The 70455-nt window shown below is 32.9% G+C and overlaps 8 protein-coding genes and 1 long non-coding RNA gene across 11 annotated transcripts; 4 read left to right on the top strand and 5 right to left on the bottom strand.

Moving 5' to 3' along the window:
• Window positions 1-10957: 10957 nt before the first annotated feature.
• LOC107931838 (serine/threonine-protein kinase ppk15) lies at window positions 10958-14460 on the top strand. 2 transcript variants are annotated; one of them, XM_016863793.2, is made up of 7 exons: window positions 10958-11488; window positions 11905-12730; window positions 12858-13137; window positions 13232-13339; window positions 13432-13710; window positions 13800-13943; window positions 14020-14460. In XM_016863793.2, the coding sequence occupies exons 1-7, from the start codon at window positions 11197-11199 to the stop codon at window positions 14191-14193; spliced, it is 2103 nt and encodes a 700-aa protein (XP_016719282.1). In that variant the 5' UTR covers window positions 10958-11196; the 3' UTR covers window positions 14194-14460. The 2 variants fall into 2 exon arrangements, with proteins under 2 accessions (XP_016719282.1, XP_016719283.1); XM_016863794.2 differs by having other exon boundaries at window positions 11309-11488; window positions 11849-12730.
• Window positions 14461-19238: 4778 nt separating this feature from the next.
• LOC121222645 (carboxy-terminal domain RNA polymerase II polypeptide A small phosphatase 1) lies at window positions 19239-22373 on the top strand. Of its 2 annotated transcripts, none has more exons than XM_041103798.1 (6): window positions 19239-19747; window positions 20301-20429; window positions 20517-20595; window positions 20712-20793; window positions 21675-21828; window positions 21938-22373. In XM_041103798.1, exons 1-6 carry the CDS (start codon window positions 19436-19438, stop codon window positions 22070-22072), a joined length of 891 nt encoding a protein of 296 aa, XP_040959732.1. In that variant the 5' UTR covers window positions 19239-19435; the 3' UTR covers window positions 22073-22373. The 2 variants fall into 2 exon arrangements, with proteins under 2 accessions (XP_040959732.1, XP_040959731.1); XM_041103797.1 differs by having other exon boundaries at window positions 20517-20637.
• Window positions 22374-22865: 492 nt separating this feature from the next.
• LOC121222644 (DEAD-box ATP-dependent RNA helicase 38) lies at window positions 22866-26555 on the bottom strand. Its single transcript, XM_041103796.1, has 8 exons — window positions 26283-26555; window positions 25901-26194; window positions 25061-25300; window positions 24073-24138; window positions 23510-23914; window positions 23331-23443; window positions 23172-23257; window positions 22866-23082 (listed from the first exon to the last, which is right to left on the bottom strand). The coding sequence occupies exons 1-6, from the start codon at window positions 26496-26498 to the stop codon at window positions 23402-23404; spliced, it is 1263 nt and encodes a 420-aa protein (XP_040959730.1). The 5' UTR covers window positions 26499-26555; the 3' UTR covers window positions 22866-23082; window positions 23172-23257; window positions 23331-23401.
• Window positions 26556-29717: 3162 nt separating this feature from the next.
• Window positions 29718-32592, bottom strand: LOC121222642 (tryptamine 5-hydroxylase). The gene is made up of 2 exons (XM_041103795.1): window positions 31643-32592; window positions 29718-30426 (listed from the first exon to the last, which is right to left on the bottom strand). The coding sequence occupies exons 1-2, from the start codon at window positions 32537-32539 to the stop codon at window positions 29809-29811; spliced, it is 1515 nt and encodes a 504-aa protein (XP_040959729.1). The 5' UTR covers window positions 32540-32592; the 3' UTR covers window positions 29718-29808.
• Window positions 30496-31636, bottom strand: LOC121222643 (uncharacterized). Its single transcript, XR_005919972.1, has 2 exons — window positions 31332-31636; window positions 30496-31110 (listed from the first exon to the last, which is right to left on the bottom strand). It is a non-coding gene; the product is annotated as an uncharacterized lncRNA (long non-coding RNA).
• Window positions 32593-41157: 8565 nt separating the features above from the next.
• LOC121222641 (putative serine/threonine-protein kinase-like protein CCR3) lies at window positions 41158-44219 on the top strand. The gene has a single exon (XM_041103794.1). The coding sequence runs from the start codon at window positions 41595-41597 to the stop codon at window positions 44016-44018; it is 2424 nt and encodes an 807-aa protein (XP_040959728.1). The 5' UTR covers window positions 41158-41594; the 3' UTR covers window positions 44019-44219.
• Window positions 44220-49075: 4856 nt separating this feature from the next.
• LOC121222640 (phosphoinositide phospholipase C 2) lies at window positions 49076-52164 on the bottom strand. The gene is made up of 8 exons (XM_041103793.1): window positions 51643-52164; window positions 51050-51246; window positions 50721-50856; window positions 50442-50642; window positions 50164-50357; window positions 49742-50003; window positions 49570-49656; window positions 49076-49499 (listed from the first exon to the last, which is right to left on the bottom strand). The coding sequence occupies exons 1-8, from the start codon at window positions 51937-51939 to the stop codon at window positions 49197-49199; spliced, it is 1677 nt and encodes a 558-aa protein (XP_040959727.1). The 5' UTR covers window positions 51940-52164; the 3' UTR covers window positions 49076-49196.
• A 1650-nt stretch (window positions 52165-53814) lies between these two features.
• Window positions 53815-57082, top strand: LOC121222639 (peptidyl-prolyl cis-trans isomerase CYP19-4). The gene is made up of 8 exons (XM_041103792.1): window positions 53815-54207; window positions 54301-54345; window positions 54467-54539; window positions 55133-55180; window positions 55288-55311; window positions 56091-56273; window positions 56442-56517; window positions 56871-57082. The coding sequence occupies exons 1-8, from the start codon at window positions 54130-54132 to the stop codon at window positions 57007-57009; spliced, it is 666 nt and encodes a 221-aa protein (XP_040959726.1). The 5' UTR covers window positions 53815-54129; the 3' UTR covers window positions 57010-57082.
• Window positions 57083-57254: 172 nt separating this feature from the next.
• On the bottom strand, window positions 57255-58098 carry LOC107931853 (protein EARLY FLOWERING 4). Its single transcript, XM_016863810.2, has one exon. The coding sequence runs from the start codon at window positions 57822-57824 to the stop codon at window positions 57507-57509; it is 318 nt and encodes a 105-aa protein (XP_016719299.1). The 5' UTR covers window positions 57825-58098; the 3' UTR covers window positions 57255-57506.
• Between the last annotated feature and the right edge of the window lie 12357 nt (window positions 58099-70455).

The following is a 70455-nucleotide window of genomic DNA, read 5'->3' as shown; positions in this document are numbered from 1 at the left end:
GTGCTATATTTCCTCGACTGGAAATTTGAAAATGTAATTACATCACTTGTTCCAAGTTTCATTTGTTGGATTATTATCGAAATTTCTATTTCTTCCGTTCTAGTGTTTTTAGAAGATACAAAGTTTCTACTTGGTTATGTGGAAAAATAGGAATATGAACTGTTTTCATTCCTATCGGTGTTGAAGATATAGAACTTTTACTTGGATTTTCTTCATCTTCTTGTATTTGAGTAATTGAGGGTAAAGCCAAATTATCATTTGTCTTTGTTATAGCTATATTTTTAAAACATAATTTATCACCGGATAACACATATTCTATTGTACTTACGGGTTTAGAAGTACTTGTACTACTTATCCTATCTATCATTCAATCTCCTAGTATTGATAGATCTCTTAAATGTAATAATTTTGGTTGCATTTCAGTAATAAATTTATTAGGTTCAAAGAGTTCAATAATTTTATTATTAATTTCTTTAATTTCTAATTCCGTTGTATTTGTATATTTTATATATATTTAAATAATTGAAATGGCTCGGCTTATAAGGGCTTGGCGCTGGTGTTTTTTTTCTCTTATCTTTTTTTAGGCTTAAGAAGATTTGGTTGGCGTCAGCGTATCATGGACTTCACAAATATATTTCATGTAATGTTTTACTGGTAGACTACCACGTCCATTTGAACGTGGATTAATTATTCCACATAAAATATAATAGGGTAAATTATTAAAATAGTCACTTACGTTATCATGTTGTAACATTTTAGTCACTAAGCCATTAATTTCCGTTAACAGTGTAACAGTAAGCTGATGTGGCACATTAAATCATGATTTTAAATGAAAATTTTAAGTTAAATTATAAAATTGGTCCCTATATTTTTTCATTTTAAGAAATTTAATTCTTTTCTTTTATGTTCTTTTAATTTTTTTTCTTTTATTTTCCATTCTTTTCTACTTCTATCTTTGTTTTCCTCCCTTCTCCATTTCTTTTAATGTAGTTTTTTTTATATTTCCCATTTGTTAAAATTAGTCCCTATACTTTTTTTCTTGAACAATTTAATTTTTTATTTTTATTTCTTTATTTGTTAAAGCAAATTATCTTTGATTAAATATCCTGTGTGTAAACCCAAATATCGTTTTTGATCATTGCAAGATGAATAAAATCGATCTTATTACATTAATCAATACCAATTCTTCTTCAATGTATAATAGAACACTAAGCTAAATTCTACCAAAGACATTAATTTATTTACCAAATTGGTGCCAAAAACTAGAAATCAAGTTAACTCTAATGGGATCAGAAGGGTTAACCAATATTATGAAAATCTTGATTGAAATATCAGGTCCAAGCAATTCTATAAAATCACCATAATAATCTATTTTTGGATCCTTTGTATAGCATCAACAATAAGTGTAAAATATCAAAAACCCCAATTCAAAATTTGTTACAATAAGCAAAAAAAAAAAATTAAAAAAATCTTTATTCTAGATTTTCATTGAAGAGCAATACAAAATTGTTACCCTAAGTTGAAAATATATTAAAAATAATCAAAAGGAATATTAAACAGAACGTACAAAAAACACCCAACATCAAAATAAAAGTATAGAGACTAGTTTTAACAAACGGAAAATATAGAAAAATTATGTTAAAAGAAACAGAGAAGGGAGGAAAACAGAGGGAGAAACAGAAGAGAATGAAAAATAAAGAAAAAAAAAGGAAAGTTAAAAGATTTTGTATTGATCTTCAACGAAAACCCAGAATATAAATTTTTTAATTTTTTTTTTTGCTTATTATAGACAATTGTGAATAAAAATAAAATGTTCAAAAAAATAAAACTTTAGGGACTAATTTTAATAAATGGAAAACATAAAAAAACCATGTTAAAAAATAGAAAAGGGAGGAAAATATAAGGAGAAACAAAAGAGAATGGAAAATAAGGAAAAAAAAGTTTAAAAGAACAAAAAAAAATTTAAATTGTTCAAAACGAAAAAATATAGGAATCAATTGTATAATTTAACCTAAAATTTTCATTTAAAATGATGATTTAATATGCCACATCAGCTTACCGTTATATTGTCAAAGGCAATTAACGGCTCAGTGACTAAAATATTACAATAAAATAACGTAAGTGACTAAAATGTAACCCGAGATAAAAAAAAAAGTGACTATTTTAATAGTTTATCCAATATAATAATAGTCCATATACTAAAACATTACACAATTACATTTGTAATTTGCTTTATTTGGAATTTACAATATTTCATGGGGGATAATTAATCCACGTTCAAATGGACGTGGTAGTCTACCAGTAGTCCCAATGTCCTAATCATTAAATATAAAATACGACCTTTCCATTTGAACCCACTTATAGTCAAATAGACAACCACGTTGATTTGAGACTACTGGTAGTCCCTCCGTGTCGATTTGAGACTACCACGTTGCCGTTTTCTTTGCTAAACTTTCCCACTTTTTTATGGTACCATTTGTCTTAGATTTTGTTGTGTTTTTTTACGTAAAGAGTAAAACACAAATAGTCCATATAGTAAAGCATTACACTTTCATTTGAATTACTTAGGTAAGGAAGATTCAATAAAATGTTAAAAGGCCAACTATAAATAGTAATATCAATACTACACCAAAACAGGTCTTTAATGACGTTTTTAATTTATTTTATTTGGAATATCAATACTTGCAAGTGGTTACAATTGCATTTGTAATTTCTTAACTTTGATAATTTGCTTTATTTGGAATTTACAATATTTTAAAACAAAATATGGGTTAATTCATCTTTCATCCTCACTGCAGGTTGGATTAATTTGGATCAAGTAAATCGGATCGGATCCTTTTATAGATGGAGAAATTTTGGATCAATCAGAATTCATTATTTAATTTAATTTAGAAAGAGATAAATCAAGAAAATTAAATCATTTTAAAATTATTTTTATAAATAAACCATATTCTTTAAAGATTATTTTAAACTAATCATTCTTAATTTTAAACAGATACAATATCATTTTGTATAAATGTTTCTTATTTTTTATGTTTAAATCACGTATAGTAAATTTATATGGATCTGATTAAAATTAAGAATGATTAGTTTGAGTCTAATGTAATTCAACTTGAATTATAATTAATATTAGAATAAAAGTTTAAAGATTGATTTGGATGTAACTTTGATGGATGGTGATCATAAAAAAATGTTTGGAAAGAGAATCAAATTATGATTAGTTGTTGTGGTAATAATATATAACAGCAAATATCCGTCCTTAAACTTAGCTCTCTCAAACCTAGAAATCTAAAAATGGTAAAGGAGAGGGCTTTGCAGCTGCTGTCCAACAAGTTGAAGAGTTTGCTACAAAAGAAGAGAATAAAAGATGTTGACAAAAAGATGATAAAAGACCCCCCTTTTCTTGTGGCACAAAGATGCATTCAATACATTAGGTTCTCTAACCCTAACATTGACAAACCTACCCTTTAACAAATGCGAAGCTCATTTCTAATAAATGCACTCGAATTTAAGGAAACTTCCGAGAAGATAGTTAACCGGGTCTCACAACACGCCTCCGTTAACGGGGTCTCAGAACAAGTCCTCTCTCTCTATAAGAAGGAACCCATACTTGCATCAAAGGGAAGAAAGATGTCTCCGGGACACATTCCATCGTTAAGGTCTCTTAGCTCTTCACTTCCCCTTTTTCATTCTCCACTTTTTAACGTTATAAACAATCTATCTTAACGGTTGTTTGTTCGTTGGCTTATCGCAGGATTAACAGCAACAACAACAGCATCACTAGTTTCAGCTTTCTGATGGGTGTATTCCTAGTTCTTATGAACCTCAATTTCCAACCCCTGCGTAATATTGAATCTCCGTTTGAGACCCAAGGTGTAGTCATGCCCATGTTCGTCATCTGTATGCTCATCTACTCCATAACTTTCTGCACTCCATACTTTCCTGAAGTCATCAATCCCATCAACCTCCTAGCCAGATGTCTTGCCACGGTTTTACTTACGTTTACCCTTTTCCCGCCTCTAGGCTGGCTCATTCTTTTCATTTGGACCATTTACTTTTTTAAGCTAATATATCGTGCAATTCGAAATGTTCGTCAGCAATGCCATGCAATTCCATCTGCGTTCGATTTATTCAATCAAGTAGTGTTCGGTCGCCATGCCCACCATAATGAACAAAGGTTGTAATTCATTCTCTCTATCACCTCTTCATGCATGTTTATACTATTTCTCTATTTGAGTTTGGAATAATAGTTAACTCGTCACTAACTTAATAAATAATATTACTGTTTTTGTATTATTATATTTAAACCCAAAATAAATTCAAATGGCAACACTTGGGTCAAGATGTGAAAAGATTCAGTTTCACCATTTCAATCAAACTCTTAACTGTTTTTTTTATTAGTGTGTTCAATCTTTTTAATAAATGTTTGTGTAGCCAAAATAACATATGTTCTTGTTTTTTTTTAGTGTAGCAATGGTAGCACAGTCAACAACAATTGTCATGCTAGTTTGGCCTTTGCAATAGTTGTACTCCTCCCTCTCATTCCACTAAAGTATCCTCAGTCCACGAAGCCACTTGAGACCCACAACGCCATCATGTCGATATTTATCATCGCCACACTTGTTTTCGCTGCAGCTTGGCAAATCGAACATCATCTTCAAACCAGCAACAATAACTCATCGATTCACCGCCTCATAGTTACCAAAATCAGTCTCTTTAGTGGAAGCCTCGCCGCCGTTTTACTAGTATTGCTTATCTTCCCAGCAATTGGGTGGTTCCTTCTTCTTGTTTGGACCCTCATCCTTATGAAGCAACTATACGAGGCATGCCAAATGCTCCGCCGGCTGTATCATTCAATTTCCTTGGTTTCCTACGTGTTCAATGAAGTATGTGGCCGACGTGCTCATCTAAGCCGAGGAAGAAATGGACTGATAGCTTAAGTAATTATGCCTTATTTGTTTGGACTAGTCAATATTATCGGCTACCTATGTGTACTATGGAGTATTTGGTCATTACAGTTTGAGTTATGGGTTCGTTCACGGTTACGCTTTAAGTAATTAGAAATATATGATAACATTTGAGTGTTTAGAAATAATTTATTATTATTAGTTAAAAAATTATCTGTTAATAATTTATTTCTCTGAAAAAAAGATTATATGAAACAGTGACGTCACGTCATCTATATCCCTTTTTCCAATAGCTTTATGCTACATCAGCATTTTTATCTTAAAAAATTTAAATCCAAATTAAAATCCTGAAATTCAGGATAAAATTATTGATATGACATAAAACTATTAAAAAATAATAATATATCTGTTTCATACAATCATTTCTCTTTCTTTACCTAATGACAATAACATTATGTCTGAATGATAATAGATCAATTTTAATATTATAAATAAGGCCTTCTATCTCATTTCCTTAATTAACGATATGTTTACATTACACCCCAATTCAGTGAGTTTTGGTAATAACATTACACAGTTGGCTGGTAATAAGTTACACCTTTTGGTGGGTGGCTGGTAATACATTACACCCCAGTTCAGTGAGTTCCTTAATTAACGGTATGTTTACATTACACCCCAATTCAGTGAGCCTTGGTGGTTGGCTGGTAATACATTACACCCCAATTCAGTGAGCCTTGGTAATATATTGATTACAGGATTATTCAATGTGAAAATGCATCAAACCATTCCGTGCTCCCCCACTGAATGGTGATTCAAGGAATGGGTGGAATAAACATCTTTAACTGCTTAATCTCAATTTTATCATATGATTAATTCTCTTAAGCTTATTAATGATCTCTAAGTATCTTTCAACAATTTTTTAACTGCCACGTCAGTTTACTGTTTGTGATTTTAACAAGAGTGATAATAATCAAACTATATATATAACATGATTAAATTATAAACATTTTATTTTAGATGCTTAAAATTTAATAATTAAATCTATTTTGATATATATAATTCTTTGAATTTAATAATTAAATTCATTTAAATCCTTAAATTTGAAGTCCCATAAAATTTGGGACATCAACCTTTTACCTTTGTCAAGTTTTAATGTGACATTATTTTCCAGGGGCATAATCAAAATAGAAGACTAGCTATTGTGCGACCTTATAGCCTAGCCCATAACTAAAGCTTTTTGGGCCAGTTGACTTTTTGGTCAAACAATAATTTGGGTAGTTTTTAGCCCAACCAACAATCAAGAATCAACCCAAATTATATTCATTTTTAATCAGAAGTCCTTGAAGCTTTTGGATCCTTTTTTTATTTAGGAATAATTTAGTCTTTGCTTATTATAGTGGAAAAAAATTGGAAAAATAAAAAATTAAAAGAGTAAAAAACTAAAATAATTGAGAAAAAAAATATTCAATCCATTGTTTGGCGGAGTTGAAAAACGGAAGGAAAGAAAATAAAACATTAGAAAAATGCATAATTTTGAATTGGCATACACATCTCTGACATTTTTATTTCTCCTCATCTTTCCAATTTGAAATGATTGATTTTTATAGATTAAGATGGAAAACGATCATCCCTTCTATTTTCTTCCCTCTCGCGTTTCTTTCTAACCAAACATATTCAAAATTTATTTTCCTTCCGTTTTTCCACTCCTTACTCTCATCTCTCTACTTTTCTACCCAACCAAGCACATCCTGCTTTAAACTCATATCTTAATCACCCCTAAAAATTAATCAATAGGTCAATGCATCTTCCATATGGAGTAAGAGTGGGGTAACTCAATAGTAAGATTTTTATCAACAAAAATGGAATTTTATTTAATGAATGATACATGATTCTCTATGAAAGCAAGAGAGGAATATTCTAGGGAAATTATCTAATAAATTATTAATAAAAATTTTAGACTTCACAATCAATATCGGAAGACAACACATACTTTTTTAAATATGTGATAAAAAAATCAGACACGTAACAATCTTTAAATCCTATTTATAGTTAACACATCAAATACTATCGAGTAATTCAATTTTCACAATAATATTATATTTAAAAAACAAAACAATGAACTTGGAAAAAAAGAAAAAAGCCTTCACATGAAAGATAAGATCAAGTGGGGTAATTAAAGCATCCATGCCTTGCCTTGCTTCATCAACTTGTCTCCTACCTTACCCTAATGTGTTGGGTACATTAATATTGTTTAGTAGTTTATGATGACACTAATGTGTTTGTCTTGTAATATAAAAAACATGTTTCATTATTTATATTTATTATTAAATAATGATGGTTTAATATTATATTATTAGGTATGTGGAATATTTTATTGGAGAATAGTATTTATCATTACCTAATACATCTCCAAAAAGTTTGTTGGGTCTTAATTTGTTGTTTTAATTTTGAAAAGATTGGGATTTTGACATTTTTCACTTTCCCTCTTTATTTACCTTTCTCTATTTTAAAAAAAATTAAAAAATATATGATGTTATATGATAATGACATAATCAGGGGAAGGCAGAAAAGTTTTTTAGGGGTTGAAATTAAATTTTAATTTTTACTATAGTAAAAATATAAATTCACTATTTGAATAGTCTATATCTTTATAATTTTTAAAGGAATAAATCAATTTTTTATCATTTTTAGAGGGCTAAAGTGTAATTTTATATTTACTAATTTGAAATTTTAAAAAGCCTAAATGGAAAATTTTCATTTTAGGGGGTCCGGGACACCTACCAACCCCTGACTACGCCCCCATAAATAATGTTTGTTTTCTTTAAAATGCTAAGGGTTTTTTTTTAAGGTTAAAAGCTTAGAAAATTAAAGAAATAAAATTTAATGATTGAATTGAGACTTGTTCATTTTAATTAATTCGACCTGATTAATATAAATTTAAATAACTAAAACTTGATTTGATTAAGTTTGAAATAACTTTAAAAAATTGAACCTCAAACTTAAATAACTTGAATTGAGGAGTGGAGCTTAAGAAAATCCCTTCAAAAGCTTGAAAAATTGTTATTAAATTATTCAAAATATTTGAAAACTTTAATTAAATCTCTAAAATTTTAAAATATTCTCCATAAACTCTTTTTTTTTTGAAAAATTCCAATTAAATTCCTTAAAAATTAAAAAAAATTAATTAAAATTCCGAAACCTAATACTACATTTCATCATTATCCGAACTAAACAACCCAAACTCGAAATAAATATAAAAAAACCCAAAATCCGTGGATGCTAGATTCAATCTCACATTACCATTATGAACTACATCTTACCCATTAAAGACTTGGAAAAGAAATTTGACCAACCTCTTCGCTAGTTAGTATTGGTTTAGATTGACACAAATGAGTTGGATTTATGGCCAAACACATTGTCCTATATTGGACCAACTCACCTACTACATAATTGAACACCCCCTTTTTTAGGTTGGAATTTTGGACACCTAGTCTAATTTAGTGTAATATGACATTTATTCAAATAATATGTTAGTTTTAAGCATTTTATTAGTTGGTTACCATTCACCAAAAATTCAAAATTAGGGTTTTTCAATAGTACGGGATAAGGGTAACACAATTTAAACTCATACCAAATAGGTATCTGACAATAATTTTAATCAACGGTCCATCCAAATCAAAACTTTCGTTTATAATACAACGACTAATTTTGGGTGATATTTGAAATCTAAAATAAAATAAAATAAAAAATCCTTTTAAAAAAGGAAAAAAGTGAAAGGTGGGAATAATTACAAAAGGGGAAATAAGTGGGGGAAAATAAATTAAAATTCAAAACATACTTTTATTTTTATGGGTCACATGGAAAAGAAACTTAAAAAGTGAAAAAAAAAGGCAGTGTTTGTCACACTATTCATGGTGAAAGAAGATAAATTTCATCATGGCATGAGCTAGAATTTTTCCTTTTTAATATTATTATTCATGTGCCCAAGACCCCATGAAAAGTAGGTTGCACCAATAAAATAAATAACCAATGGGCCCCCACACCAATATTTTAAGATTTCGAGTTCGAGTTTAAATTCGATTTGAAAATTTGAGTTTAATTAAGTTTTAATTTTTTTACTTGAGCTTAATTTAATGTGAAATCAAATAATTTGGGTTGATTTGATTAAGTTTATTTATATATTTTTCTATGTATGAATTTGAATTCTTTATGCTGCTAAGGGAGAGTAATTTTCAATTAAAATCGAGAAAGTCAACTAAATTGACTCAATCGATTTTTTCGATTTTGGTTTTGACGGGTTATGCGATTTTTCTGGTTATGGGTTCAACTTTGTTGGTTATTTTAATCAATTATCGATTTTTAAATTTTCTGACGGACTTGACCTAAAAAATAAACTTAATTTAATATATTTTTAATGATTTAAAATATATTTATATTTTATTCAAGTCCAATAATTAAAGTCGGTTAGCCTATCAAACCAATCGATTCGATTATGTTAATTCTTGAACTTTAATTCGTCCAGTTAAGTACTCAAATCGGTTTAATAAAAAAAAGATCGAAAAACCGAATGTTCTACCCTTTACGTATAGCTCAAATTTCAATGTGCTTCTTAAATAGAATTTGATTTTTTTAAACAATCTTATTATAGGTTCTGATCATATCAGATCTTTTTGAAGCAATGCCTAAAACTATCCATAACCCCTTAAACAGAAGGATAATGTGCTTCAACACACTCGAACACACATCCTCCTATATCGATAGCAATACCCATACCAATCGAGTCAAGACTCAATCGACAATTTGATTGGTTTATTAGATTGAACTATAAATAGGGTAAAACAAATCCATATTTAATATTTTTTTGTTAACATTAATCTCTACAATTATAACAAAATGTATTAATAAAACTTTAATTATGAATCCAACTTCCTTATTATAAAATCTCAAGATTTGGCAATGATGAATGCATTAATTTCTCTCTTTAAAATATAAGATAAAATTTGACTCTTTAAATTGTTTTCTATAAAAAATGGGGGGAAATATCTCTTTTCCTTTGTTTGGAAGCTTTCATTTTAGGTTCAAAATTCAAACATTGATTATGACACTTTATTTTTTAAAGGTTTAATGACATCAAGTTACTCTTTTTTTGTCTTTGGTAATAAAAATTTATTCCCTAATTTAAAATTAATAAATAAAGTTAAAAAAAATCTTGAAGGTAAAAAGTCAAAAAAGCAAAGTGAAATAAAAAGGAAGTGGGCAATGAATATGTTATGGTCCTTAAATGGCCACTTGACTTTCAATAAATATATATATCCTTAAATTAATTAAATATTAAATATTAATATTGTGTCAATTAGATTATTTTATAGTAAATGTTAATTTTAGTATGACGTATAATATATTTAAAATACGTGGATTAAAATATAAAAATATGGACCACATTATGTGTAATTTGATCCATGTATTTGTATTATATCTCAAAATATATTTAATCAGTGATTTCAAAATTGAACCGGGCTAGTTCGATCGGAAGTATAGATACAGTATAGATCAAATTGCTTGGGAACCAATAACAATCAATAGTTAATTTGGTTTTATGAATTTTTAATTGTTTGTTTAATTATTATTGAATTGGAAATTAAATCGATCCAACTGGTTGAACCAAGCATCAATGGTTTGACTCAAGGTTGTTTGAATAAGACTCGGTCTTTGATTCAACTATTGATTCGGTTTCAAAAACTTTGTGTTGACTAGTTCGACCACCTATTTAATTTTTTTTTTGATACAATGTTTAGAACTAGCCGTAACTCATCTTCAGTGTATTTGAACTCACATCTTCTTCTATTTACAACAATGTCAATATCAACCGAGCTAAGAGTTGGGTTTTAATTAAAATAAATTAATTTAAAAGCTGGAAGAAATATGTAATTAAGAAAAGAACAATCTTGACATCCACGTGTATGAGTCTGATTCATCCACGTTTCTAAATGATAAAAAAAGGGCCCACAGGAAAACAAAAAATTTGAAAACCCAACTTAAACCCTTGTGTCAGCCCCGTCCAGTTTTCAAAGTTGGTAATAAGGCACATCTCTCTCTCTCTCTCTCTCCTTTGCCTTTCAAGTTTCACACCCAAAAAGAAAAACAGAACATGCAGAACCTGAAACATGGTATTTGGTCCATGTCGTTTTCCACTTTTGACCCTCCAAATTCACTTAATTTCCACACTTACACCTCCTAAAACCACACTTGGGAGAGGGGGAGGGTAATTGCTGTTTCTATTTTTTTTTCAATGGAGGTGAGCTTCGATGTTGAAGCTGTAATGGAGTTTTTAAGGAAAAACGGCTTAAAAGAAGCCGAGAAAGCTCTTCAACAAGATATGATAGAGAAAAACGAAGATGGGGAAAAAATGGGTGCTTTTGATTTCGAGAAGTTCTTGTTCCCGATGCCACCGCCGGTGAGGATTCCGGCGACAACCCGACGGTCGGAGGAGGATGAGAAAGAGAAGTCCGGTGATGGGTGGGGTTCCGATGGCGATGAATTCGTTAGCTTGAGGTCTTCTTCTAGTGATGTTTGCTCTTCAGGTAAGGCAAAAAAACATGAACCTTTTGATTTTTTTTAAAATTTTTTGTTTGATTTTTTTAATGATTTGATTAATTTTGGTTTTCTAAAAATTTAATCTTAATTAACATATATTGATCTTAAAATCGAAATCGATACATATTCAGACATGGAAAGGACTAGATTGCTCTTTGATCTAATGTGTAGGGACTTATTAGCTCATTTTTTGAGTAGAGGGGTAAAATGTTATCTGACTCCTATTATAGGGGTCTCTATGATACTTTTACCAAAACATTAGATGTTGTAGACTTGTTTCAAGGGATTTTGTAACACTGAAATTATTTGTTGTTGTTGTTGTTTTGGTTATATTTTTCAATGTCTAGGTGGCTGCTGGGGATGAATGTTAGTCCAATTGTGTAAAAATTTTCATTTTTTGCAGAATTTGTGAATCCATATGGACTTAATTCTGCATCTCAGGCCAATTCCGATACATCGTCGGATCGATTATCTCAATTCGGGACGGCTCGGGATTATCCCGATTTCGAAATGCAGAACGACTTGTTTTGGCATGAGGAGAAAGATGAAGATGACTTCATGACTCCCTGCTTCGCGGGGTCGGACTTCTACGGCTGTCCGAGTCAAGATAAGTTTGTCACGACTTTGGAGATGGAGAAGCAACGTGATAATACATGGAGTTCGTATGACAAATCCGAAGGATTTGGAACTGAAGATGGCCTTGATTACTTGGACAAGCCGTGCCTTTTTAATATGACCGGTATAGACGGAGAAAGTGATATTCGAGTTATGGATTATTATTGTTTCGATAAATGTAACGGGCTTGAAGGTGACAATGACATTGTACCGGAGTTGAAGGACTGTGCTTACGATGAAAATCTTTTGAACTTTGGCTGTATAGGCTCGAAAGGAACCAATTTTGATGATTTTGAGGTAAAGGTTGCTGGTGATGTTATCACGGATTATAATGGAACTTCCGAATGTATATCGAAAACAAACCATTACACGGCCAAAAGGGGTTCGAATGATTGGATTGAGGGGTTTATAGGTGATTCCGATTTAGTGAACAAGATTTCCGAGAAAAGTTTATCGCCGGATACAATTGATACTAACGAAGTTGAAGATGGAGAACTCAATGAACCTCAGGTTGCTACAAATGAAGAGGGTGATGCTACAGACGAACTTCTAATGTACTCGAACGAGGATGAATATGAAGAATTCAACTTACGAATTGTTCATAGGAAAAACAGGTCAGTGCTATACTTTTTCTTGCATCTTCCGTGTTAAGCAATCTAGTACGAGTTTGAATTAGATATCGCATTGCAGGTTAATACGACCTGCTTAATCCGTAAAACTCGTGAATTATGCCGTGTGCAGGACCGGATTCGAAGAAAACAAGGACCTGCCTATTGTGCTAAATAGTGTCATTGCTGGAAGATATTACGTAACAGAATACCTAGGTTCAGCTGCTTTTAGTAAGGTCGTTCAAGCGCATGATCTTCTTACGGGAATCGACGTTTGTTTGAAGATCATTAAAAATGACAAAGATTTTTTCGACCAAAGTTTGGATGAAATCAAACTTTTAAAGCTTGTTAATAAGCACGACCCCGGAGATGAGTACCACATTTTGCGCCTCTATGACTACTTCTATCATCAGGTACCCCATGTTGTTCCGAGTTTCTCGAGAAACCATTTTGTTAGTGTTTGTTAATACTAACGATCTCTTTATGACTTATGCAAAATCGATCTAGGAGCATCTTTTCATCGTATGTGAACTCCTCCGAGCAAACTTGTACGAATTCCAGAAATTCAATCAAGAATCCGGTGGAGAAGCTTATTTTACGATCAGCAGGTTACAGGTTTGTTCGAACCGGCTAGCCCAGAGTTACTTATAAGCGATAAGGCTTTGGGTATATATCGAGTAATTTGCTGTTTTTATTCTCTTGGACAGGTCATAACTCGTCAGTGTTTGGAGGCGCTTGATTACTTACACGAGTTGGGAATTATTCACTGTGATCTAAAACCTGAGAATATTCTTATCAAAAGTTATAGAAGATGTGAGATAAAGATTATTGATCTTGGAAGTAGTTGTTTCCGGACCGACAATCTATGTCTATATGTTCAATCTCGCTCGTATAGAGCCCCGGAAGTCATCCTTGGCCTCCCATATGACCAGAAGATTGACCTCTGGTCTCTCGGATGTATCCTTGCCGAGCTATGTTCTGGGGAAGTATGTCTAAGATTTATCATAGATTCGATTCGATGATGGATTTCAACTCTAACCCATTACTCATTTTAAGTACATGTATCCTTTTATAGGTCTTGTTTCCAAATGATGCGGTTGTGATGATCCTTGCACGGATGGTTGGAATGCTCGGTCCTATCGATATGGAGATGTTGGAGAATGGGCAAGAGACATACAAGTATTTTACGAAAGACTACGACTTGTACCATATAAACGAGGTCCGTTCATCGTTTTCCTTCCAATGATAGAACTTGTCTTATTGGACTTAGACCCTTTTTTTTTTCGCCTATTCAGGAAACGGACCAACTGGAGTACATAATTTCCGAGGAGTCTTCGTTGGAGCATCATCTTCAAGTATCCGATGTATTGTTTGTCGATTTCGTTAGACATTTGCTTGAGATGAATCCTCGAAGGCGGCCAAATGCGAGGGAGGCATTAAAACATCCCTGGCTTTCTCACTCGTACTAAACCGGAACTCGCCGAATGGCTGGAGGAACGACAATTTCGGTGTGTATATTACACATTCATCGATCGATATCTTATGAGCTGAGTATATTTTCAGATTTCAATTTTGGTTTTATGTATAGTGAAAACAAAAAAAAAACGAATCACACTTCATATTTATTCACATTTTTTTTGTACAAAACAGTTCACCAAGTCCTTTTTTTTCCCCAATCCTCTACTTTGTTTTGAGTGACAACAAAAAAGATGCAATAAAATCATTTTGTTCATTGATTGAAACTGTTAAATACCAATGACCGTACGTACGTATATACATATGTACGTACATATAATATCTCTGTCCGAAATATATTTGGACGTTAAAGAGTCAACGATGGACCACATCTAGACTTGTTAATTTTGACACGAATCCGAAAATTTGACTAGATCAATTTGAACCCAAAAATTAAAATCGACTCGATATGATCGTAAAAAGTCTAGAACTCAAGCATGAATTGACTTGAATGGTAAAAGTATCATAAAGGTTTTTGTACTTTGTATAAAAGTCGGACTGTATTTTACTCCCTCTAGTAAAAAAATAGGTAAATTAGTCATTATGCATTATACTAAAAAGCAGATTAGTCGTTCTATTGAAATTTTCATCCAGTTCTATCGCTAAAAACTGAATTAGCTAACAGAAAAATCAGACAATGACATGTGGTGTGTTATATGTACCTCATGTTGACATACAAGAATCAATTTTTAACAGAAAAGACTAGTTTGTTATTTGATCTAATGTACAGGGATTAATCTACTCGTGTTTTGAGTAGAAGAAGAAAATGTAATCTGATTTTTAGTATAAGGGTCTCTAGTACTTTTACTGCTTTGAATCCAACTTATCCAAACTTAAAGAATTAAGGCGAAATGAACTGGAATTGAAGTGATCAAAATTTGAAACAATAATAATCATTAATTACTTCACTTGAAAGACTAAAGCTTCAAATTCAAGTAATTTGAACTCAAAATTAACTCAAATTAGAAATATTTAAGTATAAATTGATCCGAACTAAATTAATCTGAACTCGATCCACGGAAGTCTCTTTCAATCATCAATTCCTTTGTAGACAATAAGGTTCAAAGAGTAATAGTTTTGTCAGCCCAAAACCATGTATGTCCTAAATTGAATCTTGTTAGGAAAATAAATAAGCAAAGAGAAAAGCAAGGAAAGTTCATTTCTCTAATTTATTATATATTTTTAAAAAAAAAATTGGTATTATTAAAAAGGTTAAATAATTAAAAAGCTCTCAAAAAATTAATAATCAATCGATTGAGTCCTAATTAAAAACCACACCCAATTGAGGTTTTAATTACGAAGTAATAATCAAATAAGCATTCGAGATTATCTTTTCTATTAAAACCCGTAATGCATGATAAGTGATGACACGACATATGACGTTACATTGAACATGATAATCGATATAAACACTTAATGGCATGGCATATTATAATTTTTTTTACAATTTTTTTAAATTTCGTATTTAGAATAAATTTAGACAAATAGATGTGAAATCCGATAAATTTTGATACTAAAATAAAACACTTAATTCAATTGTGCTTAGTTTAAGCAAAGTGCCATACAAGTTTACAAGAACTAGATATGCTTAAAGCAATTCTTGTGTAGGGACAATAATAATAGCTGTCAATTAATATTAAATTTAGAAAAAAAAATTCATAAATAAATGGTTGAATTTTGACCAACCAAAAAAAAAAAAAAAGTAGACAAGATTGAAGAAAAAGTCATTGTCAATTAAGAGATAAGTCCATGAACCTTGTTCAAGAAAAATAAATGTATAAATTTGAATCTTAGTCCCTGTATTTTTAAACCTTTAGAATTTAGTCCCTCTTCTTTTAAATTTAGACTTATGAAATTAATAGTAAAAGGACTAAAATTTAAAAGTTTGAATACTATAGAGATTGAGACTATAATTAAACTGAAAACCCATTAATTTAATTATATTTATGAACAATTATTTCCATTAAAATCAAGCTGAAGTCCAAAATGAGATGCTGACAAAATCATCATTATCTAAGCATTTATATGCAAAGCATATTCCAATTTTTTTTAATTATAAATTCTTAATGTCTGGTTATATAATAAATAATTTTTTATTCTCTTTCTAGATGAAGCTTATTTTAGTCAATTTGGTTTGAGGATAATTTAAAATATATTTATTTATATTACAAAAAATTCAAGATATGGAATTTGGTTTTAATTAAAATTGATGTTGTTCAATTAATTATAATAATTATAATTTTGTAAAAGATTATGATTTATCAATTAAGTAAAAATTTATTAGATACTTGTATTAAAAAATATTAGATAAATAACACTTGGAATTAGGTGAGATAGTAAGGGTTACCTTTAATCAGTGGTTAAAGGTTGCCCTAGGTATAGAGCAGCTTAAAACTTACGGCCAACATCTATCCTCTTAATGGAGAAATTATTTTATGAACCATTCTCATCACATCATCTATGGTTCTTTTTCGATTATTTAATGATATTTCAGTAATTTTTTTCATGTCGTTGACACATAATTTTTGTATTTTTTTTTACTTTGAACCTTGAATCCCAAACCTAAAATATTTAACCTCGAACCTCAGACCCTAAATATTGAATCATAACCTTAAAATCAAAATCGAATCCTGACCCAAATAGTTTAGGGTTCGAGTTTGAGATTCAAGATTTAGTGTTAGGGTTCAAGATTCAGGGCTTGAATTTCGAAGTTCAAGATTTGGGGCTCAGGGTTTAAGTTTAAGGTTTGGTTTTGATTTCAAGGTTAGGGTTCAAGATTTAGTGCTTGAGGTTCGAAGTTCAATATTTTGGGGTCGGGATGGGATTTAAAGTTCAAGGTAAAAAATACAAAAATAATGTGTCATTGACATAGAAAAAATTGTTGAAATGTCATTAAATAATTAGAAAAAGACTATAAATAATGTGGTGAGAAAGGTTCGTAAAACAATTTTTACCCTTAATTGGCCTATAGAATGTGGAAGATAAGATTTTGGATTGGTTGATAAATTGAAAAATAAAAAATATTAGATTAATTTTGAAAAAAAATAATTTTTTATTAAAATTTGGTGTGATGAAAATGAGATTGGACCATCTATTTATTTTATATAAAAATTAATATTAAAAAGATTAAAGAGTAAAATCTATTTCCATGTAAAATGTGCAATCATATCAGTGTAGCTTTAAACCCAATAGATTCGTTGCTGACACAAAATAATGAGCGGAGAGTGTGTGTCTTAAAGAACCGAACATTGTCTCTTCTCATTGGCTGCTTCGATCCACTGAAAATGTCCTATTTTTTATTTTTATTTCACCTTCTCCACAGCGCGTGGAATATATTTCCTTTTCAAAGTTAAATTTATATAATACGAACGGTTTAATATAATATTTGGTATCTGAACTTGACATATTTTTTCTAATTTGGTACCTAAACTCGACACTTGTTTTCCTGATTTGGTATCTAAATTTGACACTTTTCCGTTGGTATTAAACTTTTTGGGAGTCCAATTTGGTATATGAACTTGACTCTTTTTCCTAATTTGATACGTAATCTTATTTTTGTTCGATTTGGTACTTGTCAAACGTTTTACATATTACTCTAATGTACCAACAATGTTTTTTTATGAAGCAACAAAAATAATTAATGTATAATCGACATATAACAGATGATATGATGGTTTTTTTTGTATTTTATATGTTCAATTACTTTTAGTTTTATTTAATTACTTAATTATTTTATTAATTGAAAATAATGAATTTTTTAATTTGGGGTTTTAAAAAAATATTATTTTTTATTTAATATTAATTCGTTAAGCATAGTTCAACACCTATTTTTTTAACATGAATTTCCTCTAATGTTGACAATATTTTTGTAGCATAACAAAAAAATTTAACTACAGGGACTAATCTGACCATTTTTGGAGTAGAAGGGACAAAAATGCAATTTGACTCCTACTATCGGGGGCTCTATGATACTTTTAGCTTTCAACAATCTATTTAAATGTGTTTGAGCATGCTTAAACCGACGTTCTCCTGCACTAAAAGCAATACCAATGCCAACTGATCTAAAATCAATACCCTAAAGTTCAATTTAAATTTGGAATAATTGTTTTTTAATAATAATTAGAACCAAAATAGCCAAATACAGTTCATTATTATCCGAGACAAGGGCCAATTCATGCATAGAATTAATATCATACATAATTGTTCAGGTTTAGTCCAACTCAAAATATAAATTTCAAAATTGTCCAAGTTCATTTAAGTTCATCTAAATTTGAAGGGTTAAATTATATTCTGGGGCCTAAACTTAGCAACTTTTCTCGTATTGGGGCTTGAATTTTTTTTGTCCAAATTAGACTCCGAAATTGACAATTGTTCTTACATTGGAATTTGAAGAAGTAATTTTTAAGTTTCTTTCATTAAAAGAAACATACTTACAAATGAATTTTCATCTTGTATACATTCCAAAATATGGTCTAATCATGGTTTTAGTTCTTTCATTATGTTAAAGTTCGAGATTTAATCTCTTAATTTTAATTTGATGTAAATCGATCCTTTATTTTTATAATGTTATTAACATATCCAAATTGATAACATTGTTAGTCGTTTCATGATATTACTTTTTTTTTATTGTTTTTCGATTACATTGTTAGAGTCACATGATTTTAACAAATAATAGAGGGATCAACTAGATCCTTAAGGTTGTTTTTAAAAAGAAAATTCTCACCATTGCTTACATCAACAACTAACAGTTTTATCAATTTGGACCATAATGATATTATAAGGACCAAATTATGCCAAATTAAAGAAAAGGGATTAAATCACAAACTTCAACAAAATAGAAGGATAGTGTTATAATTAAACCCCATAATGATTAACCCCAAATAATAACGCTGAAAAGGTAAAAAGAAGTACTCACTCGCTTGACAGAGCGCGTGGGTAAACATCACTTTCTCGAATCACCATTCACCACCATGACCACATCCTCTGATAAAAGAAAAAAAGGAAGCCTCTTTAAACTACATATGAAGAAAAGACTCTTTATTTTTTAAAGTGCTAACCGTATTTAACGAACCGGTCCGGTTCCGGTTAACTGTGCGCACTTTAGCACTCCCTGCTCAGGATAAGCGCTCCCTTCCTCTTCCTCGCCGGTTATCTGTTTTTTTCTTTTGTGTATCGTGAATCGTTCGATATTTGCGAATGGCTGAGCTGACTCGGGCCGAGGTGTATACGCCTCGGTCGATGCAAGTATGGAGGGCGCTTTTGAATTGGCTTGCTTTTTTCTTTCAGATCTTCGCTCAGATCATCAGAGCCGTTGGTCAATATCCTTTGCTTTCTTCTTCGTCTACGACGGAGACGGAGACGAAGACGACGACTTCGTCTTCTACGCACCGTTTTAAGCCCTTGCCGGTCGTTGACTCGGTCGAGATCGAGTGCCCCTCTACAGTCGAGATCGCTGCCGTTTTGGACTCACCCGTTCCCATTGACGAAGACCGAACCGAAAAACTCACCGTAAGAAATTGTTTTCATTTTTAGTCAGATTTATTTTCTTTAAATTACGCAATAAAAATGCAATTTCATAGGAATGGAGTTAGAATTTCAATTACCGCTTTAAAAAAATTGATTTCTTTACTGTTAGAAAAAAAAATTAGAATTTGTTGAACTTAATTGAAAATTAAGTTCTTTGAAGAAGTAGATAAACATTTCACAAAGAAATTAAAATTATGAACTTAGAGTTTTAGCCTTTATTCAATTTAACCTTGAAAAAAGAAATGCTAAAATGATTTATTACTTGGGAGATTTTGATATGCAAAACATCACACAAGCGAGGAATTCTTTTCTCTAGTCGTTGCGTTGAAGAGCAATTAGAGCGGCGCTCTCTCGAGGTAAAACCATGGCCGTTGAAGAGCTTCACGCATCTCAAGTATGGTACCGCAAGAGAATAATTTCTTGACTTGTGTGATGTATCGTATATCAATAGATGTAAAAGGAGAACCTCTCGATTCTTGAGGTTTTGTGCAACGATGTATCACCGATGTTCTACATCTAATCATTGCTCCTGCAGGTAGTTCTCGACTTGGATGAAACTCTAGTATGTGCGTATGAGACATCTAGTCTTCCACCGGCCCTTCGCAGTCAAGCAACGGATGCCGGATTGAAGTGGTTTGAACTTGAATGTGTATCTTCAGACAAGGTATCATATGAATAATCAATTCTCTACTTTAAATGCTTTGCTATTTACATGATAGCTTTTGTCATTTGTGTGCTTTGATCCTTGAAGGAATTCGAAGGGAAACCTAAGATCAGTTACGTTACAGTGTTTGAGCGCCCGGGATTGCAAGAATTCTTGAATCAACTAAGTGAATTTGCTGAACTTGTTTTATTCACTGCTGGCCTTGAAGGTTTGCGCACTATTAAACATTGTTTTGTTTTCATTCATTTTCATCCTTTTATTTGTTTCTCCAATCCTCCACAGGCTATGCTAGACCGCTTGTTGACAGAATTGATGCGGAAAATCGATTTAGTCATCGACTTTACAGGCCTTCTACAATTTGTACGTAAGTACCACGTCCTTCATATGCTCTTTCTTTGATCTTCCGGCCTTCATTCTCTCGGTTTTGTAGATGGGAAATTATACTAGTGGTTCTTTGCATTTCATTGCCTATGTTATGCTAATGATACTTTTTGGGGATACTTCTGCCCCAGAAATCCATGAGGGCGAAAATCTAGATGTGTTAAAGCTGTTTCTTGAGTTACATGTATAAATTATCATTTACATAAAATGAGCATCAGTTCAACTTCGAATTTTCGAGTTTCAAGTAGGATTTCATCGGGTATTAGGCCATCTTAAGGTAATGTTTGTATGGAAGGATTGCATTGATAAGGTTTTGTATTAAGATTTTTGAATCAGAAACATGAAGGAACTAGTTTTAGTACCCAAAAACTCCGTATTTGTGTGAGGCTTTTGATGTTTTAGAAGCAAACTTGTGCTTTGTGTCAGAAATTATACTACTAATGGTTCTTTACATTTCATTCCCTATGTTATACTAAATGGACCTTGATCATGATACTTTCCGGGGATTCTTCTGCCGCGGAAATACATGAGGGCAAAAATCTACATGTGTTGAAGCTGTTTCTTGAATTACATGTATAAATTGTCGTATATGTAAAATGAGCATCGGTTCAACTTTGAATTTTCAAGTTTTATGTAGGATTTCATCGGGTTTTAGGCTGTCTTAAGGTCACATTTGTATGTAAGGAATGCATTGATAAGGTTTTCTATTAAAATTTTGGTACCTTAAACATGAACTAGTTTTAGTACCCGAACACTCTGTATTTGTGCAAGGTTTTTGATGTTTTAGAAGAGAATTTGTGCTTTCCTTTGTATCGGATGCATAATCAATCGACTTCTTCGTGATTTTCTTCTGATATTTTACAGTGAGTTTCGGGAACATGTGAAAGACCTCTCCTGCTTATCGAAAAATTTATGCCGAACCGTTATCGTAGACAACAATCCCTTTAGTTTCTTGTTGCAACCACTAAACGGGATCCCATGCATTCCATTTTCTGCGGGGCAACCACATGATACACAGGTACCACGATTCCTGTCGTCTTAAAACTCGTTATCTTCATTCAATATCGATTAGTTATAGTATGCCTGATTACTTACACAATGTTTACATCCGGTTTTATGTCGAAAAGCTTCTGGATGTCCTCCTTCCACTTCTCAAGCACCTTTCTCTACAGAAAGACGTGCGACCTTTTCTTTATGATCGGTTCCACATGCCCGAATGGTTTCAAAAGCAAGGGATCCCTTCTTCTAGTTGGTCAGCTTAGGAAGAAAGAGATTCATTACATGTACTTTCCGTTACCGATCTCTGTCCAAAGGTATCATAAATTTTACAGATAGCACCCGAATTCCATCGATCAACGCCAACGATGTTTTGCAAATGGATTAATGCAATGCTATCTCTTATTCTATTAGGCAAATCATTTATGTATTTAGATCCACCTAAAAAAGAATTGTTCATTCTTAGTGTAACTTTGTTTATAGGCTTGCAATCTTGTTTGAATGTTTTATGTATCTTTCAGAATTTTGTAAATTTCTCCTCAAATCAATTATTATTTTTAGCTTTAACTTTGGTATCTGTGTTGGACAAAGCGGACTGATTTCTGGTTTCGGGTTTTAGTTATTTTAATTTTGAGTTATTTCAAATTTGAATTGTTTGAGTTCAAGTGAACTAATTTGATTTTTTAAATTGGTTCGTTTCGAGTTCAAGCACAAATCCTTTTAATAAAGGTATAGTGCAAGCAACCCAAAATTTAGGGGTGTTCAAATTCGGTTTGGAAGTTTGATTATCAATTAATTCAGTTTGAAATTGAGTAATTAACCGAACTTAATAATTAATAATATAAATTATAAATAGTTTTAATTTAGTTAATTTGGTTAAATGAACATTACCAATTTATATTTTATATGTTGTATACTTGTTTTAACAAAAAAAAAAAACATAAACATATAAATTTCAATTAATTCGATTAACCAACTGAATTAATCGAAATATTTCGGTTTATTTAATTTTTTTTGAAAAAATTTCGGTTAAGCTATATTGTTTTTACTTTTATAATGTTATAAAATCAAACCTTTTTCTATGATTTCATGCCAAAATGTAAAATTATGAAAAATCCAACCAAAAAATTTACCTAAAATTCCCAAAATGTCCTCCAAAAATCCCAACATGTAAATTTTAAACTCCAAAATTATTCAAAATTTCAAGCTTTGGTTACAGTAAACCAGCTGATCTGAGAGCAACTACAAAGTCTTCCTCATTTCTCCAGTCAGGAACCTACATCCATGATAACATGAAAATGAGAAAGCATAAAAGGAAAAACAAAATTTAGATAATGCACACACCATAGACATGAGAGGGCTTACCTCTGCAATTTCCGTGCCGAAATGATTTTCGATTTTGGTCATTATCGTTTTGTCTGCATCGCTGCATAGCAAGTTGAACACAGCTCCTGCAAATCCATGTACATGATGTTTTAACATACGGACGAGAAGCAAAAGGGTTCAATCATTTCGACAACTTACCCTTGCGGCCGAATCATCCTGCTCTGCCAATTCTATGCATGTAAACCTCACAATCAGGTTCCGTAGGAAGGTTATGTTTCACAGGAAGGGTCATAGTTGATCACCAAATTGACCTGCAGATATATACAGTATTAAGATGTTGGCAACTCGAAAAAGATTGATCAAAAGGGAAACGATACCTGATCTTGATCAAAACCCCGAGCAAGAAGATCGGTTGAAATAAGGACTTGAGTCAACCCATCTTTAAACTCTTTCACTATCTTGTCTCGGTCTTCTTGCTTGAGAGCACCTTGAATTGTGGTAACATCGTAACCAATTTCAACAAGGATCCTGTGCAACGTTATTGCACTATTCCTGGTGCGTACAAATATTATCGTCTGTCCTACACGCTCTCCGAATTCCAAAATTCGGTCCTTGATCACCATAACCTTAGCAAGTTCATCAGGACAATTCACTTTGTACTGTTTCACCGACTGTAATGATAGTTCTTCCTTCTTCACAAATAACTGGTTGTGATTTCCTTTAACTATCTTTGCAGCAAATTCTTTAACAGTCTCATTGAATGTGGCAGAAAAGAAGAGAACCTAAAGATTAATTCAAAACCAGACATTCAATCCATCACTACGCATGCAAAATCACTTTTTACAGACAAAACATCATTAGCATCAAAATATTAACAATCTTAACATATGCATCCTAGACCAAATAAATAACATTTAGAATATATGTTTGAAATAAAAACCTGACACTGAGGATTGACACATCGAATCTTGTTTATTATGTGCACAGAATCATCTTTAAATCCATCCTGCAGCAAACAAATGTCCATGATGATCAACAGTATGTTCATATGATTGAACAACATGATTAAAGGAATGTCCAATCTTCCAAAATCAATCATAAGGCAGGCAATTTGAATAATGCAATAAACAAACATATGTAAAAGCAATGTGTAGGCCCCTATACTAAGAGTCGAATTGCATTTTGTAATCTCTACTAAAAAAATAGGCATATTAATCTAACTCGTCATTTTGTTTAAAATTTCATCCATTTTTGCTGTTGAAAACTGGTCATTGTACCTTAACATGAGGTAAATATGGCACGCCATATTGCATACACCAGTTTTTAACAGTACAAATAGATGTAATTTTTAACAAAAAATGACCAATTTATTATTTGTCCATTTTTTAGGTAGAAGAGTCAGAATACAATTTAACTCCTAACACAAGGACCTCTATGATATTTCTACCAACAAACATACTTACAAGGGAGGGAAAATCAATACTACCATACAAAATCAAGACATACATAAACCAAGTAAAGCTTTAAAAAATCAGCATTAATTAAAAAAACAAAGAGAACTCTAAATTACAAAGTCCAAGCAAAAATAAACTATTAAACCATAGGTTAATATGGTGACTAAGCTCGGCCTGGCTTAAATTTAACCTGACTTAATTTATAAACAAACACTTTTAGATTTAAAATGAGCTTGGATTAACCTTTTACAAATATAAGCGGGGCTTAGAAAAAATTTTAAATTCATATTTTGGATAAACCTGAACTTAAACAAGTATAAAATATGTTAATATTTATGCTTAAATCCGACCTATAAACACTTTTAATCATAGATAAACCAAGTAAAGCTCTAAACAAAAGCATTAATACAGAAAACAAGAGAACTCTAAATTACAAATTCCAAGCAAAAAATAAACTATTAAAGCATAGGTTACCTCTGCAAGCATGTGATCAGCCTCATCCAACACAAGAATCTTGAGATAACTCAAACTCAATTTATTAGCACGTATCCGATGCCTAATAGTGCCCGGGGTGCCGATAACTATTTGAGATGTAATAGGCGGCCTAATAGTTTGCTTCTTGCCCGTATGAATTTCATTTCCAAATCCCGCTCGAATAGCACATTCTGAAGTTATCCCACTATATTTCCCCATCTTCCTAAGCACTTCCAGATTCTGCACAAAATAACCCCAAAACTGAGAATTTCATTAAAAAAAGTCAATGATCATAACTAAAAACCGATTTCATTAAAAATCGAAAATTCAAATTCATTCATAGAAACTACACTCGAATAACTAAAATAACTCAAAATCAATAATCATAACCAAAAGTCAAATTTCATTTTTTCAAATTCATAAAAATTAAACTTGAAGAAGCAAAATAACCCAAAATCAAGTCGAATATCATTAAAACATCAAAACTACACCGAAATAACTATAATAACTCAACATTAATAATCACAACTAAAAGTTGAATTTTATTAAAACATCGAAAATTCAAATTCATAAAAATTAAACCAAAATAATCCGAAATTAATGATCACAACAAAAAGTTTGAAATTACCAAAATAACCACCCAAAATCAATGATGATAAATAAAAGTCAAATTTCATTAAAACATGGAAAATTCAAATTCATAAAAGCTAAAATAATAGAAACTAAACCTTAATAATCAAAATAACCAAACATAACCCGAAGTAGATGATCATAACTAAAAATTCAAATCCATAGAAACTAAAAATCGAATTTGAAAATTCAAATCGGTAGAAACTAAACCTGAATGGCCAATTCTCTGGTAGGACAAATACAGAATGCTTGAGGAGCTTTTAATTTCGGATCGATACGAGATAACATTCCGAGAGTAAAGCATGCAGTTTTTCCAGAACCATTATGAGCTTGAGCAATTAAATCCAAATAAGGAGGATTCAAAATCATTGGCAAACTAATTGCCTGAATTTTACTAGGTTTTTCATATTTCATCTCAACGTATAATCCCTTCAATAATTCTGGTAACAAATTCAATTCCTCAAACGTAAATGCCGATGCGTACGGCGTATCCCCTGACGTAATCTGAAAAACAAAATTACGACTCAAAATCTTAAATCTCTCGATCAAACTACAAAAAAAACTAAAAATTTCTAGATTCAAGAATGTATACGGTTTTAATGTTGGAGCTTTCAGGATCATGAAAGAACTTATTATTGCTCTCGTTGATCGTTAGGTTTCCGATTTCGATTTCGGATGCGATTTTTTCTTCCGATTTTGAGGAACTGCTTGGTTCCTCTACAGCATCGTGTTTTAAATCGGCCAAATGTGCCGTCGTGTCGGCGGCGGAAATGGTGGACGTGGCGGAGTCTGCGGCGGTGGCAGCCATGAAGTTTTCTAAATTAAGGGAACTAATGGCGGGAAGGTAGGTTTTGTTTGTTTCTTTTTACGGTTAGTTTCGATGGAATGTAGAAACCATATATAGGGTAACTTTAGCTTAATAGTTAAGCAGTAATTTTATGGGTCAACAATTTTTAATTATAAAAAAATTTTAAATATTATTTTTTTTAAAATATTATATTTCTAATATTTATTATTTAGTGGTAATTTTAGCTTAAAACTCTCTATTCGTTTTAAAATAAATAAAATAATTAAAAATATATTTTATTTAAATTCCATTATTAAAGAGTATGTAAATATTGTTTTTTTATATTATATATATTTTTAAGATAAATACAAACGACTTTATCAGTTTTGCCATCTAACAGAAATTTTATTCAAACTAACTATAAGATTTAAACTGGATTCAAATATATGCGAAATAATTCCATTGTTATTTCAACCACTTGTTGATATATTTTTAATATTTTATGATATATTAATAATTTTGGTCAATTTTTTAATTATAATTTTTGTAATGGATAAATCCAAAAGGGTTAATTATAATTTATATTTATTTGATATTTAAATTTTTTATTTAATTAATCCCTGTGCATGACTAATATTATTAAATTACGCTGTGTCAACAAAAAATATTTTCTTTATAAATATTAAATATTTTTACTGTTGAGCGTCGCCGTCTACGCCTGACTAGATCTGTCCATGGGCCGGGCCAGGCCGGGCCGCCCGAAATATAGAGGGTTCGGGTAAAAATATAGGCCCGAAATATGAGCTTGGGCAAAAAAATGATGCCCGTTTAAAAAAACAGGCCGGGCTCGGGCTCAACTTTTTTGGCCCGAGCCCGGCCCGGCTCGGCCCAAATATAATAAATATATATTTTTTATTTTTATTTTTTAATTTTAAAATACTTTAAAAATATTTTAATTTTTGTTTTTTTATTTTTAAAATATTTTTTTGTGTTTATTAAAAATCGGGCCGGGGCGGGCTTATTATTTTTCCCGGGCCGGGCTGGGCCCGAGCCTAAGAGGCGGGCCGAAATTTTTTCCAGGCCCGGCCCATGGACAAGTCTACCCCTGACCGTCGACAAGCCTTTGCTCTCTCTTTTTTCCTTTCCCCCTCCCTCTTTTGTCATCATTTGGGCTGCTGGCAAGCTTATTTTTTGGCCGTCAATCAGAGCTCCTCTTTTTTTTTTTACTCCTTTTCCTCTTTCTTCTTCTTCCCTAATCAAAATAATCAAAACCTTAACTAATGTCCGTTGCTTCTCCAATGATTAATGGAGATTAGATCTCTCTCTCTCTTTCTCTCCCCCTCTTTTTTCTTCTCTTTCCCAAATCGAAACCCTATTCATCATCCGTTGCTTCTCCAACAATTGATGAAAATCAAATCTCTCAAAAATCTACCTGGGCCAATGGGTTGGTTGGATTAAATATGATGAATTAAGTTTACTTCTTGTAAAAATGGAAGAGAGTGGATATTTCCTAAACTTTGTAGATATAGAGAAACCAAACCGCAAAAACAAATTTTATATCCCCTATTTTTGTGCATTGTTTTGCAGTGTTTGAAGAAGTGTCAGCTTCCTAGTCAGTCACTTATTCCAAGTACATATCTTGTTCATTAACAACTACTTTCAAGTCAACAAAACCTAACACGACACTTGTTCAGGAAGCTATTCAAGAATGGTCTCATGAACCATGTACCATTTTCAATATAGTTAGTAAGTATAACACCCAAAAATTTCCGGTACAACACCTAAGGATCAAACATAGTGAATTTTTGAGGAAATATGGAAATGAGTCAAATAAAGGATCAAACCATAGATTTTAAAAAGTTGAAGAATTAAAATATAATTTGATCAAATTGAGAAAACATAGGCATTGATGATTATTGAGCATGAGAATGAGTTGAAATATGTTTTAGTTTGAAGAATATCACTTTTTGGACTAAATTAAAAAGATGAGAAAATATATCAACTAAATTGCACTTGAACTCAAGCTATAACTATGGCAACGAATACCTGACTATTAAGCCAACACATAAGGTTTGAATTTTTTTTTTGATATTATATAATTGAAGTTTCATTTTAGCCATTAAATGCGAATTAATTTGGAGGTTGAATGCGCACATTTTGCTTAGTTTAACTTGGTTATATCAAACTCCCCCCTCACCCCATCAGCATCCTAGTTGCCAACCCTTCATCTTCTTCTAGGGAGAATTTTCCTTTTCTTTTTCTTACCATTTTTCTTGAAATCAAGTCCTCCCAATTTTGATTTTTCACCAAAATTAAGCAAAAAATCATTTTTTTAAGCTCATTTCCACCATTGTTTTCTTCATCCAAGCTTAATGCTTCATGGGTTTGATGAGAGAGTTGAATTTAAGGAGAGAAAAGTCCAAATAAAGTAAGAAATTGTACTTCCATCATTCCTACCTTGCTATTTGAAATTTTTGTTATGAGAAAGCTTTATAAGCTTGGGTTTTTATATTTTAAATTTGTGGGAAATGTGGAAATGATGGAAAGTGAGCTTCCAAGCTTGGAGGAGAAGATTTAAGTGTTAAAAAACTTAGTTATGAGTTTTAGTTCATCCAAGAGGTAAGTATCTTTGAATTTGCTAACTTTCCTTTTATAGAATGAATGTGAAAATTGATAATCAACTTATTAAATGGCTCAAATAAATACGTGTATAGGAATGATCGGAGAAAAAAGCCAAGATGGTGCTTTTATTTGCAGTGGCTACTCTCTTCAAGCTGGAACAAAGCACAAGAAACTACCAATGGGATTACAGTGTCACAGCTGAAGCAATGACAGTGCCAGGAACAATATGTTTTATTGAAGGATTGCCAAGCTTTGTGATGTGATCATCGTTGCAGTCGGCTAGAGGTTGGCCCCGGAGAGCCAGTATCCGGCAGTGTTTGACAACAATTTGGCGGAGTGTGGAAAGTGGATGGGGAAGGGGAGGAGAGCAAATGCTCATGTTTTCCATGGGTTCGGTGCTTCCATGGCTGAACCTTGGTTGGCTGCTCATGGAGATCCCTCCAGGAATGGATTTAGTTCTTCATTTTTCAATCAATTAGAGTCCTTCAATTCATTAGCAACTTATTAGACTAATAATTTATTTGGTTGTTCATTCTTCTTTCTTTGAATTGCCTATTGGACTGAAAAACTTATAATCAAGAATAACAAGTGAAATTCATCCAAACACACCCCTGGGGATAAAGCAATAACTTCGTTATTTTTATTTTAAAAGAGTGAAACAGTTCTACAAGATGGTCTCGACTTCACTTCATTGTCCTAGTTGTTAACTTCACAATCCTTCGTTTACCGTCGGGACGAGTATTAGCGGAGTTCGTTTCCTCGATGCAAGGCCGAAAATTTCATCAACATCAACATCATCAGTATGAATTCCGTAAGGCAATTCCCAGTCAAAGTGAAACAAGAGGCGAGCAAGTGCGATCTCGACGGTGGCAAGACCGAAAGTATAACCAGGGCAACCTCTTCTCCCACCGCCAAATGGTAAAAACCGAAAATCTTGATCTTTAAGATCAATGTTTGAATCTTGGAATCTATTGGGATTAAATTGAAGGGGATTATCCCATGAATTGGGATCTCTTCCTATAGCGTAAGTGTTGATAAGGAGGCGAGTTTTGGGTGGTATTTTGTAGCCATCAATAATGCATTCATCCATGGATTCTCTTGGAACCAATAAGGGCACCGTTGGATGTAGTCTCATAGCCTCTTTGATAATGGATTTGATGAAGTGAAGGTGTTGAAGATGGGTTTCGTCGATGACTTTACCGGTTCGACGTGCGACGGCTCGAACCTCTTCTTGTGCTTGCTTCATTATTTCAGGGTGTTTGGCTAACTCTGTCATTGTCCATTCCAAGGTTGCTGCTGATGTATCTGTTCCTGCAACAAACATGTCCTAAACATCCAAAAAAGCCATTTCACTTTTAAATTAATGAATATATCACAACTTAAAAATAAATAAATAAAGTTAAGACATGTTTGAACTGGTTTGATTGGAAATTGATCATGTATCAGTCTATGGAATGATTTTGAAACGGTTAAATTGAGAATCGATATAAGTTAATTGAATTAACAGTTAAATCATATTTTTTTAAAATTTTTAATAATTTTAGTTAAGGTAAAATGAGTTCAGAGTGTTGAGTGGCACTTGACAATGCCACCTACAGACTAAGGTGGTTAAAAACTTATGTTATTTGATTTGACAATTCAATAAAGAAAATCTTTAAACCCGTTAATGTGTTATTTTATTGAAGATATTATGATCCTTGAAACATGAAGGACTAATGAGGACTATGTAGTTGTTTTAGAAATCAGATCTTCGATTGATTGTATTTTAATTATTGAGATTATAATGGCTAGTTTCAAGAAGTTACTTTGATATTCACTTAAATTCTATGTTAGCAAGCTGAATTAGAATATATGCTTTTGAGGCTTGTATAGGTTTTGGGTAAGAGAGTATTGAGTGCATTCTAATATGTTCATTGATAAACTGTTTTGTGAGAGTGCAAATTGTATTGTAAATACCATTGAGTGTTTACTATTCAAGTTCTCGAGGAGATTTAGAGGTGAATATTCTAACCTTTCAAGAAGTTACTTTGATATTCACTTAAATTCTATGTTAGCAAGCTAAATTAGAATATATGCTTTTGAGGCTTGTATAGGTTTTGGGTAAGAGAGTATTGAGTGCATTCTAATATGTTCATTGATAAACTGTTTTGTGAGAGTTCAAATTGTATAGTAAATACCATTGAGTGTTTACTATTCAAGTTCTCGAGGAGATTTAGAGGTGAATATTCTAACCTTTAGATATAAAGGAAATACATTTATATTTGGAAAGTGATAGGTGATATCTCTAACATTTGATACAATTATTTTTATATTAGGGCTCAAATTTGACAATTATTCTATTAAAACTTTGGGTTTTCAAAAAAAATCAGAAATTAACTTAGAAAAAAAGTTCAAGCCTTAATGCGAGGATAAGTACCAACTACGAGTTCAATATCTAACTTGGGAGGAAAAAAATTGAGGTCTGAAATGAAAATAATTGTCAAGGCCCAAAAAATAATTAACCCAAAATTTTGTTACTTGAACAAGTTAGATGAAAGATTTACCAGAACAAGAGCCTTGAGATTATCATCAGTAATGGGTACTTCCAAGTTATCTTGCTTTTGTACTCTCAATAGAACATCCACAAAATCCTCTTTAATCCCAGTTTCACCCCTTTGTAAATGCTCCTGTATTACCTCATCGCAAACTCGCCTTAGCTCGTTCAAATTCTTCATCAACCTTCGTTTATACCCACTCACTGAGTGAACCCATTCCCACTCGGGGAAGAAATCCCCTACGCTCATCCCTGCGAACAGTTCCTGCGTCTCCCTCAACACTGCTGCCAAATGATTTGACGATCCTACCCTTTCCGTGAACCGCCTCCCAAACGCCACCCTACATAAGATATCATTCGCTAACGACAAGAAAAGCTCACTTACGTTGACTTCTGAACCGGGGTGAGCTGACAACGTTGTTAGTAACCGACTCACTTCTTCATCTCGGATGAGTTGAAACGAGTTGACTCGCTTGGAGCTAAGTAGCTCGGTGACACAGATTTTTCTAGCTTGACGCCAGTAAGGTCCGTAAGGAGAGAACGTAACGTCGGAACAGTTGAAAGACAAGTACTGAGCTGAAACGAGTTGAGGACGATTTGAGAAGACATGGTCATGAGTTTTGAGGATGAGTCGAGCGAGTCGAGGCGAAGAGACGATAACGGTGGGAACTTGCCCGAGCTGAAGGTAGATTATTGGACCGAGTTTTTGAGCGAGTTTAGTGAAGGTATGATGTGGCATGTCGGTGAGGAGATGAAGGTGACCGATTATGGGAAGAATTGGTGGTGACGGTGGGGTTAATGATTGTGACTGTGAGTTTAGCCATTTTCGTAGATAAGTGATGAAGTAAAGGATACTGGGTAGAAGTAAGATGGAAATAAAAATGTTTTGAGGGGTAAAACGGTCCATATATTTTTGAAAATGTAGTCGGATGTAGTGAAGACTGAATAAAGTTGAAAGGTAATGTTATCAGCTAATGGCTTATATAGAAGGTTGGACCATTTCATTTATGACTAAAATAACCTTGTTTGTAGTTTGTATAAAAGATTGAAATAAAGGGTATAGTGGAGAAATCATGTCGATGAACAACAGACAAATTACCATTAACGTCCAAGCAAGCATTACCAAACAAGAATTGATTGCGATAGTAAGAAGACGGAACATTGGACACAGTTGCATTAATTGCAATACAGAAACGTGAACAATGCTTGGGTGTTTTTATATGTAATTTATGGCGAGGATATGGCGAGGCAAAGTAGCAAAAATGGTGGCCTGTTATTAACATATAGCATGGACCTAGCTTTGTTGATGGCTTTGTTCCAATCAATCAAACATGCTTAAAATTTTATTAAGCCTCGACTCAGAATGCTTCTACATGGTTCAAAGGTTGTTACATAATTCAAAATTTTACTTCCACTATCATAGAAATAAAAGGGTCTAAAATTCTTGAGTTACTTTTCTTGTTACCATTTTATACTCGGAGTAAAATACAATTCAAATAAAAAATTGGGTCGATGTTGTAAAAATAAGTTAGTATTGTCTTTTTAGATCACCTCATAGGTCTCTCAAAATTTTATCACCTAAAAGTGTGCCTCTTTGGGCACGAACCTAGGTCTTTCCTACATGGGATTTCACTTGCTACACAAGTATCATTTGATTTTAGATTCAAACATGAAGAGGCATACCTTAACATGACAACTTCGAGGATCTATGAGGTGCCTAAAGAGGGCATTAGTTATTTATGCTTGCAACATTAGTATGATGTTATTAATGAAAATTAGAAAATCTTATTGATTGACAAGTTGTGACAAAAAAAGTCTTATTATTCTCGTTTTTCTCGACACTTGAAATGAGGTAATGACCATGTCTTCATTCCTTAGTTTGATATAGGGGTGTAAATAAGATATAGGGGTGTACAAGTTCGAGTTTAACTTAAAAAGAACTCGAATTCGATTTAGTAACTATTGATATGAGCTTGAGCTTTAATAGCTAGAGCTACCAATCAAGTAGAATTCAATCACTATAATACCCGATTCGAATGGACATGAGCTTAATCAAATTCAAGTACAAATGATAAGCACTCATATTTCATATATTTTAGGCCGTTATACTTAGTATTTTGTTTGGTTCTTAAGTGAAATGTTGCATATTAGCTTACTTTGCATGATTTATGTCTTGTTTACATTTATTTGAGTTTTTATTTAGTTATGCTTGATTTTGATATTTGATGATTAATTAAAGTTTTTGTGAATTGAATTAGGTTTATGGGAGCTTAAGGTTCGAGCTTGAAGACCATCAGAAATGAAAACGAGGAGTTAAAATGAACAGAATAGAGCATGCCCAAGCTAAGCGCCCTTGCCCTAAGCCAAGTGCCCCTACCCCTAGCCAGCGCCCTAGCATGCAGTCGAGTGATCCTTTGTTGGCACCCTTGCCTTGTCCTGATGCCTCTACCCCCGGCCCACACGCCCTGCCTCGTCTAGGTGCCCCAATGCCCTGGCCCATGCACCCTTACGCCGAGCCTCCGATGCCCTAGTGCCAACCTTGTTACTTTGATGTGTCTCGTTCGCATTTTGATCGAGCTTCAAGGGTACTTGGTCCATTAGGAGTGTTACAACCTCGAGTAAGCTCTCGTAACCTAGTTTAGGTTAACTAAACAATATAAATATGATATTTTGATAGGAAGTTAGAACTTTTGGCTATTCTTTGGCATCATAGTTATTTTATTGTCTATTGTGTTTTCGATTTTATAGTTTTCTAAACTTCATTTTTCTAGTCAAAGGATTATTGAAGTTCAATTCTATAAATTCGTGAGACTTAATTTGTGCTTAATCCTTCTTTATTTTTTAGTATTTGCACATCTTCTACTAGAAATAAAATTGTTCAGGTTTGTTGAATATTTGTTAGTTTGATAACTTAGAATAATTGCCTTACCAATTAAAATAATTAAATCTGTAATTATTTAATTTATTCTAGTACTTGTGACGAACTGTATAATTGTGCCAAGTTATTTATTTGTAAGGTAAGTAATTTCAAACGAGTTATCTCTTGGTTCCTAAACATCTAAGTAGAGATTGGTTGTCCGGCGTTGAGTCAACAATTAAAATTAATTTATTAAGGACATTGAAGATATTCTTACGTCAATGATTGGATTTACCTTTGACTAGAACTTTTCCTCATTAATTTTTCTAAACTTTTAATTACCGTTTTCTTCACTAAAATTTTAATTTTAATTTAGTTTTTTTATTTACTAAACCCCCTTCATATTTATTTAAGAAATAAATTTATTATCGATTTCTATGGGTACGTGCTATCTAATAATTTTATACTTCCGAGTAAATTTCATTTTTGCAAGTTCCAACAATCTGACAACAAACGAGCTCGAGCTTACATACTAACAAGCTTGAACTTGAATTTACCGGTACTCAAATTTAACTTGTCTTAGTTAAACTCCATAATTTTATCTCAGAAATAACATACAAAGATTTATATATTCTCAAACAAACTTAAATACAATGCTTTTTTCTTGGACCCTAACCTTAGTTTGATTTTATCATAATGTGTAAACCGATATAGTCCGACAATATTCAACAATCTGGCACAAAAAAATGGACAACCTCAGCATTGGTCACATGAAAGAGAGATGGGTTTTTGCTTTAGTTCCACAATCATGTTCCAAAAATTGTATAAAATTAGGTAGCACCCGACAGAATGTTAGAAACTTAAAGCAATGAAATTGAAGCTTAGTTACAGCTTTCCATGTCTCAAAAAGCTTATATACAAGTACCCAAAAGCAGCCTAAAAGCTTCTAAACATACATATATGCAGTGACAAGAAACATCACAGTTTCTTTCTCCTACACCTTTTCCTTCGTAGACAAGTAGATCTGACAATATCCAACACTAATCCGGTAGAAGATCTCGGTATTAAATTTTGGGGTTTATAAAAATTTTAATTTTTTTAGGGATTTGATTAAAATTTTAGAAACTTAATGAAAATTTTCAATATTTTTGAGGGGCCAAGTCCCTCTCTAGCTCCTATGGCTGTTGTATCTTGCACTAAGCCTTTATAGATATGGAGAAAACAATTAAAATAGGATATTATGTGAAAAAAAAAAGTGTTAGACTTGTTAAATTTAACCCGAAATTGAAAATATGATCCAATCAATTTAAATTTAAACTCTATTTAATCTAATTTAATCATGAAAAAATAACGGTTTGAATTTGTTCAATTCGAATTTAAAATGATTCGAAGACCCAAACTTGAAGAGATCATAATCCAGATTGATTTAACTCATAATGACTCAATTTGAAAATTTTAAAACTAAAGTAACTCGAAATCAAAATTAATCTTAAATTCAAAACAACTTAAATTAAAATAATTTGATAAATTTAAATTTGGATTTACTCGACTCAAATTAATTCGACTCACGAGAGAAGATGTTGGCCATTTTTCAAAAAATCATATCATCGTAGAAGTATTTATGAGTTAGATTTCGACTTAAAATTTTCATTTTCGAACCGATTCAGTTCATTTTATTTTATTTTAAAATTTATTATTTTTTTAATAATAAAACGAATTATTTGAACATGCTTGAATGGGTCTGGTTTGGACTAATAATTTTTTTTAATAAAACTTTTGATTTCGACCTAATCATGAACTCCTTTAATATTTAATTTTTTTTCAAGATAATCTTAAAACTGTGTTTTCTATATCAGTTTAATATATATAATTTTGTTTTCCAAATATTTCCCACAAAAATTGATTTTTTCTGAACAATCTCATTATAGGTTTTGGTTATATCTGCTCTTTTTGACACAATGCCTAGAACTACTCATAGTCCCTTCCCGACGTATAAATATGAGGATAATGTGTTTCAACGCACTCGAACACACATCCTCCTACCTTAATCAATCACAAAATCAAATTTTAATTGATAAACAACCTCATATTTATGGATTTGTTTAATTTTTTGTGACATATAAGATCATTACATTTGATTGTATTTGATGGTAAAGTATGCAACATGGCGCACTTATATAAATTATAATATACATTGTATGAACATTTTTTAGTGTTAAAATAATACATTTTAAAAAAATATAAATTTATTACCTAAAACAAGTGTTTTTATACACTTTATGAAGCAGCTATGATTGCCCTTGACAGGTTTAGGGACCCATAATTAATTATTTCTTTAAACCTAGTGTTGGCTTCCTCTTAAACTCTCAATAGGACACATTTATATGCCTGTATGAATGGATGGATTTTAATGAATTGTCTATTTTTTAACACGTTAGATCCAAGCTATGCATGTAGTATGTGTAAATGTTTAAATTTTAGCTTTGTTTTCAATATTATTCACTGGGTATCCAAATCGGCAAATAGTTTAATTTCAAAATTTTTAATATTTTTAAAAATTAAAATCCGCAAAAATCCGAATTCTTTCATATGTACATAATCAAAATTATAATAATTTTATAACCAGTGGATTCAAATATCAAAATTTGAATCCGCATCCATTATCTAAATAAGTAATGTCAATTTAAATAATGGATATCTGAAATATCTATCCACATTTGTTTCAAATCTACAGTAGATAATAATTTTAAAATTTGAATTTGTAATATATGGATCTGCAAAAAAAATGAATTTGATATCCGCGAATATCCATATTCACAATCTAAATTGTCATCCCTAGTCTGCTGGGTTAATGGAATGATCTAATTGATAAAGGGCCAATATTTTAAAAATTCAATTAAAATTTTTTAAAGTTTATGAACTAAATTAAAATTCAAGTAATAGTTTAGGGACATCAACTACAATATATGAATACTTATCAAAACAGAAACATCCATACACCTGTTTTGTATTTATATATTCCAAAAAGAAATGTTATTAAATGATTCATATGTACCATTTTTTTAATTATTATATTAATGATGTTTTGATGGTATAAGTTTAACAACTCAAAACTTGTGGATAGAGACTTTAAATAGTTCAAGCAAAATTCATCAATTCGAGAGCAGTTTTAAAATTCGTGATCAATATAAGCTTATAGAATATGAAGGACTAGTTATTAGGTTGTCGCTTTGGGTGCGAAACCGTTTTAAAACTTGTGATTAGTATCTACTCTTTTAATAGACCTATAGAACGCAGAAAATTAGTCACTAAACTTGCTCCGGTAAATATTTTGAGAAAAAAAATTAATGGATTTTTAAAAATATACATCATGTCATCCTTTCCCCTTGGAAAAGTAAATTTGTAAAATATTGTGTCAATTTTTCCATGGTTCTATAACAACTACCTACTATTTTCTAGTCCTTTTTTTGAAGTTCAAATAAAGAAAAAAAAAGTCTATAGTCAATAAACTATAGTTTTCATTGAGTAATTATTTGTGTGGGAGAAGTTAAAAAGATAAGATTTTTTTCAATTAAAAAAACAACTCTTTTGACCATCAAAAGCTTCACATACATACAAATATACATGCTATATATATAGGTGAATTTACTTGGAAGGTCCCTCTAATATAGGGATCAGACCAAATTAGTTTATTTATTATTAAATCGATTAATTTAGACCCTATACTATTATCTAGTATAGAAAATGTCATTTCTTGTTTAATAGATTTACTAATTTGAAAGCTTTTTATGGTTCTACAAATGGGTTTAAATAATAGCTTTTATACAATATTTTAAACGATAAATATTAACTCGATTACGATTTTAATATTATTCAGAGGGATTAATTTGATTTAGTCTCTATAATAGAGGGGTTTAAGAGACACTTTCACCTATATATACATGAATAGCAGCCATAGCCAACCTTTTTCCATTTCTAGTTTTTTAAAGGAATAAAATAACTCAAACATCTATAGGATATTTGTAATAATAATAAAGTAATTAAGTGTGATTATTTTATATTTTTACTCTTTTTTTATGCATGAATTTAGAAAATAAATATTTAATAAACTTTTTTTTCTAAAAGCATTTATTTCATCAACATAATGATAGGTGTGTCAAAACTTTTTATGGATAACATTATAAAATAAAAATAATATTATTATAAGTTATAATCATATATGTTGTTTTGACAGAATGTTTAGAACCATTTATAGTTCCTTTCAGTCTATAAATAGGAGGATAATGCACTTCAGCGCACTCGAACCCATATCTTTCTACGTTGAGAGCAATACCCATATCGATCGAGTTTTAATTTTAAAATTTATGTGGTAAAACCAACTCATAAAAATGTAAATATAGATATACATTACATCATTTTCTCAACAAAAAGCAGCCTTAAATTTCATGCTGTTTGACTGAGTAAATTAGACTCCAAGATTGATTTGCTTTTGAATTTGTAAAAGAAAAGAAAAACACATAATTTGCTATTATTCAATAAATTTAAAAAGAGGGGCAATTATAAATATTGCTTACACTTAGAAGTTTCTAGTAAAAAATATAGTTAATTAAAACTTTAAAAATTAATACTTCAACCATTAGGAAACAAAATTGATGAGATGGGTGTATATGAGCATCAACTCTCTTCAATTTCAAGAATTTTTGAATTTATATCATTTATAATTTTTTTATTAACTTGATATTACGAGTTAATTAAATTTAAATTTAGATGAGAAAAAAAATTAAAATTTTAAAGTTTATGTTAAATATAATTTTTCTTTTATCCACAGCGTGGATGTCACGTAATTTGATAGAAAAAATAAAAAATATCGAAAAATGCTCAAATATGAGATTTAGTCTATATATTTTAATTTAACATATAATGTTTTATAATATCAAGTCCAGATAGTTAATAATGTTAATTGTTTAAATTAAAATACTGACGTGAATTTTTTTAAAACAACCCTTTAAGCGCATGCAAAAAATCCATGTTAGTACGGTTAATTGGAAAATGTGGTTTTCAAAATAAGTTCACGTTAGAGTTTTAATCGGACTAGCTGATAATATTATAAGAGTAAAGATACCGAATTACGTCAAATTAAAATATAAGGACCTAAATCCCAAATTTGAATATAGCCAAGGATCAAAATAAAAAATTCACTTCATTTATACCATGACAAATTTCAAATTTAAATTTAGTACCTAAGTTTCGTTTCAATGTTTAATTTGGTATCTGGGTTTTTTTGTCCCAATTTGATACTTGAGTTTGGGTCGAATGTTCTCTTTGATACTTGAGATTCTTTTTGCCAAGTATATGAATTGGCTTCAAGATTCAATTTGGTACATCCCAATTAAGTGCCTATACTTTTTTATTAGAGCACACATGTCAAATATTTATCCGTCGACATGATGTTGTTTGGTCTAGGTGAATATTGAAGCTAAATTAAGGTATCAAATTGAGATAAAAAAAACTCAGATACCAAAATCTTTGGTATCAAGTAATATACTAACCCCTTTAAAATAAAATAATTTTTTTAATATTAGTTAAAAATATCAAAATATTGAATATTAAGTTGAATTTTTTTACCCTTAAAAAATAAAATTAAACATTTAAATCACATTTTTTTGTTAATATGTTTAAATCACAAAATTTCTTTTCAAAAAAAGCATGCCTTCGGAAGACCAGTTTGGTCAAAATTAGGTACACGTTTCATTAATACAATAATACATGTTGTCGAGTGTGGACAATTCAAGCGTGTGATGTGCACCGCGTAAGCGAGTAAGGATATTTCATTTTTGTATTACGTGCTAGCTTTCTGTAGCGATTAACAAGGCTTCCATACTCGCATAGCATGACATGTTTGGCTTTTTATTTTTTATTTTTATCTGAGCATCTGAAAAATAAAAGAAAAAAGAAATATTCTTGTGGGTTTCAAATTTCAAATTTAAAGTTATTTAATAATATTTGAAAAAATGTATATAAAGTATGGAAAAAGAAATATTCTTTGTGAGTTTCAAATTTCAAATTTAAAGTTATTTAATAAAAATTGAGAAAAATATATAAAGGATAGAATTAAAGAAATTACTTTTAATTTTTTTTAAAAAAGCTGAAGATTTCAAATTTAAATGATAAGAATCTTTTTATATAAATTTTAAAGTGAAAAAATTGAAAAAAATTATTTATTTTAAGGAGAATAAAATTGACTGATTTAGTAATTATCAAGCCAAGCCAAGTTTAGTAATACAGGGTTGGATGTCGCGAGTCGTATCGAGTTTTTTTATTTTTTATATTATCAAATTATATCATTACCTTTAATATATATTATTAATCGTAAGTTTAATTATCAAGTCGAGCTTAAGTTCAATATTGAAAATGTACGTGCTTAATTGAGCTTAAATACAAGAACTGATAAATGAATTTAATTGAGTTTGAACTTGATTTATTTTAAATTGAACTTATAAATAAATACTCGGTTAAGCTCGAATCAAATATTGAATTTTAAATTTCAAATCGAGTTCGAGCTTTATGGTATTCATGCTCAGCTCGTCTTAATTACATATATTAGGTTAAATTAGCCAAATATGCTGAAAAAAATATTCATCGACAAAATATATCAACTTTTTTAAAATTTAAGGAAATAGATTATTTTTGAAGAGAGGATGTAAAAACGTACCTAATTACGGTACGTGTTCTGTACAGTTGATAATAAAGCGCGCTCAACTGAATAAATTTTTAGATACTCTTTCAAAAAACGACCTATTTTTTTCCGAAATATTCAACTAATTTAGCGGATATATTATTTTATGAGAGAAGAAATGGTAGTATCTTCGTATATGGCAAGTAAAAAATGGCGGTTAATATTTTTATTAATTAATTAATTAATTTTCTCAGCTCCCAAACACAGCCTATTTTCCCATTCTTCTTAAAATGCACTTAAAAAACTGAAACTTTGAACTTTCAGTTTTCGAAAGTCTTTCTCTTTGCCTCTCTGATTTTTCCCTCGCCAAATGAAGCTGACGGATAGAACCGCCGCCATCTCTTCCACCGTTAAGTTTGAATTCTTTAAATGACGAAACAAACTTTCCTTTTCCTTGTCGCCGTTAGTTTCCTTAACGTTTTCTCGTTCCCGTCGTTAACTAATGCATTGGGTTCCGGCTCTACACTCGCCGTCGTATACGGCACCGCCACCGTTTGTGCCATCGTAGCCGCGGAGCCGAATCAGCGTATTATCTGCTACCGTGCCGGTGGTGGTTTCTCCTCCTCCCCTGCTGTCATCTCAATCTCCCCTAACGTCTCTTACTCAGCCGTCGCCGGTGGGCGAAATAACTTTTGCGCAATCCGGTCCGGCGGTTACAGCCTTCTCTGTTGGGATACGACCATCCGGTCTTTACCCAGTAAACGCCTTTACAATAACGACACCGTACTCCTTCAATCCCTCTCCGTCGGCGACGAACGGATTTGCGCTACAGCGATGAACAATACACCGCCGGTAACCTGTTGGAGAACGGAGAACAATACTGAAGAGTTACCCAATAGTAATCTCACAATGGGTAAAGTCACATCCGGATTCGGGTTTTCATGTGGGATCGTACTGAGTCAAAACAGACAAGTAACCTGTTGGGGAAGTAACTCAGTGGCGGCAGCCATAGTTAATCAATTCGGGAACATGTCAATGGAGAACATCGAAGCTGGGGCAAACCATGTTTGTGGGGTTAACTCAGAAGGTGAGTTGGTTTGCAGAGGAGATAACTCAACGGGTCAACTCGATGTTCCTTCAAACAAAGGGTTGAACTTTGCTTCAGGGTTAGCTCTGGGTGATGGGTTTAGCTGTGGGATTCGGAGATCAAATGGGACAGTTGTTTGTTGGGGTTCTATGAATGAAACTGCCATTGAAGGGATTCAATTTGAATCCATTGTTGCTGGTGTGAATTTCACTTGTGGGTTAACAACAAGGAATTTTTCAATAATTTGTTGGGGTCCTGGTTGGCCTGAGTTGAATCAGTCGAGTTCAAATTCCTCCATTAATGAGTTACCTTTGGGAGCTGAGATTTTACCAGGTCCTTGCACTGATTCTTCTTGTAATGAGTGTGGGTCATATCCTCTATCAAATAGGCTTTGTTTTGGTTCTCGTAACATTTGTAGACCATCACCCTGTTTTAACTTCACCAACCCGTCGCCGTCGCCTTCATCTCCACCGCCGCCGGAGGTTTCACGGCGGTCGACGACGTCTAGAGGGTTGAGGAGAGGGTTATTGGCTTTTGCAATAGTTGGATCAATTGGAGGTTTTATGGGGATTTGTACTATTGCTTATTGTTTATGGACTGGTGTTTGTTTTGGGAAAAAGAAGGTACATAATTCGGTCCAGCCAACAATTACTCGAGCCGGTTCGAACAGCGGTCCGGGTTCGAACAGCGGTCCGCCGTCAAGGTCATTGACGATCAGACGACAAGGTTCGAGATCGATGAAGCGACAGAGAAGCGGGACATCATCATCAAAACATGCTGACAGAGCTGAGGAATTCAGCTTAGTCGAGCTCGCGGCAGCTACCAATAATTTTGCCCTTGAAAACAAGATCGGAGCCGGCAGCTTCGGCATCGTTTACCGAGGGAAATTGTTTGACAGTCGTGAAGTGGCGATCAAACGAGGCGAAACGGGTCAAAAGACAAAGAAATTCCAAGAGAAAGAGACCGCATTCGAATCGGAGTTAGCATTTTTATCCCGGCTCCATCACAAGCATTTGGTTAGGCTTGTAGGGTATTGCCAAGAGAGGGACGAAAGGCTTTTAGTTTACGAATACATGAAGAACGGCGCACTTTATAACCATTTACACGATAAAGACAACGTCGAAAAATCGAGTAGTTTGTTGAATTCATGGAAAATGCGGATCAAAATCGCGTTAGATGCGGCTCGAGGGATCGAATACCTTCACTATTACGCGGTTCCGACAATAATCCATAGAGATATCAAGTCTTCCAACATATTGCTTGATGAGCATTGGACCGCAAGGGTTTCGGATTTCGGACTTTCATTAATGGGACCGGAATCCAATAAAGATTACCGGCCGATGAAAGCAGTGGGAACAGTGGGTTACATCGACCCGGAGTACTACGGCCTAAATGTACTAACAACAAAAAGCGACGTTTACGGGCTTGGAGTAGTAATGTTAGAGCTTCTAACAGGTAAAAGAGCTATATTCAAGAATGATGAAAATGAAGGGACACCAATAAGCTTAGTCGATTTCGCGGTGCCGGCGATTATGGCGGGCGAATTGGGTAAGGTTTTGGATGTTAGAGTCGGACCGCCAGAGATAAACGAAAGCGAAGCAGTGGAGCTAATGGCGTATACTGCAATGCATTGTGTGAATTTAGAAGGGAAAGAGAGACCAACAATTGGTGACATTGTTTCTAATTTGGAAAGGGCAGTGACTGTCTGTAATGGTAGTCACTATGATAGCATCTCTAGTAGTGGATTCTCCATTGTTTCAGAGTGAAAATTTTTCAAAAAAAAAAAACACCCAAAAAAAAAATTAATTTTTTATTATATTTTAAAGATTTTATATTATCTAACATTGAGTTGAAGTGAACACTTTTGACAGCAATGGGAAATTGATTGCCTCACAATTTGCTTTGTCACTCTCTTCTGTTGTTTTGTTGTTTTAGGAATTGGGATATATATATTTTTCATAAGATAATGTTTAGCTTTTTAAATTTGGGTAAATTATACTAGTAGCCATTCAACTATTAGTAATTTTTTTGGCCACCTAACTATGAAAAGTTACAAAATGGTTATCCAACTATTAGTAAATTTCTTTTTTTGTCACTTAACTATGAAAATTTACAAAATAATCAACTATTCAACTTTGCCTTTTTCGGTCACCCAATTATCTTGGATTTGTTAGTATTTTTATTTTCACGTTAGCCAACTGGTGACCAGAAAAGAAAAAATTGAATAGTTGGGTGATAGAAAGAAATTACTAATAGTTGGGTGGCCATTTTGTAACTTTTCATAGTTGGATGACCTAAAAAGAATTTTATTAATAGTTGAGGGACTATTAGTGTAATTTATCTTTTTAAAGATAACTAATAAGGTCTAATTATGGTTTTAGTCACTTCACTAAATTAAAATTTGAGAGTTAATTTGTGTAATTTGGTGAGCTTAATGCATAATTTGTATATTTTTTCACTTTGGTACATAAGTATTTTTTTTTGTCTCTATTTGATACTTGAACTATCATTTTCATCGCAGTTTACCTTAAAAGAAAAAGTGCTAATAAAAATTTGACAAGTGACATTCTTTTATTGGATGCAAATAATTTTTGGGATAAAATTATACGAAAATGATAGTTCGTGTACTAAAAGTGAGACAAAAATAGTTTGGCCGCCAAAGTGAGAAAACAAGTATAACTCAAGAGATACTGTAAATAAAACCTTTGATCATCTACTTTTTTTATTTTTGGGGTAAAATGAGATGAAAATGATAGTTCTTATATCAAAATGAGACAAAAGTGATTCGGTTGCCAAAGTGAAAAAACAATTATAGTTCAAGAGACGAAATGTAAACAAAACCTTTGATCATTTACTTTTATAACAAGGGCATAGCGAGGGGGCTAGTAGGGGCTCCAACCCCCCTAAAATAGGAATTTTTTTATTTAGGCCTTTTAAAATTTTAAATTAATAAAAGTAAAATTGTACATTGGCCTCTTAAATATTATAAAAAATTGATTTAATTCTTTAAAAATTATAAAGAAATGGGCTAATAAAATCGTAAAATTATATTTTTTACTATCGTAAATATTATAATTTAATCTCGTCCCCCTAAAAGAATTTTCTAGCTTCTCCCTCGTTTTATAATGTTATTAGCAGGTCCAAATTAATAGCAAACTTAGCTACAGCAATGGAAGTGATGATTGTGATTATTTTTTGTTGCTATTCTACCATACAATCAAGGTCACATGAAAATCATATTCAATCAATAATAAATTTACATTTCAGTCATATGCTTAAAATAAGATCAAATTAAACCAAATGAAAATAGATTAAAATCAAATTTAAGTATAAAAGAGGGACTAAAACTAAAATTAGACCAAACAATAAGCAATTGATTAGAAAAACTTGACTTTGGGTTTGGGGCATGTGGTTTGAAACTTCTACAAATCGGCATCGGCCACCAGCTTTCGAGGCTGCTTCATTGGGAATTTCAGTGCCCAAAAATGGATGGGTTCCATGATTTTGTCAAATTTTGTTCACTGGATTTAATTTAATTAAATGCTGCTTTTCACACTTTTTTTTTATTTTTTATTTTTTAAAAAATAGCACGTTGGGGGACATAGCTACATAAAGGGGGAGAGGGGGGGGGTTTAATGAAAACTAGATAAAGGTCATTGACTTTGAATTAAGCCCAGTTGTTTGTCCTTATCACTAGACAAATGTACGACCTAGATTTAGGGGGGTTTAGCTAGAAAATAGATTTTTGGGGCCAGAAATTAATAATGAATTTTTGGAGAAGTTAAAGTGAAATTTAACCATTATAGTTGGATGCGTGCAGGTCTCGTAGCTGGGGTTTGCAAGGGTAGTTCGCGATCCCAGTTCGCATATACCAAGGAGTTTGCGTGTGGGACTACGAAGTATAGCAAGCAGACTAGAACAATACATGTGTCCAACATGCATAGAGCCTACCAAGAACGTCAATTCCGTGAACGGTAATCATGTGTATAATTATTCTATTGTCCCGTTTAATATGACATGACGGAAAAATACTCAACAATACTAATATGTGATTTCATAAAGATTGAAGAGTCTATATAGAGAAAATGAAATTTTGGGAGACTAAGGCCACTACATGTTTCCGCTTAGATTTGGAGTTTAATTTTTAAGATTAAATTCTGCTATTAGTCCTTGTACAATGTGTAAGTTGTGGATTTAATCTTTATATTTTAATTTGATTTAATTTTAAAATTTCTATCCCTATCAAACAATAGTTGTTATTTCTAAAATTTAATGTAGCAAATATATTGTAGCATGTGTAATATCATTTCAGCTTGTTGTTTTTACATATTACACACAAAAAGCTAGTTAATGGGTTTAACGACTGTCGTTTGCGTTAAGACTAAAATTCTGAAATTCAAAAAGTATAGGGGCTAAGAATGATCCAATTGAAGAACATTGACACATTTATAATGTTACACATAGTACATGACTAATGGTAGAATTTTAACCAAATGGATTTAATTGCTGTCGTTTGAGTCAAGATTAAAATTTCAAAAAAGTACAAGGATTAAATTGATAAATTTAAAAAGTACAAAAATTAAATTCGACTAAATCCTTGCGGGGAGTATAAGGGTTAATAGTAGAATTTGACAAACTTTTAAAAACTAAATTCTAATTTCATTCTAAATTATTTATTCAATCACTTTAAAACTTTAAACATTGTGAAGCCACCAAGACAAGGTGGGCCAATGACTCAAGCAGGGTGGTGTACTAGCGGCGCTGGTGGTAGCCAATTGACCGGTGACCCACTTCTTCCTTTTAGCCACATATATATGGGTTAATATTACTTTTAGTCCCTGAACTTCGCAAGGTCTACTTTGATACTTAAATTTTTTTCTGCACTTTGGCACCTCAATACTTGATAAATGTAAAAGTTTAATAATGTGGCAGAAATTGTGCCACTTCAGATGGAATTTAAATTTAATGAGCAAAATGGATCTAATTGTCAAGTTTAAATATTAAAGTCGACAAAAAAATGTACAAACACCAAAGTAAAGTGACATAATTATCAAATTTAGACACTAAAAATTATATTAACCGTATTTATATTAAATTAAAACTCACAACTGTATCGATAATTAACATAAAAATCAATCATTACAAATATTAAATTAAATAACTATTTAACATCTCAAAATTTTAATCCATTTTCTATGCACATTTATACATGGCCTTGCAATCCTCTAAAATAAAAAAATTTCTATTTAGATCTTTTTATAATTTATAAAATTTTAAATTAGTAATGATAAAATTACATTTTGACTCTCCAAAAATAATAAAATTTTGATTTAATCTTTTAAAAATTATAAAGATATAGAGTGTTAAAATAATAAAATTATATTTTTATTATCGTAAAAATATATAATTTAATTCAGTCCCCTTTCACTTCTGATTTCATTATACTAAACCCACATCAAACAACAGTGGATTTTGGTCATAAAGTTTTGGATTTGCATGAAGGTAATTTTGTTTTTCAAGATACTGAAAACTTTGAAGGGCTGCATATTGACTGATAAATACTTGATTTGATCATTACCTACCTCTAAAATTAAGACCTCAATTATCTATATATGACTTTATTAGCAAATTGGTTGTTAATTTATATCCAAAATAAATTTAGGTTAATATATTAAATAAGTTGTTGAACTCTGTTACTTTATTTAAAAGGTAATTTATATTATTAGTTATTAAACTATGGGTAAATTTTTGTTTTAGTCACTTAACTAAAAGAAATTACAATTTAGTTAATAAATTATTCAAAAGTTTTCATTTAAGTCACTAGACTATTAAAATCGATGCTATATAGCTTTCTCTATTCACACTGCCTACACCAATTGAAAGTTCTCTTTTCTCTTCTCTTTTATAGTCATTTTTTTAATGAAACAGTTTTGGATGTCATGAATCTGCAAACCAAAATTTAAATAGTTTTTTCTTTTATATCTAACATTGACCGTTAGATCAACTCGAATCTAATGTATGTTATTCTATTAATTGATAGGTACTGATCCACCGTACAGATCATCGTCGAATTGTCGCTTGGAACTCGTAGGTAGAACTTTTTTTAATAAAAAACTTAATAGTCCAGTGACTTAAATAAAAACTTTTGAATTGTTCAATGACTTAAATGAAAAAAATTGAATAATTCAGTGACCAACTTGTAACTTTGTTTAATTAAATGACCAAAACGAAAACTTACCCATAGTTTAGTGACTACTGGTATAGTTTACCCTTATTTAAATAAGCCCTCATACTTTCATTACATCCAAATAAGTTTTTAAACTTTAATTGGTATTTAAATAAGGCACAATGACTTATTTGGCCCTCCAGTTTTACAAAAAAATTATTTTAGTTATTTATTTAATTTTAGTCTCTTTTAACCCTTAAACTTATGATATTTGTCAAATTACCTCAAAATGGATGAAAAATTAACGTCTGTTACCAACAATTATTTAAATTTTCAAACAATAAAAAATGTAAAAATTATTAAAAATATAAAACATATATTTTTTAATTTTTTAAAAAACAATCAATTTGTAATGTGGCATACATGTGGATTGTCATGCCAATAAAGTTAACAAATATTAACTTTTCCATTTATTTTTGGGTGACTTGACAAACAATGTAAAAATTCAAGGGCTAAAAGTGGAGAAAAATTAAATGAAAACTAAAATAGTTTTTTTTGTAAAGTTGAAGAGCCGAATAATTCCTTAGGCGAAAAATTAAAAATACTTCAAAATAATCTTTTTTTTTCTTTTCAAAAACACATTATCACCATGCTAAATACAAAACTAGTTTCACTTTTCTTTGTCAAACAAAATTGTGTATTACAATATGCATCACATAACTTCACAGAGGTTCTCAAAAACCAGTAAATGACATAAGGATCAACCTTTTGAAATGGGTTATGATGGATTGGTGAACTCGAACCGCATTAGAAGTTTTACGTTGTTGTACTTGTCGCCTTTTTTGTCCATGAGCGGAACTGCTCTGATCCCACTTCTTATTTCGGAAACCGGTAAACATGTTTGGCCTGCAAAGTCGTCTGTTTTGGACATGTCGTATTCGTGCACTTTGATCCGAAGTAGAGCTAGTTGAGGCATGGTTAAATGGAACTCAAATTCCTGGTTCCAACTAGGCACCCAACTATCTTCTACTATCTTTGATTTCGTCATCTGTTTATCTGCTGGAACCCCTGCAATCCCCACCTATAGACATAGATATTATTGATCCGAAGATTGCTTGCGTTACAAGGAACTCGACGTATATGAAATTTACCTTTACGTAAAAGTCTGGAGGCGAATACGAATCGAAATGTGTATGATCAAAATCATAATACCATCCTTCCCCCAAATATACAGTTACCTTTTGAAACAAGAAGCAACTAACAATAAGAATTGATTGAAGATTAAACAGAGATTTCAGTTCACATGGCAATCAAAACACTCACTTTCAAAATCGTTTTCTCTGAATGCTTAACTTCGGGGTCGAAGATTTCGTTAGTGTTTAGTAGGAAATCGGGTTTTTTCACGTATCCACATTGCCCGTTGCCTTTAAACATTCCATGCATCAACCATAAATGTTTATCACAACCCTGCATATTAAATGCGACCATTTGAGCTCCGTGCAACCACGCAATCATCGGGTTGTAATTGGAAGAATCAACTCGTATGCCCTTTGGGTATACCCGAAGCATGTTCCTCTGTGTAAACCTGTAACGATGCAGAGACATCAGAACAAAGAAAGTCTACATTTCGCTTATCGGGTATAGTACTTCGATCGAAGTACTGAAGCAACGGATAGTGCTCTCGAGAAATGTTTATACTAGTTAGATCACTTGGAACATGTATTATTAGTATTGCTATGAGTTACCTGACTATTTGTTTTCCATGAGTTTCTGCAGCTTTTTCAAGTTCTAGTTCACTCAAGCTAAGCCGTCTCACTTTTTCGGGATCCACTTCTAGACACTCATCTAATCCACCCTTTGGTTTCCCAGCATGAATGGCGATTAAACGTTTATATTCCGGTGCCTTTTTTTGCTTTGGCTTGTTTTCGTGCAGCTCGGCCTGCCATTTTGAAGTAGTACATAACACACAACATCAGCAAGCACATTGTAATCAATTACATTACTTTTAAGGTTAGGAACTTACTTTTTTCATTGCCACTTCATCGTCGGCCTTATCGCTTTTCGAATCATTCTCTTTATCCTTATCTTCTTTGGCTTCTGTGTAATCCTTTGGTGGTTTCGTAGATATGATTATGCGTTTCTTCAATGTCTCCAGAGAAGGGAATTCTTTAAAGACTTCCGGGCCGGGAGTAAACAAGATGTCTCCAAGCGTTTCGGTGATCATCTAGAAATTAGCCACCAAAGCATAAGTTATATGGCAATACTGAATTTTACATTCACATTGAAAAGCACCAAGACTCACGTTGGCAGCTTTAGCCTGAAGATCCGGGGTGAGATGGTCTTCTAGAGTTATGACGACGGGAAAGTCCGAGGAAACAAAAGCATACTCCTTAATAGAACTCAAGCATTTGAGGAGCGTCACCGGAGCTGTCAAAGTTCTACATGAAAGAAAAATTATAAATGGTCATAGTAATGAAACATAAACAATGGCAACTAATGCTTATGACGTGCAAGATGCCATGCGACATAAACAAGCAACCATTTTTAAGCCACGTCATGTGCAATTCGATGTTTTCTTCGGCTTTCGATGGCGGCAAGAGCAGATAAGAAACGGGCAATGCTTACACTTACCCCCCATGAAGAACATGAACATCGTCTTTTTCAGAATTTGGCCATATATCAAGTTCTATCACTCTCACACCTCTCTTAAGTGCGTTTATGATGGGGACGTCGCTGCAATCGCTGTTGAGTTGATTCCCGGTAAGGTAAGAATTGTGACCGGTAAATATGAAATAATGAGACAAAGGAGCATTCATATCATGGTGTACCTGAAAACCAAAGGAAATGAACATGACATAAACAACAATAGCACAAGTGTAGATAAAAGTACCATGAAGAGTCAGATTGCATTTTGCCCTTCTACTAAAAATATGAGAAAATTAATCCATTTACATTAGATCAAAAAGTAAACTGGTCATTCTGTTAAAAAATTCATCTAATTTTACTGTTAAAGACTGGTTCATGTATGTCGATATGAGATACACATGACATTACGTCATGTGTAAGTGTCTGATTATTCCATCAACCATATTAATTTTTAAGGGTAACCCTCTCTTTCTCTAAAGACTATGCGCTTAAGTCTATTCAAAATGTTCAAACAATGATGATACCGATCGAATTAAAACTAATAATAATAAAAGAGAGAGAGAGAGAAAAATTGTTACCCCTAGAGAAACTAGAGGGGAATTAGTATCACTAAAGAGGTGCCTAAAAAAGGCTTCAACATGTAAACCGTTTTTAGGCAAATGTTTCGAACCATCAATAATCTTTTGAGCATCATCTGTTGTAGTCTCATCTTCTTTCTGATACTCAACTAAGAACTTGTGCAATCCATCAGCATTCATTAACCCATTCTCAGAATACATCTCAAACAAGTTCTTGACATCTTCTGGTGCTTGTGCAACCGTCATCTTAAACCTCCTCCGAAAGCAGAAGCAAACCCTATACGATTGTTTGGACATTGGGTTTGTTTGTTTGTTCTCTTACAGTCTCCAAAACAAAACAAAACAAGAAGACAGCATGCAAAGGATGTTATGGGATGGTTGAGTTTTGTGTATGTGGCCTTTGTGGGGTGTTTCTTAATAGATTCTAAATACTTGGGTGGTGATGAACCAATATTTGACAGCTGATATTGCCATTGTTGTTTTGATGTGTGGAAATTTTTAAGGATTTGGGGGCCTTTGGACATCTTTTTTTTATCTAAATGTCTACATGGACTGCTAAAAAAATCATTTCAACATGTTTTTTAGTCAATGAAATTTTTAAAGGGAAAGAGAAACCGAAAATTGTGAAGAAACCTGTTAAAATATGGCTAAATTTTTGCTTTTAAGACAAATAAAAAATGAAGGGTTGTTATTAACTCATAAAATATAGGTTAAATTATACCGTTAGTCCTTCTAAATAGAGGTTGTTTTTATTTTGGTCATTATAATTTTTTTTTTGTTAATTTAGTTATCTAAAAAAGAAACTAATCAAATTGGTCAATCTACCATTAAATGATAACTGAAGGCTAATTGTATATTCGTACAAAAAGATTCTGGTGACCAAAATAGGAACGATCCTCATTTAGAGTGATTGATGAATAATTCACCCTAATTTTAGAGTCGCTAACGTGAAAATACAACGTTAGTATTCCATTACTATTAAATGATAGATTGACCGATTTAATTAAATTTTTATTGGAATAGTTTACCCTAATGGCGGGAAGGCTATGTCATTGCTGGCTGTTTTCTCTCTCTCTCAAATCAATAGTCTACTAAAGATGCATTTTTGTTTTAGGGTTAATTCTATCAAAAGTCCCCAAACTTTCAGTCAGATTCTAATTAAGTCCTAAAGATATTGTTAGTGTATCAATTAGATCCTTCTATTATCTTAGCTATCTTTTAAGAGTTAAAATGTCAATTCAGATATGACCCGATACATATTTAAAAATATGGATAAAATTGTAAACACATATGTACCTATCGTATGAACATTTTGAATATGATAAGTTAAAAAGGACAACCAATTTCAAAATATTTAAATAGATTTTTGGAAATAAATCATATCCAAATTATTTATATAATAAATGTCAAAGTGTATTTACTTTGATCCATGTGATTTAAATACACTACAAGCTATTTGGCAAAAGAAAAAGAATTTCAAGTCAAATATGGGCTAACATTTAAAATACAAGCTAATGACTAAGTTGGTAAAAGAATTTAATTGAGACCATAATGATTAATTAAAATATTTTGAAATTTAAAATTTAGAATATAAGCCATAGTTGGAAGAGGATTACTGTAAATTTTTTTGAACAATTTTATTATAGGTTCTGATAATATATGTTTTTTTCGACACAATGCCTAAAATTATCCATAGTCCCTTTTCAACCCATAAATAGGAGGATAATGTGCTTCAGCGCATTCAAACCACGTCCTCTTACATTAATAATAATGCCCATGCCAATCGAGTTAAAACTCAACCGACAGACTAATGCATTTAAAGCATACATATTCTTTATCTAATTGTATAAATGCATATTTATATTCTTTTGTCATGAAATATTTGGATTTAAGCTTCGGGGTGAGGTAGTTTTTTTAAAATATTTTAAAGTAGCATTAAAAAAATTTACCCAAAGCCCAATTTGATTAGGATATGAGCTTATATTTTTGTCCAAATTGATTTTTTGGTTCAGGCGAGTCTTTAGACTTACACAAATAATCTAATCTATTGACAACTTTAGACTTCAAATGATAAAATTGAAATGTTAAAAATTTAATTTTGTATGTATTTTTTAAAATTTTATATCAAAATATTAAAGGACAAAAAGAAAAACTCCACGAAGCATACTCATTTTTTCCTAAAACATTAGTTATCTAGTAATTTTTTCACTCGATAGAGTTGAGATTTTGCTAATAAATAACACCGTCTTGATTATTAAATTATATAAGAGAAAGAAAATGAATGCTTTCGTTTGCTGCAATTTAAATGAAAATTTTCGAATAATTTAACAATCGGTTATAATTTACCCATCAAATACAAGCAACACAATAAACCGGTTTTCAACTGAAATTCCCAAACAGGGAAACGAAAAACTCTTTACAGTATATATTCACACTCCACCATTTTCGCCATTGAAATACTGCTGAAGAAAAACCAGAAGCAAAGAGATGGCCACTAAAACGAGATTGGCTTCGGTTGCAGTGTTATGGTTTCTAGTTCTTTTTGGAACCTTAGCTATAATTCAGGTACCTTTCTTTTTCTCTCCTCTTTTATTTCCTTACCCCTAAAAAATTGAAAAAAAAGGGTTTTTTTTCCCTTCTTTTTTGATGTTTTTTTAGAATCGATTTAGCGATGCTGGAGTTCCAGAGCCTAAGCTTATTCAGGTTTGTCAATTCATTTATGGTAAACTCTTACTCTTTTTTTGAATCTATGGATCTATAGGGTATGTTTATTTAATTGAAGTGAATTTGGGGTTTTTTTTGTCCTTTTTTAATGTAATTTTAGGGTTTTGATGATGATTCAGAAGAAATTACGCATAAAGTTTACTTTGATGTTCAGATTGATGGAAAATCTGCTGGTATGGCTTTTGTTTGATATATTTTTTTCTGTAATAGTGGTATTTATTGTGTTAGTGTACTTTAAAAGGAATTTTTTTAAAATTTTTTCCCTCTTTTTTGTAAAGTTTGCATTTTTATCCTTTAAAAATTGAATTTTTCCCACTATCCAATGTTTGTATTAATCATTCTGAATTTGTCCCTTTTTTTGTTGTTGAATTATATAAATTTAGGGTCTTGCAAACAAAACATGCAATCATCAGTTGGAAAAATTAAATGTTGAATTTTTCGTTTTCTTGCTTTTCTAGGTAAAACTAGCATGGAGACTCTTGCACCAGGAGTCATATTTCATTTTACACTTTCTACTTAAAAAATGGATGAAATTTTTAATAAAAAAAAGGTCAATTTGCTCTTTTATCTAATGTACAAGAACTAATTTGTCCATATTTTTAGTAAAGAGGACAAAATGCAATCTGACTTTTAGTACAAGAGCCTTAATAGTACTTTTACCCTTTTTTTTTAACAGTAAATTTGTATCCCACACTGTTATTGCTTAGAAGGTCTCTTAGATACACTTATAGAAGTAATAACTATGTTAGTTGGTTTTCGCTTTCAGGTCGAATAGTCATAGGCCTTTTCGGCAAAACCGTTCCTAAAACCGCAGGTAAATAGCTCAGAAATTTTGCAGGTCTTTGACCTTCATTTTCATGGAAACAATGTGCAATTACCCGTTAGTTGTTACGAATCATAACTTTTTTTTTCTTTCCGCAGAGAACTTCCGTGCCCTTTGTACAGGTAAATAAGTAACATTTGCTCCCTTCTTATGTTATATGTTTTTAGTGCTTGAAGTAATGTGATTTATTTCTCGCAAGCACGGAGCAGGCACAAAGTTGCAGTGATTTTGTATTGTATAATGAAGTGACGATCTTTTTATTATAGATGTATTTTTACTTATAAAAGCAACTTATTTTTGCATAATTTAGCAATGGCTGGGCCTCATTTTTCTGGATCTGAGTATATGCTTCAATATCTTCTTGACCCGAACATTCTAAGTATCTTATCTGTCTATTTGCATCTTTGGATGTTCAGCTCGTTAATGAAAGTATAATCCTTGTTTATTAGGAGTAAAACCGTTATTCAAGAGTCCTATGACATGCCTTAACACTACGTGTACAAATATCGAGTAAAAGTCGTCTTATAAAGTTTAGATGTATTAGATGATAATACCTAGATATATATATATAACGTGGGCTATGTTACTTGGACTTGGGTTTACCTGAATCTGGCACGGGTATGGTTAGTTTTTCTTAGTCTTTTCATGTATTTGAAGGATCTTTGGAGGTCATATCCCATATCCATGTGTTGGACACAAGTGTTGGATACGGGTGCTTCTTTGAAAAATGAAGAATCAAAGCAACATAGCATGTGGGATTTGAAATTGCTGCCAAATGGATTGAAGAATAGATCTTTAGTTCAATATTGGTGCTTGACCTTTTTGTTTTAGTTCTGATTAGTTAACCATGAAAACTCACTACTTTATAGCTGCGTACTTATATTCATTCTTTGAATTACAGGGGAGAAAGGAGCCGGAAAGAGTGGGAAACCTCTCCATTACAAAGGGAGCACGTTTCATAGAATTATTCCAAGCTTTATGATCCAAGGTGGCGACTTTACTCGTGGCGACGGGCGAGGTGGAGAGTCGATATACGGTGAAAGGTTTGCCGATGAGAATTTCAAGCTTAAGCATGAAGGACCTGGTGAGTTACAATCCTTGTATAGCTTACAAGTCTCCTTCGATGCATTCTTTCTATTAAGAGGTTTTCCTAGTCATTGGTGGGACAGTAAACTCGAACTACAAATCAGCAAGGCTGGTAAGAAGTACATTATTAATTGTCTACATTTTCAATTATCTTCATTATGAACAGGACGGCTTTCAATGGCCAATGCTGGACCAAACACCAATGGATCACAATTCTTCATCACAACCGTAACAACCGGCTGGTATTTGCCTTTTCTCTGAACTTTATCTTTGTTACTAAAACTATCCTTATCTGTCATCTATGTCCGATTCATATTCATATATAGGGATGAGAGTATGTTACTCCAAACATTAGACATGTTTCACTACCCAACACTAACCTCTGAGTTCAAGTACTATAGCTTTTTACTGTTTTTCTTCCTTGTGAAAGACATGGAATTGGGCAACATCGGTTTTCTTATCTTGTGACTGGTCAAATAAACTCTGATCATGTTATTTTTCATGCATGAGCTTTTCATAGTTCACATTAACATTAAGATCGTATGAGATTTTCCCGAGCTGACATGCACGCATGCATGCCGTTGATTTATTAAAGGTTGGACGGTCATCATGTCGTATTCGGCAAGGTGATCGCCGGAATGGATGTTGTCTTCAAGATTGAAGCTCAAGGAAGACAAAGTGGGGTACCAAAAGCTAAAGCTGTCATTGTAGATAGTGGCGAAATGCCTATATAAATTCATACACGCTTTGTTTCAAACTAAATGCATATTTTTAGATCCTGTTTTAATTGATAATGTTTTCCGGTCAGTTTTGCCATCCAACGCCGCTTTTGGTAGTCTTAAAGATAAAAAGGAGACGGTGAGTGAACATATCGATATTTTATCATTTTTTGAACACCTAAAGTCTTTATATTAGGAGCTAGATTGTATTTTACTCATTTTACTAAAATATGAGTAAAGATGAATTAATTTTTTAAATAAAAAAAGATACTTTTATAAACCACATAGTAAAACAGAAACATAAAATCCCAACATCAACACCCTAAAAAATCCAACACATCATGTTCTTAAAACACAAAAAAACCAGAAACCAATTTATCTAAAAACATAAAATCTAAACACCAAACTACAACAAATAAACATAAATATATAAAAGATTTAAGAGTACTTTAGACCCTTTGTTATTAATATTATCACTATTTTCCATTTTTTTTATTCTCAATGACATACTTTCAACCTTCTTTGGGATGTTCATTGCTATGTTGTTGCTGAAAAGCAGTAGAGAAATTTGAAGACAAATCGGAGTAAAGTGAAACAACCTTTGATATGTTCCCATTAAGTTCTTGAATTAATGCTACGTTCTTCACCATGTTGTCCTGGATCTTCGATTGATGATTCTCGTTGACTTGCTGGATCAACATCCGGTTCCGGTCTAAAACCGATTGGACTTGCTTGAAACTCTTGTCTATCGTTGCCCAAACTTCGGGATTACCGTCGTCGGAATCTTGGTTCCGGTGATGTTTCAGTTTCTTGTTGGTGTTGTTGGCCATGGTTTTTTTGGTCTTTTTTTAATGGAGTTTTTTACATTCGCATGTAAAGAAAAAGGGTTATGGTGAAGATGATGATGATGATAAGACTCTGTTTTAGGTTTTTGGGGGTATAAATTGTTAAAAGGATTGTGGTTGGGTCGCCATTGGAAAGCTGTGAAGGTTTGAAGAAACCTTTATTCACGCGCGACAGAAGCGAGTGTGATAAAAAAATTTATCCAAGGTAAAATGTAAGAACTATCACGTGCCTAAATAGTTAATCTCGCCTTAAACGGTTCATGCTTAAATAAATTATTATTTATTTGGAAAAAATGTAATATTTATTAATTAGGATTTTTAGTATATTTTAAAAATTTTATTCTATTTGAGTAAAAAGATTTTTTTTTATTTACCAAAAAATAATTGAAAATTATTTTTTCATCTTTTATTCTCGCATAAAGTCGTGTCTCGATTAAATTTAAATAGAGTTCGGTACTTTCTCATATTATGGTTTTAATAGAATGTGATTTTTCAGAATATGATTACTGGAGATGTGATTGTCGGGAAACTTGCTTTTTAATGTTTTGTATACATTGGAAGGTATTTGTTGACACCATTTTTTGGATGAAAAACGGGGTCAACTTGGGTTTTGGAAAATGAAAACAAAAATGGGAGTCGCCACCGATCTTTTTTGATGAGGTGTGATCGGATCACCTCGAAAAGTGATTGTTTTTAATAAATGATTTGATTTTATTAAAACAACAAGTTTGGTCCACGAAATTCAGAAAAATGGGTTCGGGAGTCGGTTACGCACGAGGAAGGATTAGCACCCTCGATACGCCCAAAAATTGGTACCTAATTGATTACTTAATGTCTTAATGTCGAAAAACTGAAAACTTTAAAGAAATTTAAAATACGATCCTAAAAAAACTTGAATGGCATGGATTAAAATTCAAGAGGATATTCAACAATTTGGTTAAACGAGAAATCGAAACCCAGCACCTTAGGGCACGTTCCTCGAATTTCCAAACGCAAAACATTGCCTTATTTTAAAATTTTTAAGAGGATATTTAGCTATTTGGTTGAACGAGAAAAATCGACACCCAGCACCTTAGGGCATGTTTTCTAGAATTTCCAAACGCTGAATATTGCCTCGATTAGAAATATTTTCCTTTTTGAAACATGATATTTATATGCACAATAGAATAATAAACATGATAATGTGAAAAAAAATGAACAAAAACGAATAATAAAATAAATCAATCATGCATATGCCATAGCAAATAAATAAATAAATAAATTTTAGCATAAAAATGGACATATAAATAAATAGATACATGAACACTAAGTAAACAAGGATAATAAGGAATAAAATAAATAAAGCTATAAAGATATGAAAATATATGTAAGTATATATATGTAACTATCATAAAATATAAAAAGTATATATATAGGGGTATATATATATAGATTATAAAAATATGCATATATATATACTATAAAATCATATGTATGAGCATATAAATATATAAGTAATTAAAATAATAATAATACTATAATAAGATTAATATATTTTAAATTTACATAGTAAGTATAAAAAATAATATGATAATAATAATGATAATAATAATATATTAGTTTTAATAAGAAAATAACTAAAATAACAAAAAAGGCTAAGTTGAATTTTAAAACAAAATTCGAGGTCAAATCTAAAATAAATAAAAAAGGAAGGGCCACATCAAACGCGCTGAAAAACTAGGAGGGGCAAAGGGGAAATAATCCCATTCTTGCAAAACGCAGAGTTCCAGTAGGGACTAAGTTGAAAACGCAAAAGCATTGCAGGGCAAAATTAAAAACAATAAAAAGACTTGATTATAAAAACATGAAAAAAGCGGAAGGGCTAAAAGCGCAAATTGCCATTCCGTACAAAACACGCGGAAAGATTAAATTAAAACAAAACAATAATGTGGAGGGACCAAGGGCGCAAATAGCCCCTTAATCAGAAACGCGCGGATCCCGTAGACGGGTCGGGTCGCGCATGCGGGTCTGAGAGGGCTAAACGGCGCCGTTTTGGTGTAAATATATATAGCAAAAAATCAAAACAAAAAACACTTTAATCACATTTTCAAAAAAAAAACAGAGAGAACCCCCTTGGTCTCTCTCTCGGTTTCTTTCAACCCCACCCTTGGCCGGCCATAGTCGCCGCCGCAGCACCGCCGTGGCCAGTGGCCCGCGTCGCGCAAAATGCGGTTTTTTGACCAGTGCTTTAAAGCACGTTCGAAGGCCGAATTTTTGAAACGAGGAGCCAAGAAAAAAATGGTCTTTGGCCTCCTTTAAGCCCGAATCCGACGATGGCGAGAAGACATCCGTCAACGGAGCCACCGGATCCAGGTACGATTTCTTTCTTTTTCTTTATTCTATGTTATTTGTTCAAACCGATTTGTAAAAGAATCGAACCAATAAATAAATATAAACAAAAAATAAAAAAGAGAAGAACAGAAAACAGAAAAACTCAAAAAAACAATCAGATTTTTCGGCCTTTTGAAACTTCTATTTCTTTTTTTGATTTCTGATGTGTGTTCGTGAAAAAAAAGGAAGAAGAGAGAGATTACAATATTTGTGTTCGGACTATATAGCCAATTTTTTACAACCCCTAAACTTCTATTTTTGTCGTTTTGCTATTTGTTTCTTCCGTTGTTGCGTGTTGCTCGTTTTGCAGGTGTCAGACGCGTTGGTGCAAACGACGGCGGAGGCGTGCGAGTAGGTCGGCGGAGGCAGCCAGGAGCAGAGGCTTGAAGACCTAGGTGCGGTGCACCTAGGTTTTTTCTTGGCTGAAATGTGTTTAGTTTTTCTTTGTGGGTTAGGGTTGGTTGGGGTATTGGGCTAAAATTGGGCCATTCGTATTTTTTGGGCCTGTTGTATTTTATGTTCTTGGGTTGTAAGCCCGGTCAAATTTGGGCATTCACAGCTGCCCCTCTTTGCTTATTGTCGTGTAACGAGAATGAAGCAAAGACTTTCAAAATGCCAAATTGGCCGGGTCTTGCAGGATCTTGACTTCTTTTGATGGTTCTCTTCTTCAAGTAGCTTCACTTCAGTCCACTGTGTCTTATTGTGTTGATCCACTTCCCGGCATCTTTTGAGAGATATGACTTCAATCTACTCTGCTGCAACTCCATGGGGATGAGATTTGTGGTTTTTTTCGTCTGCTCCACTACTGCTTAGGGAGATAAGACTTGGTGCGATCTGTTCCACTACTGCTTAGGGAGATAAGACTTGGTTTCTTTCTTCTGCTTCACTACTGCTTAGGGAGATAAGACTTGATGCGATCTACTCTGCTGTAACTTCAGAGAGATAAGATCCTTTATTTTAATACGCTCCACTGTAACTTCAGGGAGATAGGATACTGTCTTCGATCTGCTCCGCTGTAATCTCAAGGAGATAAGATCTTTGGCTTCAATCTGCTCCATTGTAACCTCAGGGAGATAAGACCTGATGCGATCTACTCTGCTGTAACTTCAGAGAGATAAGATCCTTTATTTTAATACGCTCCACTGTAACTTCAGGGAGATAAGATCTGAAATTCTTCGGTCTACTCCACTGTAACCTCAGGGAGATAAGACCTGATGTGATCTACTCTGCTGTAACTTCAGAGAGATAAGATCCTTTATTTTAATACGCTCCACTGTAACTTCAGGGAGATAAGATCTGAAATTCTTCGGTCTACTCCACTGTAACCTCAGGGAGATAAGACCTGATGTGATCTACTCTACTGTAACTTCAGAGAGATAAGATCCTTTATTTTAATCCGCTCCACTGTAATCTCAGGGAGATAAGATCTGAAATTCTTCGGTCTACTCCACTGTAACCTCAGGGAGATAAGACTTGATGTGATCTACTCTACTGTAACTTCAGAGAGATAAGATCCTTTATTTTAATCCGCTCCACTGTAATCTCAGGGAGATAAGATCTGAAATTCTTCGGTCTACTCCACTGTAACCTCAGGGAGATAAAACCTGATGTGATCTACTCTACTGTAACTTCAGAGAGATAAGATCCTTTACTTTCAATTCGCCCCACTGCATCTTCAGGGGGATAAGACTTTGGTTCTTCGATCCACTCCACTGTAATATCAGGGAGATAGGATTTGTAACTCGTAACTTTTGGAAAGTAAGATTCGCCATTGTGGCTTTAATCTTTTTAACTACAATGTCGGAGAAACAAGATTCATCAATTTGGCTTTAATCTGTTCCACTGCATCGTTTGGGGTGTAGGATTCGCTGTTGTAGCTTTAATCAAGATTCACCGATGTGGCTTTAATCTTTTTAACTGCAATGTAGGGGAAGCAAGATTCACCGATGTGGTTTTAATCTGTTCCATTGCACCGCCTGGGAGGTAAGATTCGCTGATGTAGCTTTAATCTTTTTAATCGCAATGTCAGGGAGGCAAGATTCACCGTTGTGGCTTTAATCTTTTACTGCACTGCCTGAGAAATAAGATTCGCTGGTGTAGCTTTAATCTTTTTAACCGCCATGTCAAAGAGGCAAGATTCACCGTTGTGGCTTTAATCTATTCCACTGCACTGCCTAGGAAGTAAGGCTTTGTTTTTGATCAACTTCGCTATTAACGCAGGAAGGCAAGATCTGCTTCTTTAACCAGCTCAACTACAACCGAGAGAGGCAAGGTTTGTGTCTTCGACCTGCTTCACTGTCAATGCAGGAAGGCAAGATCCTTTGTCTTCAACCAGCTCTATCACAACCGAAATAGGCAAGGTTTGTGTCTTCGATCTGCTTCGCTGTCAATGTAGGAAGGCAAGATCTTTTGTCTTCAACCAGCTCCATCACAACTGAAAGAGGCAAGGTTTGTGTCTTCGATCTGCTTCGCTGTCAATGTAGGAAGGCAAGATCTTTTCTTTAACCAGCTCTATCACAACCGAAAGAGGCAAGGTTTGTGTCTTCGATCTGCTTCGCTGTCAATGTAGGAAGGCAAGATCTTTTCTTTAACCAGCTCTATCACAACCGAAAGAGGCAAGGTTTGTGTCTTCGATCTGCTTCGCTGTCAATGTTGGAAGGCAAGATCTTTTGTCTTCAACCAGCTCTATCACAACCGAAAGAGGCAAGGTTTATGTCTTCGACCTGCTTCACTATCAATGCAGGAAGGCAAGATCTGTAACTTCATTGATCTGTCCCTTGGGGAACATGACCTGTATGTTCTATTTTATGAACCTAATTGTGCCTAGTGATTAGGATGACATAATCAGAATGAATCAAATGCTCCTAACTAGATATGTATGAATGACATTTGAATGAATGCAAAATGTCATGAAGATGATTCCTTAATGCTTAGGTTATCATCACGTAAAAACTTATTAAGGTTTTATCACTGACGTACTACAACGCCTTTTTGCTCGTCTGGTATATCCAAAGAAACACTTAATCTGGTTGCCCCCCACTGTAAACCTTAAAGTTTAATCCATTAGGGCACAAAATTTGTACCATCATTCTCCCTCTACAATCCAAGGGTAGAAATATGGTTTTTCCTCAATCCTCTTTTATCACAATTCAAGGATATAGGATCTTAATCTTTCTGGTCCCCCTTACACCATTTCCAGGGTGTCGTTTCAAAGACTCATGCACAAATGAAGGCTCTCTTCTCCGAGGTAACCTCTTCCTATTGCCTAGTGATCATTGCTTGCTTGTTTATTTAAGCTTTTTCATTGACACGACATCTTGTCATTTTGTTCAATCAATGCATTTGTCAACAAAATCCAAAGAGAAAGTCCAAACTTAGACTCTTACTTCTCAAATTTCCAACCTTCAAATTTGGCATGTTCTAAACAATAGTCCTGTTTCAGGTTCCTGTATTATTTAGAAACTTTTCAGAGTAATATGCAAAACTTCCTTTGTGAAAGTTTTATTGGTCCATTAATCATTATTCCAATGCTTGCAAAAAAGGTCATAACAATGGATAAGAATAAAGTTGGTTCTGAGCATAGCTCGAAAGAACAAATTATCGAAAATAGTGAAGAAGGACAACAAAAGAATTAATTGGGAATGTATATCTTGGAAAGAAAGAAAAAGTATTCCAAGAACAACAAATAACATGAGAATTGGGTGCCCCAGATATCACAGCTTGAACTTCTCTATACAAACTTTCTGAAGACCCTTTTGAGTTGGACATGTGTTTAGGAGATCTACAATGCTCTGTCGATGCCCTCAAGATGTCGCCTATCCTTTCCTGTTGATTCAGGCATGGCAAGATCAACACATGCCTCAATATGAACAAAACTTGAGCAGCTTATATCACCTCCTGCCCCATTTTGATCAGTATTTGAGCCGCCCTTTTCGGGTTTTCAGCTCAGATCCCCTTTGGCCTAAGGCGCCCTTTGCGGGTTTTCCCCTTAGCCTCTCCATTTTTACTCTTTTCATTTTCCATTTTCATTCTTCATCTTTTTCTTTTTTTTTGAACTTCATTGTCTTACAATACAGTGACAAACTGTGATGTCTGATTTTGAATCGATTACAGCCCTCAACTATCATGTTGTCATTCCAGTTCAATACATTTTCCCATACCATCGTCTCTGGATTTCTATATTGGCATATGATGACATTGACGCATGCTGTAGCCTTTATCCATTTGATGAAGTAATTAATGATCTCAATAGTGAAGTAATGCCCATTAGAAGTCTTCGATAATGGTGATGTCCATACCCCATTTTGCTCAAAATTTGAGTCACCCTTTTTGGGTTTTCAACTCAAAACCACTTTTGGTCACAAAGCGCCCCTTTTGGTTTTTTTTTTTTTACCTTGGCCCCTTCTTTTCTTTTCTTTACTTTTCATATTTCTATTTTGACTTTGATTGATTTCTCTTTTTCTTTTTATTTTTTATTTTGATTTTGATTTTGTTTTTTTTTTCTTTTCCCTTGTTTTTTGAATCGGATCTAAACTCTTGGGATTAGGCAAGTCCTTGTTATCCCCTTCAAAGGATCTTCCCTGATATCGAATTTCCTTTATAGAGCCTTTTAGGGCAAAACTACAACTGGAAACTTTTGATCTTCTTCTTCCATTGGGATAAAATCCAGCAACATCTCGAAGGAATAGAAACTCGACTTCAAACGGGCAAAGCTATGCTGAATTGACGAGAACGGTATTGCCCCGGCAAAGAATTGCATCGTTCGCACTGTAAATTTCTGACATCGTGCTGTTGTGCAGGTTTTATTATAAGAATCGAGGCATACCCTGGTATGATCATACAAAGACATCTTTGAATTTTTCGTCTCTATAGGCAGGTCAATTCTAGTCTTCATCAAGCTCACAATTTCGAATGATTCACTGAGAGGCAGGATCTGTTTATCCTTTTGTTCTACCATCCTCAACAAGTTTAGAGATAAGCTACGATCTGTGTCATCTTCAAAGTCGTGAGATCCCTCTAAACACATATCTCGCTCAAAAAGGAGGTTCTAAGTCTGTAGCAGTGTCATTCATGTCGTTGATATCCAGGGACCTATTGTAGGTACAAAATAATATATAAAGAATGTATGAATTTAAGAATAATTATTTGCACAGTATGATTATGAATGAATGAAAGAATGATTTGGATGGAAGAATAAAAGAATAATCAATGAAAAAATATTAGTTCAAAAGATCGCAAAGATGCATTCCATTAAAATAATGACGTCAGACATAAGCCTTTTTCACGAAAGACTTCTTGTTGCTCTAGGCTGAAAGCAACAAGTGTGTTTTGAATATTACTCTGAGTAAGCTCTAAATACTACAAAGGTTTCTTTAGAACACTCCCAGGTTTATAAGGGCGAACATCTAATAAGGTCCCTTCTTCAGTTGCTTGTGCATTGCTTTCACTCCACTCGTCAATTATGATTGGGTAATGGATTTTTCGCAGTGGAGGAATCATCAAATTTAACGATGCCCATACTGATAAGCCTTTCAACCAGTTTCTTAAAGGCAATGCAGTTTTCTATGGAATGCCCCGTATTTCTCGCATGATACTCGCATTGTGCATTCGCATCGTGCCATTTGGGGTACAGAGGCTGTGGAGGTTTCGTGTAGAGAGGGGCGACAATACGTGCGTTGAATAAGCTTTGATACAACTCCTTATATGACATCGGAATTGGCGTGAATTGAAGGTTCTCAGTGCCTTGCTTCACATACAATTCTTGTCTAGATGAACCTTGCTGACTAGTAATCACCTTTTTTGGCTGTGCAATCGATTTGTTGTAGGTGTTCACATTGCTCACCTCATTTTCCTTCTTCTTTAAGTCTGACCTCCTATTATTTTCTCCATCATCAATCTTTCCACTTCTCACGGCACTTTCAATCATTTCACCGCTCATGACTATGTCTGAAAAACTCTTCGAAGCACTTCCTAACATGTGGGTGATGAACGGGGCCTTCAATGTGTTGATGAAGAGCATCGTCATTTCTTTCTCTAGGAGTGGCGGCTGAACTTGGATAGCGACCTCCCTCCACCTTTGTGCGTATTGCCTAAAACTTTCATTAGGCTTTTTCTCCATATTTTGAAGGGTAATTCTGTCAAGGACCATATCAGCTACATGACTGTATTGTTTCATAAAGGCTTGTGCTAAATCCCTCCAAGAACTAATCTGGATATGCGTCAATTGATTGTACCACTTAGACGCTGCCCCTGTGAGGCTATCTTGAAAGCAGTGTATGAGCAGTTGGTCGTTGTTGACGTATCCGGCCATACGCCTACAGAACATAGTAATATGAGCTTCTGGGCAACTGGTCCCATTATATTTCTCGAATTCCGGCATCTTAAATTTGTAAGGAAGAACCAAATCCAGAACTAAACTCAGATCTTTCGCATCTATTCCACGATAGCCGTCGATACTTTCTATCGCCCTAAACTTCTCTTCAATCCATTTCCATTTCTCCTCAAACTGCTTTGGTAACTCCTCATTCATCTTGTCTTTCTCCGCTACTTCATCGAAGTCCGGGACAACCAGATTATCGTCAGGACTAGAACCAGATCTGACCTGAAGGTTCTTCGGCATTGAAGCGTCACCTTGAAAGTGTTGAGGCCTAATTGAAACAGAAGATCTTCGTAGATGTGGTTCAATCTGAATTTGCGCTTGCGGAGGCGTGTATCCTGGAGAAAAAAGTGGCTCATCATTGTTTCCTTCTTCATCGCAAACCACAGGATTTTTCCCTTTATCCACTCCCTTGGTTATTAATTGCGTCAATTTAGTCATTAGTTCATCCTGAGACTCCTTCATCTTTTGTGCCATGTCTTTCTGGATCTTTTCCATATGTTCTTTCATTTGCACCTGTAACTGGTCTTGCATCTCTTTTTGCGTTTGCTCCAGTTTCTCTAATCTTTGATCCATTTCTTTGGCTTTGCGACGAGTACCGTAAGGATGTTTGGTTGATTGGTTTTCCAGATTAGCTGAAATAATTTTACATAATTAGGGTCACTTCGTGAAAATCTAATGCATATGATGCGATGTAATGCAAATGCATGAAATGAATGCCTAAAGAGACGTTGATTCTGATTCAATTACATTTAGTAAACTTTTCTAGAAAGCAAATTCCCTTACATAAAACGGATACATGTACGACCTCACCCTCATATTCCAAGAAACAACATCGATTTTTTCTTCATCCGCATGTTTGAGGTAATCTCACCAATAGATGCCATTGCTAGCTCATTTTCTTGATCTTGGTCGCGATCCATCATCTGCCCATCTTCATAAGGCTCGTCAGCTTGTTGAAGGCTTTTGGACAATCGTCTCGAATCCCAGGCCACCAAGCAAGGTCACGAACTCTTCCATCGCCATTCTTGTGTTTCTCAGAATATGTTTGGGAAGTCGTATTGTTTTCTACTTTATCAAGGAATTCGTATTCCATGACAAGCTTTCTAATTTAGTAATTGGATTTGAATCCATATCTCTTTCCTAAAATGTAATGCAATCATAATCAAAACAAAACAAGATCGGTTAGTAAAAAACAGAAGCAAACAAGGAAAACAAAAAGTACCTAATCGGGTAGATACTAGGGGTTTGGAGTGGCTCTACCTAGGTTAAGTTCCTAAGTCTACTATATGAGGGTTGGTTCTAAAGTAAGGGTACCCGAACCAGCAGATTCCTCGATCCTCACCCATTATAGGCTCATACGGACTGAGTTCAGTTCAGGGGAATACATTTCCCTATGGCCATGCGGAGATGAAAATCTCACGAAGACATAGGTACGGGTGTATCCCGAAAGCGATTCACTATCCCATGCGGAGGTGAAAACCTCACGAAGGCGTAGCTTCTCACTCCCACTTAAAAAGGGTGTGACCAACGGTCATGCAATGCAATGTGCAAAAATAAATCTGAACTTAAACACAGCAATTATGAATCACAATGACGAAGATCATAATAAAGATAAATAAAAATACAATGAAAGGGTCGTATATTTAAACTAAGTTTTTGATTTTTGACAAAAAGACAAAAAGTAATCAACTCATGGCTTGACTCTCGTGTTTCGTCCCCAGTGGAGTCGCCAAGCTGTTGACACCATTTTTTGGATGAAAAACGGGGTCGACTTGGGTTTTGGAAAATGAAAACAAAAATGGGAGTCGCCACCGATCTTTTTTGATGAGGTGTGATCGGATCACCTCGAAAAGTGATTGTTTTTAATAAATGATTTGATTTTATTAAAACAACAAGTTTGGTCCACGAAATTCAGAAAAATGGGTTCGGGAGTCGGTTACGCACGAGGAAGAATTAGCACCCTCGATACGCCCAAAAATTGGTACCTAATTGATTACTTAATGTCTTAATGTCGAAAAACTGAAAACTTTAAAGAAATTTAAAATACGATCCTAAAAAAACTTGAATGGCATGGATTAAAATTCAAGAGGATATTCAACAATTTGGTTAAACGAGAAATCGAAACCCAGCACCTTAGGGCACGTTCCTCGAATTTCCAAACGCAAAACATTGCCTTATTTTAAAATTTTTAAGAGGATATTTAGCTATTTGGTTGAACGAGAAAAATCGACACCCAGCACCTTAGGGCATGTTTTCTAGAATTTCCAAACGCTGAATATTGCCTCGATTAGAAATATTTTCCTTTTTGAAACATGATATTTATATGCACAATAGAATAATAAACATGATAATGTGAAAAAAAATGAACAAAAACGAATAATAAAATAAATCAATCATGCATATGCCATAGCAAATAAATAAATAAATAAATTTTAGCATAAAAATGGACATATAAATAAATAGATACATGAACACTAAGTAAACAAGGATAATAAGGAATAAAATAAATAAAGCTATAAAGATATGAAAATATATGTAAGTATATATATGTAACTATCATAAAATATAAAAAGTATATATATAGGGGTATATATATATAGATTATAAAAATATGCATATATATATACTATAAAATCATATGTATGAGCATATAAATATATAAGTAATTAAAATAATAATAATACTATAATAAGATTAATATATTTTAAATTTACATAGTAAGTATAAAAAATAATATGATAATAATAATGATAATAATAATATATTAGTTTTAATAAGAAAATAACTAAAATAACAAAAAAAGGCTAAGTTGAATTTTAAAACAAAATTCGAGGTCAAATCTAAAATAAATAAAAAAGGAAGGGCCACATCAAACGCGCTGAAAAACTAGGAGGGGCAAAGGGGAAATAATCCCATTCTTGCAAAACGCAGAGTTCCAGTAGGGACTAAGTTGAAAACGCAAAAGCATTGCAGGGCAAAATTAAAAACAATAAAAAGACTTGATTATAAAAACATGAAAAAGCGGAAGGGCTAAAAGCGCAAATTGCCATTCCGCACAAAACACGCGGAAAGATTAAATTAAAACAAAACAATAATGTGGAGGGACCAAGGGCGCAAATAGCCCTTAATCAGAAACGCGCGGATCCCGTAGACGGGTCGGGTCGCGCATGCGGGTCTGAGAGGGCTAAACGGCGCCGTTTTGGTGTAAATATATATAGCAAAAAATCAAAACAAAAAAACACTTTAATCACATTTTCAAAAAAAACAGAGAGAACCCCCTTGGTCTCTCTCTCGGTTTCTTTCAACCCCACCCTTGGCCGGCCATAGTCGCCGCCGCAGCACCGCCGTGGCCAGTGGCCCGCGTCGCGCAAAATGCGGTTTTTTGACCAGTGCTTTAAAGCACGTTCGAAGGCCGAATTTTTGAAACGAGGAGCCAAGAAAAAAATGGTCTTTGGCCTCCTTTAAGCCCGAATCCGACGATGGCGAGAAGACATCCGTCAACAGAGCCACCGGATCCAGGTACGATTTCTTTCTTTTTCTTTATTCTATGTTATTTGTTCAAACCGATTTGTAAAAGAATCGAACCAATAAATAAATATAAACAAAAATAAAAAGAGAAGAACAGAAAACAGAAAAACTCAAAAAACAATCAGATTTTTCGGCCTTTTGAAACTTCTATTTCTTTTTTTGATTTCTGATGTGTGTTCGTGAAAAAAAAGGAAGAAGAGAGAGATTACAATATTTGTGTTCGGAATATATAGCCAATTTTTACAACCCCTAAACTTCTATTTTTGTCGTTTTGCTATTTGTTTCTTCTGTTGTTGCGTGTTGCTCGTTTTGCAGGTGTCAGACGCGTTGGTGCAGACG

The sequence above is a fragment of the Gossypium hirsutum genome, chromosome D10 (assembly GCF_007990345.1).
Source record: "Gossypium hirsutum isolate 1008001.06 chromosome D10, Gossypium_hirsutum_v2.1, whole genome shotgun sequence".
In the NCBI taxonomy this organism is placed as follows: Eukaryota; Viridiplantae; Streptophyta; class Magnoliopsida; order Malvales; family Malvaceae; genus Gossypium; species Gossypium hirsutum.
Note: the sequence above shows the minus strand (reverse complement) of the source record. Positions and strands in the feature narration are given on the sequence as shown.

Coding starts and splice junctions, on each gene's coding strand:
- LOC107931853 (XM_016863810.2), bottom strand. CDS start 57,824: ATGGCCAACAACACCAACAAGAAACTGAAACATCACCGGAACCAAGAT.
- LOC121222641 (XM_041103794.1), top strand. CDS start 41,595: ATGACGAAACAAACTTTCCTTTTCCTTGTCGCCGTTAGTTTCCTTAAC.
- LOC121222639 (XM_041103792.1), top strand. CDS start 54,130: ATGGCCACTAAAACGAGATTGGCTTCGGTTGCAGTGTTATGGTTTCTA. Junction 54,540..55,132: donor GATTGATGGAAAATCTGCTG/GTATGGCTTTTG, acceptor TTTCGCTTTCAG/GTCGAATAGTCATAGGCCTT. Junction 55,312..56,090: donor CTTCCGTGCCCTTTGTACAG/GTAAATAAGTAA, acceptor TTTGAATTACAG/GGGAGAAAGGAGCCGGAAAG.
- LOC121222644 (XM_041103796.1), bottom strand. CDS start 26,498: ATGGCTGCCACCGCCGCAGACTCCGCCACGTCCACCATTTCCGCCGCC. Junction 25,301..25,900: donor CCAGAGAATTGGCCATTCAG/GTTTAGTTTCTA, acceptor TATTTTGTGCAG/AATCTGGAAGTGCTTAGGAA. Junction 23,444..23,509: donor GGGGTTTTGATCAAGATCAG/GTATCGTTTCCC, acceptor ATATATCTGCAG/GTCAATTTGGTGATCAACTA.
- LOC121222640 (XM_041103793.1), bottom strand. CDS start 51,939: ATGTCCAAACAATCGTATAGGGTTTGCTTCTGCTTTCGGAGGAGGTTT. Junction 51,247..51,642: donor CCCCTCTAGTTTCTCTAGGG/GTAACAATTTTT, acceptor TTTGGTTTTCAG/GTACACCATGATATGAATGC. Junction 50,004..50,163: donor CATGGAAAACAAATAGTCAG/GTAACTCATAGC, acceptor GCATCGTTACAG/GTTTACACAGAGGAACATGC.
- LOC107931838 (XM_016863793.2), top strand. CDS start 11,197: ATGGAGGTGAGCTTCGATGTTGAAGCTGTAATGGAGTTTTTAAGGAAA. Junction 13,711..13,799: donor CCGAGCTATGTTCTGGGGAA/GTATGTCTAAGA, acceptor ATCCTTTTATAG/GTCTTGTTTCCAAATGATGC. Junction 13,944..14,019: donor ACTTGTACCATATAAACGAG/GTCCGTTCATCG, acceptor TCGCCTATTCAG/GAAACGGACCAACTGGAGTA.
- LOC121222642 (XM_041103795.1), bottom strand. CDS start 32,539: ATGGACCGTTTTACCCCTCAAAACATTTTTATTTCCATCTTACTTCTA. Junction 30,427..31,642: donor ATCTCAAGGCTCTTGTTCTG/GTAAATCTTTCA, acceptor TTGGATGTTTAG/GACATGTTTGTTGCAGGAAC.
- LOC121222645 (XM_041103797.1), top strand. CDS start 19,436: ATGGCTGAGCTGACTCGGGCCGAGGTGTATACGCCTCGGTCGATGCAA. Junction 20,794..21,674: donor AGGCCTTCTACAATTTGTAC/GTAAGTACCACG, acceptor GATATTTTACAG/TGAGTTTCGGGAACATGTGA. Junction 21,829..21,937: donor GGCAACCACATGATACACAG/GTACCACGATTC, acceptor TATGTCGAAAAG/CTTCTGGATGTCCTCCTTCC.